This window comes from Xyrauchen texanus, chromosome 8, assembly GCF_025860055.1.
Source record: "Xyrauchen texanus isolate HMW12.3.18 chromosome 8, RBS_HiC_50CHRs, whole genome shotgun sequence".
NCBI classification, from domain to species: domain Eukaryota; kingdom Metazoa; phylum Chordata; class Actinopteri; order Cypriniformes; family Catostomidae; genus Xyrauchen; species Xyrauchen texanus.
Window position 1 is genome coordinate 15,320,670 of NC_068283.1, and position 72,089 is coordinate 15,392,758.

At 41.0% G+C, this 72,089-nt stretch overlaps 1 protein-coding gene across 1 annotated transcript; it reads right to left on the reverse strand.

Moving 5' to 3' along the window:
• Nucleotides 1-11,583: 11,583 nt before the first annotated feature.
• Nucleotides 11,584-52,583, reverse strand: LOC127647272 (heparan sulfate glucosamine 3-O-sulfotransferase 2-like). Its single transcript, XM_052131420.1, has 2 exons — nt 52,072-52,583; nt 11,584-12,602 (listed from the first exon to the last, which is right to left on the reverse strand). The coding sequence occupies exons 1-2, from the start codon at nt 52,581-52,583 to the stop codon at nt 11,984-11,986; spliced, it is 1,131 nt and encodes a 376-aa protein (XP_051987380.1). The 3' UTR covers nt 11,584-11,983.
• Between the last annotated feature and the right edge of the window lie 19,506 nt (nt 52,584-72,089).

Below are 72,089 nucleotides of genomic sequence, written 5' to 3' on the forward strand. Positions count from 1 at the left end.
AGTAACGTTACTCTTTCTTTTGATAATCAGTTATTGGTTATTGGCACACTAGTGATTTAAACCATATACACATATACCCTTTTGTTTTGAAGATTCAAAACTTTGTTAAATTGCTTACAAAATTGCTAGCAAACAAACAAATATGGTGCATTAAAGTAAAACAGACTGGTTATTGTATATAGTTGAATATGTAACTACAAGTGTTCTTATAAAAATATTTTCTAGGTTTCTTGCCACAGGGGACTCATTCAGGACCATAGCGTCCAGCTTCAGGGTTGTTGTCTCAACAGTGAGCCAGATCGTCCACCAGGTTGTGACTGCAATCTGGGACTGTCTTGTGGAGGAGTACATGCAGGGGCGTCGGACTGGGGGGGTAAAGGGTACCGAGTACCCAGGGCCCGAGGCAGGGGGGGGCCCCTTAGAAGTCAGTTTTCTATACATACATATTTGGTACGGGGGCCCAGCAAGATGGTTTGTACCCAGGGCCCAAAATTTGGTGCTATGCCCCTGTGGCTGTGCCCACCACTGATGACTGGAGGTCCATCGCAGAAGGATTCCAGGAGCGGTGGAACTACCCTCTATGCTGTGGAGCGGTGGATGGGAAGCACGTGGTAATGAAGGCACCCCCCAACTCAGGATCCCAGTTCCACAACTACAAGGGAACATTCTCCATCATTCTCCTTGCAGTTGTGGATGCGAGGTATCGCTTCCGGGTGATCGATGTTGGGGGGTACGGCAGGACCAGCGACGGTGGGATTCTGGCAAACTCCGCCTTTGGACAGGCTCTCCTTGCTGGTACACTTCATCTGCCTCCTGACCAGCCTCTTCCCGGTGCTGATGAAAGAGGACCCCAGCCCCATGTCTTTGTGGCTGATGAGGCGTTCCCGCTGCAGAGGAACCTCATGCGGCCCTTCCCTGGACGCACCCTTCCTCCAGAGAGGCGTGTCTTCAATTACCGCCTCTCAGAGCCAGGCTGGTGGTGGAGAACGCCTTTGGCATCCTCTCCTCACAGTGGAGGATGTACCGCCGCCTCATCGAGGTCCACCCAGAAGTTGCGGAGAAGTGTGTGAAGGCGACGTGTCTTCTCCACAACTTTCTGAGGTGTTCGGAGGGAGAGAGGCACCTGCTGCGAGGGGCGCGGACATGCTGGAGAAGAGCCACTGCCAGGTCTGGGTCGGGTTGCGGCCAACAACTCCTCCAGAGAGGCACTCGGGTGAGGGATGTCTTCATGGCACACTTCTCGGCGGAGGGAGCAGTACCATGGCAGCCGACGGAGTAGCGTTTGAAGTCCTCCTCATGACTTCCCACAACGGCTCTTTTAAGAGCCACCCACAAACCTATAAAGAGCTAAACTATCTAAAAATAGTCCATTATTATTATATTTTGTATTTTTTTTTCCCAGGTTGTCAGCCCCAGTTCCAGGATGTCAGGTCCACAACATGCACATTTATTAAGTTGAGACTTTTTAAAAATGTCAGGTTTTCCATGGTAGTATATCAGGTTAAATTATTTATCTATTTTTGTTTTGATGATAAATGGAGCCAGCCTCCAAAAGTAATTAACCTGTCCTGTGTTTTTTTCCTTATTCAACACTGTCCAGACACTAATGTTGGTTGTCTTTACATTACAATAATAATGTTTCATATAATCTAGATTTAGATATGGAATAAATAGCAATCAATACAAAATCAAAATGTCTCATATATTGAAATCAAGTTATGTGATAAAAGATTTGCTTTGTTTGTGCATTAGAACCACACCAGGCATTTAGTCATATTACAAAATAATTTATTGAGGCCAAACATATAAAGTAATTTGAGGTATAACATTAAAAAACATATTGAGGCAAAACGTAAAAAAAATTATTTAGGCAAAACATATAAAATAACAATATGAACTGAAAACAATGAACAATATGTGCAAACTATTTACATTAAGAGACAGGAACAAAAAGGACCTCGCTTGGAAGGTGGAACAGCCACAGGGAACAGCATAGGAGAAGAGGAAGGAGGGCATTCTATGTTTCCTGCAGAGCCTGCCGCCTCTTTTTTTTATTTTATTTTTAAAGTTTACTGTGTGGGGGGTCCAATTGTTCCAAATTTAGCACAATGGTGCTATTTTCCATTGCCAATTTGTAAATTTGAAATTTAACTGTTTCTTTTAAATGAGGCGGCATGCTCTGCAGAAAAGGCAGAAGGCTGAGGAGGAAGTACTCATCAGCGGAGCGTGGCGGTGGGGTTGGAGGTCGCGCCGGAGGTTGTGTCAGAAGCTCCAACAGCGTCTGCTCCACCTCCGACGGACCATCCTGGGACCGCTCACGGGGCCGCCGTCGGGCTCTCCTCCTCTGTTGGCCTGTGAAAGCAATACACAGTGCAATGAGAAGGCAGAAAGATGATACCTGATTTTCATATTCACAATAAAGGTTAACAATTTAATTGAAACAACAAAATTGTCTAGATATTGTGAGAATACTATCTGTGTCAGTGACATAGACAGTGCTTAAACGCAAGTGTGAAATTGTTTTGAACTATATATCAAGTAATTACAAGTTATACTTCAGACATGTACATAGATAAACATGCAAATGAACAGTAGCTAAAAAGTATGTATGTACTATTGCCTTCACACACCTGTGAGTTCAGCAGCAGGGGCTGAGGGACCAGGGACTGGGGAGACAGGAGAAGAGGCAAGGGATCTCAGAATATCCTCTTCCCCCCTCTGATAATTTTCCTCTGTCAAGACAATATTAAATGTTAATACAACACGTTGGTAACAATGATCATAGAGAGATTACATTTCTTCATCTGTAAACAATGACAGCATATATGCCTTGTAATGTGGATTCATTGGAACACACCAGTCTCTGTCTCCCACGCCGTTTCTCCAGGCTGTCCCTGGTCCTCGAGGTGGTTTTCCTCTCTGATCCGGGCCTCGACCCCCTCCATGTTACCACTAGTCTCCCGTGGGGTGACGAAGGGGTCGAGGAATCCCAAGATCTGAGAGTACTTCCACCTCTTCCCAGACCCTGCTGCTGACCCACTCCTCTTGTCCATCTCCTTCCTCTTCTCCTTCAGATATGTGTCCCTGAGGCTCTTCCACTTTTTTGCAAAAGTCCTCCGAATAAACAATATCTTGTAAGCAAAAAATGTAGCTGTATAAGCAGGTAAATAATTGTAAAATAGTGCAAGGCAGCTTGCTAGCTGGTTAGCAGGTCAATAACATGACTCAAAAGTAGCAGGAAAATAGTTAAAAATAGCTAGCTGCTTAGCAGGGCAATAACGTGACACAAAAGTGAAATGTGTATTATATATATATATATGTGCGTGTAAAAAATATACCCATAAATATTTTGCAACGTCTTTATACACATTACAGGAGTAATACAACACAGGACAAAACATCAATATTTTTTTAAATATGCGAATTGTTGTTCATCACAATTTCAATAAAACTGTAAACCCTCGCTCTGAGTTTGCATGTTTTGATGTCCACATGTTCTTGTTCAAGAAATTACAGTGACTGTAGCATTTCTATCGTAAAGAAGTGGACAAATATTAAAGATTAATTTGTATTTACAACTTACCAGGTTGCCCAATCTCCTCACTGACCCTCTTCCAAGCGAGGTCCTTTTTTGTTCCTGTCTCTGTAATGCTACGTTCACACCGGACGCGAATAGCGCGTCAGGCGCGAGTGATTTCAATGTTAAGTCAATGCAAAGACGCGTTACGCGCGTAAAAAATTCCTGCGGCGCGAATGAGGCGTAGAGCGCGGCGCGGTAGACGCGAATACGCCTCATTCGCGCGTCAAGTTCGCGCGAATTGCGCGATCTGAGCGTCTAGCGCGTTACGCGCGAATGGTGCATTTTGTGCATTCACGCGTTTGACGCGAATTCGCGTCTGCCGCCCGAGTTGAAAAATCTGAACTTTGGCGTCAATTCGCGCCGCGTTAACCAATCAGGAGCCTAGCTGCCTGCTGCCCTCCTTCCTCTTCTCCTATGCCATTCCCTGTGGCTCTTCCACCTTCCAAGCGAGGTCCTTTTTGTTCCTGTCTCTTAATGTAAATAGTTTGCACATATTGTTCATTTTTTTTCAGTTCATATTGTTATTTTATATGTTTTGCCTAAATAATTTTTATTACGTTTTGCCTAAATATGTTTTTTAATGTTATACCTAAAATTACTTCATATGTTTGGCCTCAATAAATTATTTTGTAATATGACTAAATGCCTGGTGTGGTTCTAATGCACAAACAAAGCAAATCTTTTATCACATAACTTGATTTCAATATATGAGACATTTTGATTTTGTATTGATTGCTATTTATTCCATATCTAAATCTAGATTATATGAAACATTATTATTGTAATGTAAAGACAACCAACATTAGTGTCTGGACAGTGTTGAATAAGGAAAAAACACAGGACAGGTTAATTACTTTTTGAGGCTGGCTCCATTTATCATCAAAACAAAAATAAATAAATAATTTAACCTGATATACTACCATGGAAAACCTGACATTTTTAAAAAGTCTCAACTTAATAAATGTGCATGTTGTGGACCTGACATCCTGGAACTGGGGCTGACAACCTGGGGAAAAAAATATATATATATAATAATAATGGACTATTTTTAGATAGTTTAGCTCTTTATAGGTTTGTGGGTGGCTCTTAAAAGAGCCGTCGTGGGGAAGTCATGAGGAGGACTTCAAACGCTACTCCGTCGGCTGCCATGGTACTGCTCCCTCCGCCGAGAAGTGTGCCATGAAGACATCCCTCACCCGGAGTGCCTCTCTGGAGGAGTTGTTGGCCGCAACCCGACCCAGACCTGGCAGTGGCTCCTCTTCAGCATTTCCCGCGCCTGGCTCTGGAGAGGCGGTAATTGAAGACACGCCTCTCTGGAGGACAGCATAGAGGGTAGTTCCACCGCTCCTGGAATCCTTCTGCGATGGAACTCCAGTCATCAGTGGTGGGCACAGCCATGTACTCCTCCACAAGACAGTCCCAGATTGCAGTCACAACCTGGTGGACGATCTGGCTCACTGTTGAGACACCAACCCTGAAGCTGGACGCTATGGTCCTGAATGAGTCCCCTGTGGCAAGAAACCTAGAAAATATTTTTATAAGTAGGCCTACACTTGTAGTTACATATTCAACTATATACAATAACCAGTCTGTTTTACTTTAATGCACCATATTTGTTTGTTTGCTAGCAATTTTGCAAGCAATTTAACAAAGTTTTGAATCTTCAAAACAAAAGGGTATATGTGTATATGGTTTAAATCACTAGTGTGCCAATAACCAACTGATTATCAAAAGAAAGAGTAACGTTACTACAATTGCTTACAGATAGAGACATGACAGTATCATTTTTAGGTTATAGCAGTTAACCGAGTAACGTTATCACTAGAAAGAGCACTACATATTGCTTACAGATAGAGACATTATCACGTCTGCCAAAATAATATTTTATTTTTTTGGTTAACGTTACAGCAGTTAACTGAGTATCACTAGAAAGAGCACCAACAGTGGTATCCGTACCACACAGTTTGAAAAACATTGCTAGCATAGCGTAAATTAACATATATTTAATATACTGTATTTAACATTTTATATACATTTACTAACCGAAGACAGATGGACAGGCGCTCCGCAGCTGGGATAGAGCACCTGTATCCTCGCCCGATGCGGGACAACAGGTCATCAAACTGGCCGCGGGACAGCGGAAGTACCGCTGAAAGCGGCCGTCATCCAGGCGCAGCTCCTGGAGCAAATGATGAAATTCGCCGAACTGGGAACGCCTCCGAGGGTCTGGTGGACACAAGTACGGCGACGACGACCCATACGCCGCTGTTCTGCTCTCCAGAGCAAATACAGAGCGGTGACTCTCTCCACGAATACTCGATCAACATCAGCCATCTTGTAAAAAGATGGCCGCCAACGGATTTCGCCTCTGACGCGTCCACGCCGTAAATTTCGCTTCAAACTTTTGTTTTTTACGCGCGTCAATTTCGCTCTTGACGCGCGAATGGATTCAAAGTGGTCAAGCGTATAACTAGACGCGGTAGGCGCGAATTTGACGCGCTATTCGCGTCCGGTGTGAACGCAGCATTATAGGTTTGTGGGTGGCTCTTAAAAGAGCCCTTGTAGGGAAGTCATGAGGAGGACTTCAAACGCTACTCCGTCGGCTGCCATGGTACTGCTCCCTCCGCCGAGAAGTGTGCCATGAAGACATTCCTCACCCGGAGTGCCTCTCTGGAGGAGTTGTTGGCCGCAACCCGACCCAGACCTGGCAGTGGCTCCTCTCCAGCATGTCCCGCGCCCCTCGCTGGTGGACCCAAGTACGGCGACGACGACCCATACGCCGATGTTCTGCTCTCCAGAGCAAATACAGAGCGGTGACTCTCTCCACGAATGCTCGATCAACATCAGGCATCTTGTAAAAAGATGGCCGTCAACGGGTTTCGCCTCCGACGCGCGTCACGCGCGTAAATTTCGCTTCAAACTTTTGTTTTTTACGCGCGTCAATTTCGCTCTTGACGCGCGAATGGATTCAAAGTGGTCAAGCGTATAACTAGACGCGGTAGGCGCGAATTTGACGCGCTATAAAAATATGAAGTGGAATCGTACAATTCTGGGTGACTGCTTACAGCAAGAATTAATTTTTCCTCCATAAGTTAGCTGTCAGTGATTTTGGAATGAAAGATTCCGAGCGGGAGTTTACCTCACTTTACCTCCTGAGTGACAGCAGGCAGCTAGGCTCCTGATTGGTTAATGCGGCGCGAATTGACGCCAAAGTTCAGATTTTTCAACTCGGGCGGCAGACGCGAATTCGCGTCAAACGCGTGAATGCACAAAATGCACCATTCGGCGTAGCACGCCAGACGCTCAATTAGCGCCATTCGCTGAACTTGACGCGCGAATGAGGCGTATTCGCGTCTACCGCGCCGCGCTCTAAGCCTCATTCGCGCCGAAGGAATTTTTTACGCGCGTAACGCGTCTTTGCATTGACTTAACATTGAAATCACTCGCGCCTGACGCGCTATTCGCGTCCGGTGTGAACGCAGCATAATACGGGACCGGGTGTGTAGGATCACGACCCGGCCCCGCCCTCCGCACTGCCACAGTTGCATATGCTGTGCCCAGTACAGGCTCTGCAGGCTTATCTTGAACTTACTAGCCAAAGGTGTAAGTCAGAGCAATGTTTTGTATGCTTTGTTGGCCGCAACAGGGGCGTTTCAGTGTCCAAGCAGAGAATATCTCATTGGATTGTGGATGCAGTCTGGAATGCTTACAAGGTGTGTGGTTTGCCTTCACCTCTGGGTATTCGAGCCCATTCTATGAGGAGCATAGGATCCTCTTGGGCATTGGCCAGAGTTGTCTTTATAAGACATTTGTATGGTGGTAGAAGTGTCCTCTCTGCATTCTTTTGTTAGGTTTTATAGTTTGGACGAGAGTTTGACTCTCGCTTCCCATGTTCTTTCTGTTGGATCAGGTGTAAGTTCTTGAAATGTCTATTTCTTTAGTTTGTTTGTGTGCCACTGTAAGCTTGCCACTTAGAGAGTTGTCAGCTAATGTTCGCATGGCATGATTGTATCTCATCCCATTTGTAATTACGCAATGTCAATGTTTCATCAAAGTGAGCATCTCGGTTACAAACATTACCTTGGTTGCCTGAGAGGAACGAGACATTGCATAGCATCTGGGCATCCTTATGGGCGTCTCTTCAGCGCCATCAGCCAATAAATTGACATGATTGTATACAGGCTTCAGAACACATGACTCACTGACATAGTCCCATTTGCGTAATTACGCAATTTCTACACGATTTCAAAATGACCTTCAAACTATTTATCCATAAATGGGAAACATAGGAAGGAAGGTTTGCATTGTTATTGTTAGTGTATGCCTAGAACACAAAACTGCTAAATTTATTTCAAAATATTTATGTAATGTTCTCTTTAATCAAATCTTTCACAAAGGTGGATAAAGGGGTTATTTCACAATTAGTATGACACCTCAAATGCTATGTAGATGTACATTAAACCTGATGAAAGTTTGCCTGCTGATGTCTGGTATTTATAAAAATGTGGAAAGTTCATGTACAACCAAAATCACATGTCCCCTACACTTTGATGCTGCGCTTGATTTAGCGCTTTGGGAACGTCTTTTAGGAGTGACCAGCTGTGAATATGTGTGCAACACGTCAATGAAATTTAATGGAATTTATAGCCTCTGCTGGTGACATCATCAGGATGCGCCGGTACCAGGGTCTATAAATAGATGCACCACAGGTGCATCGTCAGGTCTTTTGTCTTCAGACCATTCTGTGTGTTTTGTGCTTCTCAAGGCATGATGATGCAGCAGGTAGAAGAGACACTCATGGGTTATCTCTCACCTGGCTCAGCATCATCATTAAAAAGACCTACTCTCCCCCCAAAGCCATGCAGGACCACCTCTGCGCTTGTGGTGAAAGCTTATCAGTCAGCAGGTCAGGCTGGTGATGCCCTACATACCATGGCAGTGTTACATGCGTACCATGCTGATCTGTTAAAGGACATGAGTGTGGGCAGCACTATTGACGAAGAGGCTTTTTCAGAACTTCGTCAAGTCACGGATCTGTTTCTCCGTGCGGCCAAACAGACGGCTCGCACCATTGGCCGGTCGATGAATGCTTTGGTTAGCATGGAGAGACATTTATGGCTGAACCTTTCGGGCATCAGAGATAAGGACAAAGTGTTCCTTCTTGATGCCCCAATTTCACCTTCTGGCCTGTTCGGTGACTCGTTGAACATAGTCATCACCAGGTTTCAGGAGGTGAAGAGTCATGAGGAAGCCTTCGGGCAAATGCAGATACTTCCTGGTTCCCAAGAAGGATGGGCGATTGTGTCCGATTTTAGACCCTCGAGGCTTGAATCGCTCAGTAAAGGCGCTCGATTTCAAGATGCTAACCGTCAAGACGGTCGTGTCTCAAATCCAACATCACGATTGGTTGGTCTCGATCGATCTCATGGATGCATATATACATATAGAAATTCTGCCACAACACAGTACAGTTACTTAACTGTAACCCTTGTTCCCTAAAAAAGCGGAACGAGATGCTGCGCTTCATTGCCACACTGAGGATGCCCCAAGACTGCTCGTCAGGTCTGGTCTGACGAGCCCCTGGTACCGCCACATCCTGATGATGTCACCAGCAGAGGCTATAAATTCCAGTCTATTTCACACGTTTTGCACACATATTCACAGCTGGTCACTCCTAAAAGACATTCCCAAAGCACAGCATCTCGTTCCGCTTTTTCAGGGAACAGGTGGCTCGCCCCAGTATGAGTTTGATGTCTCATTCGGGGCTCGAGAGCAGGATGAGCTCTCGATCGTAGCATAAGAAAGCTGGCTGATCCAGTCGGATGCGGAGGACTTGCCCGGGCTGCCGTGAGTGTTTGCCCAACAAAGGGAAGTGGGCGTTCGCATCCTCAATTATCTCAACGTCGGGCTAATACAAGCTCACTCTCGAGAACTGTTGTGTGTGCACAGGGACCTGGTGCTGAGGCACCTCAGCTGGTTGGGGCTTCGGGTCAATTGGGAAAAGAGCACGCTCTCCCCAGTTTAGAGCATCTCTCTTAGAGAGGCTCCTTGGGCATATGGCGTCCTCGGCAGCAGTCACGCCGCTCGGGTTGATGCATATGGGACCGCTCCACCACTGGTTTCAGACTCCAGTCTCCAGAGTCCTGAGATGTGCATGGTGCTAGGGCACGTATGACGTGGTCATCACGCCAATCTGCCACCACATGTTCAGCCCTTGGATGGACCATGTATTTCTGTGGGCAGGGGTCCCATTAGTGCTAGTGTCCAGGCGTGTCATTGTTGTCGTTGTCCGGCGGTGGTAGGCACAATCACTCAGGCCAGGGCTCCCTCTACGAGGTGCCTGTATGCCTTGAAGTAGAGTTTGTCACAAATTGCTGTTCTTCCCGGGGTGAAGACCCCCAGAGATGCATATTCGGTTTGGTGCTTTCCGTCCTGCAGGTGAGTTTGGAGGGGTGGCTGTCCCTCTCCACCTTGAATGGAGTGGACAGTAAGTCTCTAGGGAAGCACAACCTGATCATCAGGTTCCTTAGATAGCAACCAGGCCCAGGGCATGCCATCCCCTTTGTGATTACAAGTACACTCCATGAGGAGTGTGGCATCCTCCTAGGCACTAGCTAATGTCTCCCCTGTGTTGTCAGGTACGAACAGATAAGTATGCAGGACAGCTGGCCAGGTGTACCGCTTACGTACAGTACCTTCCCCTCCTGGAGGGGAGGAATTCGTAGCTGGGCCCAGTACCTGTGCTAGTATGCCCTGTACTGGGGTAGGTGCTCCACTTGTGCTGGTTACCTGTGGTAACCCCTTGTGATGTATTTTCCCTGTTGGTAAATCTGCGTCTCCCATGGGCAGAGCTCCCTCTGCCTTTGGTCGCTGTGTTTGTAGACCTCCTCCCCACCAGGTAGGACCTACCATGGGACTTCTTCCACATGCGATACTGCCGGTCGGTAAGTCCATGTGACGTATTCTCCACACATTACCTCCCCTTCGGGCAGGGTGTGGTCTCCGTGGTGTCTTTCCCCTTAGGAAAGAACCCCCCCCTTTGCGGATGCATATGGCACCAGCTGATTGATTTTCCATTTTTGTGGGAGAAAATAGAAGAGAAGAGGCCATGGCTGGCACGGCCTGTCCCCACAATGAGTTTGTCTTGTCCCCAGGGTTCAAGGGGCCGTACGACACTCGTGGGGCTTTGGGGGAGGTTACGTCAGGGCCGGGTGCACTTGCTATGATGCATGCAAATTCCCCTCACCAATTCCCATTGCCCTTTTCTCAAAGATCAGACATGTTTGGGGCTCCCAAGAGCGACCTCCAGTGTCACTACTTCAACAAAATGTCTTATTCCCTCCATCAGGGAACGGACTTTATGACAGTAACCAAGATGTTTCAGTAGACTATGTTTTAAACTACTTCTTATATTGTTCTCTATGTACTGTACCCTTTGAAAAAGCAATGTCTGCAAAGCAATATAGCTCAAGATTGGCAGTTTGTCTCATTGAATATGCAGAAACAAAATGTCATGTACTGCAATGAGGATGGAACTGAATGTGGTTTCTTTGGATTTGTTTAATTTGTTTTCCTGTTTTACATTTTGTGAGATAAACATAATGACACACCTCAGCAGTCACTGTATGCTTTACGGTTTTCTATTTCATATCAAGATGATTGACTTGGATGAGTGTTTTAAATAGTAACAGGAGGACAATGAATGAAACAAATGCTGTGCATACCAAACACTCTATGAGAATAAATGAAAGATTCTTAGTTATTCTGTTGATTTAATAGCCTTAAACAAGTTCTAGATGTATTAAAGCATTTCATGTAAAGGCAAATTATCTTTAGCTACAGTACATACAACTCTTTATTTTGCCCATATTTTTGCATTTCATATATTTAGGAGCCTTTTTAAGAGCATTGGTTTATAATCCTTATTTTTTAAGACAATTTTATTATAAGACAGTATTACCAGACTTTTCTAATGTAAGTCTTTGGAAGTCACATGTGCTGGGATAGTTTTAACTGGAATTTTACAAAATTTCCCCCAAAATACAGTAAGATGTACACCAAAAAGTATATTGAAGAAACATTAGGGAAAGTTCTGTTTACTTAAACTAATTTTATCAGTTGTAATCTCTTTCAAATGAGGCTTTTCTCTTTTTAGTTAACAATTGTCTTGTTTCCATCCAAGTTACAAATTTAACTATAAAAACAATGAACAAATAAAGCAGCATTTCCAGAGAACAAAATAGTCACTTCTGGGGTAATTGGCAAATTAGAATTTTTTTTAATGAAGTTGGCTCTTTAATAATAATAATAGTTCACCCTCTAACCATGGACAGACTTATTTAACTTGATGACTCACAAATCATCAGAAGAAAGGGGCTGGTTTCACCAAGGTCCTCCTCCTCCTCAATCCCATCTGAAGTCATGACCCACCATTTCATAAAATTTCACATTGAAAGGCCTATAAAATTCTCTAAGCTGCTCAATGACCTCCTGGTCTATCTGCACGTGAGTTCTGCCCTTGGACTTGCCAAGGCAGCGGGGCTGGCTGCTGCTCTCCGGCTTCTTCAGGCACGGGAATCCTTTCGTTCGGTTAAAGTAGAAGTGCTTGTCTGTGATGATGCGCTTGAGACCCAGGAAGTCCTGCACGCGGCCTAGCTCTCCAGCCGGGTCTGTGATGAGTTGCTCCCCACTGACAAAATGGATCTGCGAGAGACGGAAATACTGCAGCCAGTTCTCCAGGTGTAGGATGTACATCCCAATGCGGATGGCATTCCAGGAGGTATCCACGATGCCTTCGCTCCTGTTCTTGAAAGCTAGTTCCTCAAAGGAGGGGATGTCAGGCTTCTTTGACAGGGTCTGCGTGTAATCAGAGATTGCCCTTGTGACTGGGTTCCGCACAACTACGATCAGCTTTGTTCCATGGGACATGTTTGAGATGCGCCGTGGTGCCTCCCGTGTCACAAAGTAACTTGGTGTTTTCTCCATGGTTATTTGGCTGTCCAGAGTCCTTGGCATAAGGCCTCTGTGAAAAAGCAAAACAGATAGTTTAATCAAATTGTATGAAAAACAACTTACCAAACAAAAAACAATGAACCATTAATCAATATGAAGGAACTATTGGAAATTGATTAAATGCCAGTATTACCAGATATCTATACTGTATATGGCTAACACGTTTGGAAAGTTGTCCTGTGGTGTGAAATGCTATTTCCCTTGTTAAAAAGACAGAATTTGAAGAGAAAAATAAAATTTGGAAGAGAGAAAACAATGTAAGACTTTGGCATAGGAAGAAACTGACACATTTTTTGTTTTCCACCGTTTGTTTCTCTTCACCTTGTGGTTCAGAGCTTCCGTACCAGGGTGATACCTCAAGACGTTGGTTGAGAAAATGTCAAGAATACATGTCTGCTAATTCTAGGCAAAGGGTGACTACTTTGAAGATGCTAAAATATAACACAGGTTTTATTTATTTTGGATTTTGTTTAGTCCCAACATAATTCCCATAGTTCCATTTATGTTATTCCATAGTTTTGATTAATTTACTATTATTCTAAAATTTGAAAATTATAATAAAGAATGAGTAGGCAAAGGACCTTGTGAAGATGCTGGATGAAACATGTAGATAGGTATCTATATCCACAGTAAAACAAGTCCTATATCAACATAACCTGAAAGGCTGTTCAGCATGTAAGAAGCCACTACTCCAAAACCACCATAAAAAAGCCAGACTACAGTTTGCAAGTGCACATGGGTACAAAGATGTTCTCTGGTCTAATTAAATACAATTTTTACTGTTTGGCCATAATGCCCATTGTTATGTTTGGAGGAAAAAGAGTGAGACTTGCAAGCAGAAGAACACCATCCCAACCATGATGTATAGGGATGGCAGCATCATGTTGTGGGGGTGCTTTGCTGCAGGAGGGACTGGTGCACTTCACAAAATAGATGGCATCATGATGAAGGAAAATTATTTGGATATATTAAAGCAACATATCAAGACATCAGCCAGCAAGTTAAAGCTTGGTCGCAAATAGGTCTTCCAAATGGACAATGACCCCAAGCATACTTCCAAAGTTGTAGCAAAATGGCTAAAGGAGAAGTAAGTCAAGGTATTGAAGTGGCCATCACAAAGCCTTGAACTCAGTCCAATAGAAAATTTGAAAAAGCATTTGCGAGCAAGGAGGCCTACAAACCTGACTCAGTTACACCAGTTCTGTCTGGAGGAATGGGCCAAAATTCCAACAACTTTTTGCGAGAAGCTTGTGGAAGGCTGCCCAAAACACTTGACACAAGTTAAACAATTTAAAGGTAATGCTACCAAATATTAACAACATGTATGTAAACTTCTGACCCACTTGGAATATGATGAAAGAAATAAAAGCTTAAATAAATAATTCTCTACTATTATTCTGACATTTCACATTCATAAAATAAAGTAGTGATCCTAACTGACCTAAGGCAGTGAATGTTTTTTTACGATTAAATGTCAGGAATTGTGAAAAACAGTCTCCTTCCCAGAGAAGTGGTGCTCAATGCTCACAGGAAAACAGAGCAACACACTTCCAGTACATAAGCGAGTAGATCAATGGCAAATGCCAAGTAGATTGTACTGTAGTTGTACAGCTTGTCGAATTTGCCAAACAATTGTGTCATGTTCTGGTGCTACAGTACATCAAACATGCCGTTTTATTTATGCTGACATCTCCAGGCAGAAAGAGCAGCAGAAAGTTTAACAGCCGTCACTGAGTGTAACATGCAGCAAGATGCTCATAAGTCATAACTCTCAAAAAACAGCCTATTCAAAAACCAATAATGTAAGAAACCCGCGATTACAAAAGGCTTATTATGATCTGCTTTTGACTTCAAAATGTAAATTGCTTTGAGAACAACACTTGTGCACATGTTATAAGCCAGTTATAATGGCAGTAAAGTTTACATGCAAAGTGAAACGGGGAAGAAGGCAAAAAATTAAAAAATATATGTGTGTCGATCGATTTTTGTTTAAGCACTAAATAATATTGGATTATGTACATATTTCGTAAAACCAGAGGTCAGGTTCCTCTCAAGTTTTTTTTTTCATTTTTTTTTTCAGCACTAAATTCCATTGAACGAGTTTTTTCCTTGCTACTGTCACTTCAGCTTGTTCACAGGGGGCTTTCAAACAACGAGGCATGATTTTCTATAAAGCTGGATGTGCATCCCACAAATCTCCATCAACTGCAAGATGCTATCCTATCAATATGGGCCAACATTTCTAAAGAATGCTTTCAGCACCTTGTTGAATCAATGCCACGCAGAATTAAGGCAGTTCTGAAGGCGAAAGGGGGTCAAACACAGTATTAGTATGGTGTTCCTAATAATCCTTTAGGTTAGTGTATATATATATATATATATATATATATGTGTGTGTGTGTGTATTTATACCACATGTCTGTTGAATGCTTGATTCTGATTGGTTGACAAATATTCTAAGGTGTGCATTTATTTTTCAAGCAAATGCACAGCTATTAAGTAAGTCCAGGTCTTGACTGTATAATGGTTCCATATCACTTCGCCAAATTATTTCAGTTATTTCAAAGAGCCCTACAGGCTACCACAACAAAATACTCAAATAAAACAAAGACATTGGTTAAGAACTGTACATCAGATAAGAATGACAAACAATGTCTATAACATCCTACATTTATTTAAATTTCCATTGAAAAGCATCCTTGGGGTCCCTCTATTTCTCTCTCTTTCACTCTCATCTCACACACATACACACAAACACTGTACATGCTACCATAGCAAAATAACCATATAAACAAAGACACTGGTTAAAGTAAATCGGTTAAGAATGTCAAACAATATCTATAATATCCTATATTTATTTCAATTTCAATTAAAAAGCTCCCTCGTCCCCCCCGCACGAACACACACTAACACACATACATATGCACGCATGCACACACACACACACACACACACACACACACACATTGAGACTCGTTTGGCGACCAACAAATAGAGCCACAACCCCCAGGACTTGATCAATACAACAGTTCCTATTATCAAAAATAACTTTTAATATATGAAACTTTTTATGTTTCAATGTATTTCGCCCCAATCAGCCTCAAATAACTATAATGAAAACCCTTCCATCTCTATTTCACTCCCACACATATACACACACACACATGCACACACACACTAACTTGTTATTCCAATGCCGAAAAGCAGCACATCCTAAAGTGACGTTTTCAAGGCTCGTTGCTACTGAGAAGTGCTTAAACTTACATCTTGGCGATTTTTAAGTGATGTTACTTCTGACGAGAGTAATCCCACAGGCGATAAAGGTAATCCCACAGGCGATCTCTCTCAGTTTCGGAGCGTCTCTCTGTCGATCCCTCAAAAACAAACTCACACACAAACTCTCAAACACACACACAAATGCACTAAATTGTTACTCCAGTAAGTCCTCAAGTAAAGCAGCGCAAGCCTCACAATCCTCCGTTGCTAGTTCTCCGCTGCACATCGTGACCGCCTTACCACCTTGGATGAGCATTATTTTTCAATAATTCACTGGTCTGTTGTCAATTATTCCATTAATTTGTAGAAGACATGCTAAACCAGTATTGCCTCTTTAAGTATAATGATAGTTCAGTGAGCATCTAATCTCAACGTGTTTTGGTTGAACACATATTAATGAGAGAGGAGTTGAATGGCTTCTTTACCACATCTGATCTACCTGTGATTAGAATTTAATATATCGATATACAGTGGGTACAGAAAGTATTCAGACCCCCTTAAATTTTTCACTCTTTGTTATATTGCAGCCATTTGCTAAAATCATTTAAGTTCATTTTTTTCCTCATTATTGTACACACAGCACCCCATATTGACAGAAAAACACAGAATTGTTGACATTTTTGCACATTTATTAAAAAAGAAAAACTGAAATATCACATGGTCCTAAGTATTCAGACCCTTTGCTGTGACACTCATATATTTAACTCAGGTGCTGTCCATTTCTTCTGATCATCCTTGAGATGGTTCTACACCTTCAATTGAGTCCAGCTGTGTTTTATTATACTGATTGGACTTGATTAGGAAAGCCACACACCTGTCTATATAAGACCTTACAGCTCACAGTGCATGTCAGAGCAAATGAGAATCATGAGGTCAAAGGAACTGCCTGAAGAGCTCAGAGACAGAATTGTGGCAAGGCACAGATCTGGCCAAGGTTACAAAAAACATTTCTGCTGCCTTTAAGGTTCATAAGAGCACAGTGGCCTCCATAATCCTTAAATGGGACAACCAGAACCCTTCCTAGAGCTGGCCGTCCGGCCAAACTTAGCTATCGGGGGAGAAGAGCCTTGGTGAGAGAGGTAAAGAAGAACCCAAAGATCACTGTGGCTGAGCTCCAGAGATGCAGTCGGGAGATGGGAGAAAGTTGTAGTAAGTCAACCATCACTGCAGCCATCCACCAGTCGGGGCTTTATGGCAGAGTGGCCCGACGGAAGCCTCTCCTCAGTGAAAGACACATGAAAGCCCGCATGGAGTTTGCTAAAAAACACCTGAAGGACTCCAAGATGGTGATAAATAAGATTCTCTGGTCTGATGAGACCAAGATAGAACTTTTTGGCCTTAATTCTAAGCGGTATGTGTGGAGAAAACCAGGCACTGCTCATCACCTGTCCAATACAGTCTCAACAGTGAAGCATGGTGGTGGCAGCATCATGCTGTGGGAGTGTTTTTCAGCTGCAGGGACAGGACGACTGGTTGCAATCGAGGGAAAGATGAATGCGGCCAAGTACAGGGATATCCTGGACGAAAACCTTCTCCAGAGTGCTCTGGACCTCAGACTGGGCCGAAGGTTCACCTTCCAAAAGACAATGACCCTAAGCACACCGCTAAAATAACGAAGGAGTGGCTTCACAACAACTCCGTGACTGTTCTTGAATGGCCCAGCTAGAGCCCTGACTTAAACCCAATTGAGCATCTCTGGAGAGACTTGAAAATGGCTGTCCACCAACGTTTACCATCCAACCTGACAGAACTGGAGAGGATCTGCAAGGAGGAATGGCAGAGGATACCCAAATCCAGATGTGAAAAACTTGTTGCATCTTTCCCAAAAAGACTCATGGCTGTATTAGATCAAAAGGGTGCTTCTACTAAATACTGAACAAAGGGTCTGAATACTTAGGACCATGTGATATTTCATTTTTTCTTTTTTAATAAATGTGCAAAAATGTCAACAATTCTGTGTTTTTCTGTCAATATGGGGTGCTGTGTGTACAATAATGAGGAAAAAAAATGAACTTAAATGATTTTAGCAAATGTCTGCAATATAACAAAGAGTGAAAAATGTAAGGGGGTCTGAATACTTTCCGTACCCACTGTATATTTTTTTATGATTTTGATCCACAACTGACTGTAAAGAACGGAAAAGGACATTAAAAGATATATAATTCAATGACAAATGGGTTGCGTGGATCTCGTCTTTGGACACATATTATTCAGAACTAGTCAAACCAAACTTTAACTCTCAACAGACATTGAAAGTTTCTCAGGGTGCTAAACTTATTCACCACTATACTTCTCAATCACTGGAGAGTTAAATCTGAACACTAACCAACCAGTGACTAATCAGACATTTTTAGTCGAATAGTGTAAAATTTGGTCGTTTATGTGAGTAATGAACTTGCAGAGTATTGCACGTTTATCGATTTTGGGATTTAAGAATTTAGAATGAGATTGTTCTAATCAAGATTGTGATGCATTGGAAAATCGTTAATACCCTATTTTCCACGACTTTTTAGTAATTTGAGATAGCTGGATTTTTAAAATAATTTAGATTCAGATCAATTTGTTAATGGTCAATTTGACAGTTTTGTTGAAAGGAACCAAATCAGAAGAATGATCACTCAAAACTGAAAATCGCTATGTTGTACACAAGGCAATAAAAGCTCTACATGAGAAATATCTAGCCAATGAATTATTTCAGAGCAGAGTAAAACCAGAAAAATCCAATATAGAAATGTGCATGTCATTTAATAATTGTATGAATTTATTTACTTGGCTTTCCAGGCCTGGAAAACACAATATTATGGTAAATATTAATATTAATATGAACATAAAATATGAATAATATGATAATTTCAGGTTTTCCATGACCAAGAGAACCCTGGCTCTATTAAAGTATCCAAATAGAAAATATAATTCTAGTTTTGTAATATTAATTTTTTTCACATGCTGTATGATGTACTCTAAAAAATACTGTATTTCGAGGAAACTTGCCAGTTCTAATCAAAGAGATTGGACCATTTAGTATAATGCAGTTAATGATTTATTTATGAAACTATATAAGCTACATTTCCATGATCTTTTTCACAGCCTGTAAAGTGTGCAATGCTTAAGAATGTGGTCAGCCCTCACGTTAGTGTAGACTTCAGTATGAAAAATAGGAATTCTGTTCCAGAAAGTGACAAAATAATCAGAGCACACACATGAGGTTTTAATACTTTCAGCCAATATTTCTAGTCTCTTATCTCCCAGGTGTGCGTGATGCTGAAGGAAAGGTGTGGGGAAATTATCAAGTCTCAGCCACATCCTTTTCTCTTGCTCATAAATCACTATCACCTGCATTATACATGCACAATAGAGGGAAAGGCTTCTTCAAATATGGGACATGTGAAATAGGTCATTATTTTCACAAGTTTCCTGAAGAAACCATAGTGTCCAACTTTCGAGTTGTTATGACTTCAACTGATGAACTACATAAAGAGATATCCATTCGGTCACAGTTCTGTTGTGGAAGCAGATAGCTGGCTGTCCTGTCAATCTCTTTGGAGGAGCATTTTAGATGTACAGCAGCAATTTTTCATGAAATAACACAGAATATCTACCAGACGGATTTTACAAGGTCTTACTGAAATGTTTTCCAAAAAAATGCACACAAATATGTTGGAGCTGTGTCCTCGTGGTTAACTTGAGGGTACTTGTGTGATATCAGTATTTTTTAATTAACAAAAGCTTTGCTACATTTACAAATCCCTCACATTATTATTATTATTATGTTTCATTTATTTTTTGTCCTGAGAGTATTAAACCATAGCTTTAAATTGTTTTTAATGTGATTGCATTAGTGTAAACCCATTAAATTGAGAATTATAACTACAAGACAGGATTAGTGAGGTCTTAAATATGTAAAATTTAGCTAAAGACTGTAATAAAGATTAAACATTACATTGACCATCTTATTGTATGGAATACTGATGTCAGAGAATAACCTCAAGTTTCCATCAGTTGTGACTCATCCGCTATTCATAATGGGCTTTCCTAAAGCAGGAGTTGCTATTCTTTATCTCCACACTCCTGGAAATATTGATCCATTTGGCTTGATTTATAAATGTGTCCTGCTTGCCAGGGTGTCTCTGTTAGCCTTAGCTGTTCAGGGTCAGAGGCAGCCATTAATCTTACATACCGTGCAATGGAGCTTCTCCCTACTAAACAACTTTACCATGTGTTAGAAATGCGTACCACCAATCATAGCCTCATACTGATGCAATGCATGCTTGAGTTACATAATCAAAACATGTATTTATTTCTGGACATCCATCAAGAAGGCACCTTTCATGTTTTTTTTCTCTTTCGATCCCTCAAAAAAAAAAAAACAGATGCTGTCAGATTGAAGCTGGTTTATATTGGAACATCAGTCTTCATTTTCTTTTCAAATATGAATATCCCATGCATCAGTTAGGGGAGATTTATGGTTTATTCAACTCAAATCAAGTGCACCATAACCCCCACCAATGAATAGTGATTTTATGTGAATATTTCCTTGTAATCAACAGAAATTTTCAACAAATCACTTCTTAATGAGAAAGTAAACCCTGCAGGTGTTTATTTTACAATAATGACTATGTACTAATGGCTATACATTATCCTGCTTATTGCACAGCTACTTAACAAATAAATATGTGGACATTAATTATTGATTCAAGTTTATGCTGAAAATATGAAAATGATTATTTTTATTATTTTATTAGCTTACTTGTAAAGACTGTGGATTGCGACAGAATACAAGCACAGCTATGTTGGAGGAAACTTATATTGTTTTACACTGTTACTATGGACAACACTCATTATTTAGGAATATCTGACAGCTGAATACCACCATTGATTAATTAGCATGAAGTATGTCAGAGAGCTGTGCAATAATACAGAATCTCCAAGCTCCATTTTATTTGTCTTTGCAGCTACCTCTGCACTCACAGTTCTCAAATTAATTGCGTTTGCGAGAATCAAAAGGATCCATGAATCTGTCAGTCTGCATGTTATCGCATCACTGATGTGCCTCTAATATGCTGTCTTGAGACAGGGGCTGGCAGGTGCTCTGTTGCTTACATAAGAGTCTGGTCTTTCAGAAGAAAAATCCTTTTAGTGTGGAGACTTCATTGAGAGCAGGAATAGAGAGGTGCTAATTGCAGAGTGGTACCATGAAACATACTGTGCAAACTACAGTGAGAAACAGCCAGTAAAATAGCCAGAAGTGGAACAAGTTACAGGCACTTTGTAAAAGTTTTTTAAAAAAAGCTTTTATTTATGTGACTAATTCAGAGATACAAATGGTAAAACTGGTGGTTAATGGTAAAAAATAAAATAAAATAAAGAATTTAAAAATCTGTAAAAAGAGAGGCTTATTAGGACACAAGGTAAAGAAGGCACAAAAAGTTTTTTTTTAATATTTACTTATTTTTATTGTCAGTCATATAAGGTGCTGGTTTATTATGATATACATGTATTAAGATGAAATAATGCCAAACTTTGACAGGTTAGTGAAATAAATAATTTTTCACGAGTTCACTGGTACATACATAGTACTCCAGGAGTTTATTAAGGTAAATGGATTTGGTATGCCATTAAAAATAGAGGGGCTTGAACATGGCATTGGGCATGAGCTCTGAGATCCCCCCTGGACTATCTGATTAAAGCAAAAAATGTAATGACAATTTTGAAAAAAAAAAAAAAAAAAAAAAAATATATAAATATATATATATATATATATATATATATATATATATACACTCACCTAAAGGATTATTACGAACACCTGTTCAATTTCTCATTAATGCAATTATCTAATCAACCAATCACACGGCAGTTGCTTCAATGCATTTAGGGGTGTGGTCCTGGTCAAGACAATCTCCTGAACTCCAAACTGAATGTCAGAATGGGAAAGAAAGGTGATTTAAGCAATTTTGAGCGTGGCATGGTTGTTGGTGCCAGACGGGCCGGTCTGAGTATTTCACAATCTGCTCAGTTACTGGGATTTTCACGCACAACCATTTCTAGGGTTTACAAAGAATGGTGTGAAAAGGGAAAAACATCCAGTATGCGGCAGTCCTGTGGGCAAAAATGCCTTGTTGATGCTAGAGGTCAGAGGAGAATGGGCCGACTGATTCAAGCTGATAGAAGAGCAACTTTGACTGAAATAACCACTCGTTACAACCGAGGTATGCAGCAAAGCATTTGTGAAGCCACAGCACGCACAACCTTGAGGCGGATGGGCTACAACAGCAGAAGACCCCACCGGGTACCACTCATCTCCACTACAAATAGGAAAAAGCGGCTACAATTTTGCAAGAGCTCACCAAAATTGGACAGTTGAAGACTGGAAAAATGTTGCCTGGTCTGATGAGTCTCGATTTCTGTTGAGACATTCAGATGGTAGAGTCAGAATTTGGCGTAAACAGAATGAGAACATGGATCCATCATGCCTTGTTACCACTGTGCAGGCTGGTGGTGGTGGTGTAATGGTGTGGGGGATGTTTTCTTGGCCCCTTAGTGCCAATTGGGCATCATTTAAATGCCACGGCCTACCTGAGCATTGTTTCTGACCATGTCCATCCCTTTATGGCCACCATGTACCCATCCTCTGATGGCTACTTCCAGCAGGATAATGCACCATGTCACAAAGCTCGAATCATTTCAAATTGGTTTCTTGAACATGACAATGAGTTCACTGTACTAAAATGGCCCCCACAGTCACCAGATCTCAACCTAATAGAGCATCTTTGGGATGTGGTGGAACAGGAGCTTCGTGCCCTGGATGTGCATCCCACAAATCTCCATCAACTGCAAGATGCTATCCTATCAATATGGGCCAACATTTCTAAAGAATGCTTTCAGTACCTTGTTGAATCAGTGCCATGTAGAATTATGGCAGTTCTGAAGGGGAAAGGGGGTCAAACACAGTATTAGTATGGTGTTCCTAATAATCCTTTAGGTGAGTGTATATATATATATATATATATATATATATATATATATATATATATATTATACATATATATATATTGATATAGTCATTATTAAATATAAAAGGTGGAGATATGGAGGTTGAGGGATGCCATAAAGATTGTCACCGGAGTGAGGGAAGCAGCTGCTTATATAGCCGTGAGATATGATTGGCTTGACTAGATAAACAAACTCCTGCCGAACATAGGTTTGGGACTTCATTAAAATATATTCAGAGTTTTGTATGAGGCTCAGCAGCAATCAAACCAGACAACCTTAAGTGCAACTGTGTAAGGTGGCTTTTCAACTAAAGTGGTTCAGCTGTAAGAATGTCAAGGTGACAGAAGAAATGTCAACAGCATGATGCTGTTAACATTTCTTCTGCTACTTATACCAATGATAAAAAAAATGCCTTATTATGACCTTATTGTAATGAAAAGTGTAGCACTTCAATGTTTAATCTTAATATACTGTAGTATACACAATAAAATTAAACTACACATGGATTAAAGAGAACCTGTTTAATAACAATTAATGGCTTTAAAAGCTACATCAGATTTACAATTTAGATGGAATAATTACAAATTGGATATATGAAACATGTAGATGAAACCAGTATGCGTACTACTTGATTGGAAAGACAGAAAGAGAGTGAAAGGGCAGAGAGCGAGTTGCCATTGAGAGCTAGGAGATTGGCCCGATGGCCTGCAACCCAGTTGCCCAAGAGCAGAGCCCAGAGCATAACAATCCTCTATTATCTCTTCCTTGAAAATGTGACCAGAACCAGATCTGATACATTTAAACTGACCAATCAGCAGACCAACGTTAACCCCCAGTGTACTCAAGTTGTGACCATTTGCAGAGCAAACACCTCAGCCAATAGGCTGATAGAGTACCATCAGTACCCTCAAGGAAATGGGGGTTGTAACACAGAAATTAATTCATTTTCTTTTTATTTTCAACCCTACAACTGTAAATTCTGCTTTGTTTTCTTAATTTTGTGTGTGAACTAGTCTGTACATATTTCCTTTACTGTACTGTACAGTTTCTACACAATTTCTGCTATTTTTCTGCATGTTCCTGAACATTTTTTCACAGAGGCTGCCATGAACTGTGATTGATCATTTTACCTGTCCATCAGTCTGCTCTTCCGTTGTTTGCACATGCACCTTGAGTTGGCTTTATTAAAGAGTATTATAAAGCAGTTGAAGTGTGTTAAATGTGTCCGTACAGGTTTGCAGTCAGTGATAGAGCATTTGAGCATACTCTAGCCTGGACAGTTCTTGGCCAGAATTAGTTGCAATGTGGATATTTTGCTTTTGGACTATTTATTTAGTAGAAGAAGACAATCCCAAAGTAAAATGTGTACATCAAATTATGAACTTGCTGAGACACTATAATAGGCAAGATTTTAATAACATCAACATGCATGCCAATAATGTAAACATTTTAATCACTGGCATAATTCCCCCACAATTACTTAATTAATACACTTATCGTAGTGCAGCACAGGAAACATTTTATCTTCTCCTATGTAAATTAACTTTGAAGTCTGTCTCTTGCAGAATTAAAGAGAATTAATTCATAATTGAATTTCTATCATAAACAAGTACGACATAAAGCAATTACTGCCAGTTTGAGACTAAAAGTTCCAGGGGGAACATTCCCCTGTAACATTTACACCAGCAATCTTTGCAAGCCCTGCCTTTATTAGATCTCTGTATGTGTAGTAATAGGTCTACATAATACAGGATATCCTGATGTCTGGTATCACTGGCTTTCACAGTTAATGCAGATTGACATTCTAATTCATCAGGGGGCTTAGTCCCTACTTACTGTCAACACATCCACCATGTCAATGTAATAAGTAATGGCATCGGGCAAAGGTCTGATATTACATCTGAAAGTTACAGTGCTGTTAATTGTCTGCCAGTTCACTATGTACTCCTGTTGTCTTTTTTGAAGAAGCTAAGCTTTCACAGAGCTGGGCGACTCTTATTATATGTCTGATATGAGCTGACCAGTTTGTGATAGCTCTAGAGAACTGTGAATTTCATCAGCTAGTGTCTTACCAATATCGCCTGCTGAAAGTTTTTCCCTAAAATTAAAAGTATCATAAAGGCCTTTTGTGAGCCCAAGCAACTCTATTCTAGAACCACATTGTGAGCTAGACGATAAATGCAAAAAACACAACTTCAGACAAAAATATCTGAAGAGTCTGCATGCCGTGCTAAGTGCAAACCAATGTGCCGTTCATACAGAGGTCATTGATTCTGATTAAAAAGGCTTTTGCCCAACCTGCATGCTGAGATGACTTTCCTGTGCACTGCACCTTTACTGTACCACACATTGTGGTATGTTTCTCTAACAGATGACAGTGCACATTTGTAATACAGTTGAAACAGGAAGCTGTTATGCAGAAGTTCCTAAAAAATCCAGTCATTCTGCTACAGACAACAGTAACACATTTTTCACTCTGTCATCAATAAATGTGAGTTCTTTCTCTCTTCCTTTGGTACTTTAGTAATGCACTTGCCTTGGTTATCTGTTAAACACTGGGTCTGTTCAAAAGCCTAGAGAACTAGCACATGAAGCAGCATTTTAAAGGTATTGTTCTTATCATTTACTCACACTCATACCATCCCATAAGTTTATAACTTTATGAATACAAACAAATATTTTTGGAAGAATATTTAAGTTCTGCGGGTCAATACATAACAAGTGAATGGTTGCCAAATTTTAGAAGCTCCAAAAAGCACAAAATGCAAAATGCATATGACTCCAGTGGATTAATTAATGTCTTCTGAAGTGAAATGCTAGGTGTGTGTAAGAAATAGATCAATATATAAAACTTTTTTTAATTAAAAATTTTCACTTCCGGCCAGCTTGTGGTGCGTAAGTTGACATGGGTGGATTTCAAACTGTCTCTCGCATGACGCAAGCATGTAAGCCTCCTCTGCATAGAATTCATATGTAGATACTTATTATCAGCTGTTCCTATGGGCCACAATACTGTTTCCACACAAAAGGTGTTTATGTAGCGGTCTGACTTGCATTAAAACCGATTGAAACAGCTCTTCTTGTTGACCGTCCGAAGATGGCGCCACAGTTGACATATCTAAACCAGCCGAATGAGGCATCTATGTGTGATTATCTATGATCCTCTGTTGTAAACAACTCTCGCTTCAGTATTTTTCTGTATTTCACGCTTCAGTTCTCATGTGAACTTGCTAACGTGCTTATGACATGCAAAAGGCTGCGTGACCTCAACCCTCGTGAATATTGACCTATTTCTTACATACACCTAGCGTTTCGCTTCAGAATACATTAATTAATCCACTGGGATAGGATGATGACTTTTATGATGACTTTATGTGCTTTTTGGAGCTTAAAAAAATTGGCATCCATTCACTTGCATTGTATGGACATTCAGAGCTGAAATATTCTTACAGAAATCTTCGTTTGATTTCTGCAGAAGAAAGAAAGTCATACACATCTGGGATGGCAAGAGAGTGAGTAAATCATGAGAGAATATTCATTTTTGGGTGAACTATTCCTTTAGGGCACCCCCAATGCAAAGGCTGTTCCAAAAGGAATGTACCTTAACTGTGCTGCTGCTGGCAATACCTTATTTTGGCCATATTCTAAGGTATCATTGTATGTATCCTTCCCCGGGAAGGCAAGCCAGGTCACTCTGCATCCATGTCCATGACAACTTCAGGTACAGTTCATATCTATTTAAATGGCGAAAGACTGAAATCTCCAATATGGTTGGTAAAGATTACGAGCAAATTACATATTTTAAATCAGCAATAAAATCAATATTCAACAATATTAAGTCAAAATTAAAGTTAACAATATTATAGTAAATGATGCGTCTTTAGCTAAAAATATGCAATATTAAGCTATTTTTCAGGTTGGTGCAGCATTTTTTGATTGTCTCTGTAAAAAATGTGATTGCAGTTTTTAAATAAGATGGGCCTTCCATTCCTAGAGACGTCATATACAGTGTTATGGTTTATCCCATTCATTAGTAGGCCTATACCAATGACCTGTCTCATTCTATAAAGTCTCTGGTATTGGATCGTTCCTCTCGCATAGTGTACATCTGTATGGAAATCAATTGCGCATTGAGTCTCCCTTGCACTTCGAGCTATTTGTATGGTGCTCAGAGTTGCTGCCTATGTAAAGCATTCCAAATTGGTCACTGATGAGTCTCCATTTCAGTTAGGTTGGATGCTGCCATAGAAGGCCGCTACCTCTTTAGGAAGGTGACCCACTGTGTTTCAAAACCAAGCTGCCTCACTGCCTGCTACCAAGGCAGCTGCATCAGAGGGCAGCGTCCGAAGTATCAGGGAACCTTATAAGTGACTGATCTGTCATGCTCTACATAGGCAGCAACTCTAAGGACCACACTCTCAGCAGGAGAGACTAATTAATAAGCATAAAATGAATAGCACACAAAAATATTGGGTAAAACAATACATTTTAAATTACACTGAACTATTTTATTATATCTGTGAGAGCAAGCGTGTCTCTTGCAAATACACCATGAACATGTTGTGATGACAAATGTCTAGCTGTGCTTTAGCCTGTATACTGTAAATAATTCATTATTTTATTTTTATTTTTCATAGTTTCAACTATTTTATTATATTTGATACTTTTAAATATTGAATGAAATATAAGTTTACATATAATAATACATTTTTCTCTGGCCTCGTCCAATATTTTGGATTGATTTTTTCACTGACCTTGATGCAATATTTTTTTGGATTGCCATATCTGGAAAGGATATATGTGATGCTGCCTTATAATTTGGCAAATATGAAGAAGCATCATAAACCTTCTTATTTGGAGTAATGGTTGAAAATGGTGCCTTCATATTCAGCTCATTAGGTTTTTGAACAAAGCATGGAAAGTGACTTTGAATGACTTTGTAGTGCTTTGCGTATCCTATTACAGAGTGTATATATATATATATATATATATCACACAACCATTATACACTGTTCTGATGCAACCTCATGAGGATTTTTGCAAAAGTTCTGACAGACTGGGGAATGTACAGCTACAGAAAAGTTATCTTTGCGCTTTGATTACTGCCACCTACAATGTGTTATTCTTTTTATTTTGTACCCCTGAAACTTTACTTCAATTTGGAAGTTGTAAGAATTCAAGACCAGCATCTTGAACATCACAAATGCCTTTCCAAATTCTGATGAAAAGGTCAGTTTTAGATGCTCGATCGATAAGATATACTAAACACCTTCCAGATGCTGTTTGAGCAAGGGTAGAAATAAAGTCCATGTTTTCCCCTAGCGTGTTCTCTGTACTTTCATACTCTGTAGCACACCTGACCTGTCTAACAATGCTGTAGAATTAAATGTGTATGACGATATTTGAGTCACTTTAATGCACTATTTTGTGTGGTAGATTTTTGTCATTTTATGTGTGATGGCTTATTAGTATTTGCTTTTAGAGTATTCTTTTAAACATGCTGTCTGCTCTGTCCACAGAACCCTATAGAAATGTAATGACTCAATCCCAGGATATTAAGTTTAACCTGGACATATTTAGACAGTGCATGCTCAGAGACTCAAATTGCTAAATTGCATGATCTAAAGTCTTGTTCAAACTAGCATATGTAATTACTAACTGGTCCGTTATGCCGGTATCTCTATATAATTGAATCTATGACTCATTGTGCTAAGTAAACTGCTTAATGATGAGACGGGGGATTGGGCAGTAATGTTGCAAGTGCTGATTTGGTTAGTATTTAAATTGGAAAGCATCAATTACAATGACGAAGCTGCAGTGATATACACAGCGATTTAGACAGTGAGCCTCATTTCCTGTCTAAGTTCAGATGCTTGTCATCGCTGACACTCCTAATGAGCCCATTTCATTCACAATATCCTGGACCAGAGTCTTTTGAGGGATGAGGCAAGCATCATGGGCTTCTCTGGAGTTTAGCTGGGATCTACTGTACTTTATAAGTGCTAACAATACAGGGGCCTTCACATCCTACACATTTTTGCATCTGTCTGCACTGTTTTTTACTTGCTTTTCCATGTAAACATGCGCTATATGGACACCTTTGACTGCTGCACTGTGTCTGGCTGTTTTTTGGTATTATTTTGTCTCACATAGGAGCGCCATGGATTTAAGATGATGTGTGAAGTTAAAAGAACTACAAAAAAAATTGCATTCTGCTCCATCCACCTTTTTAATGCAAGTACTGCCTCAATTTGATCAACACATAACACCTGCTTTAAAAAGGTCATGTCATGAGGAATCAAATTTTCCTTGATATTTTGAGATATAAGAAATTGTACTATAAACAAACATTTTAATTAAAAAATTCCTTTCCAGCCTAAAAAGAGCATTTATTGTTTGCATCCTACAAAAATGACTTGTTTTGAAATCGTCCCCCTTGAGACATAGGAGATTAATTTGAATAGTCCCTCCTCCACAACATATTTAATCGCCACGGTGAATTCAGTGAGACAGCGACTAAGGGACTCCGACAATGGAATTTGCACAATTGTTACTGTAGACAGGGTGAACCTGCTAGCCAACACACTGTCTTTTATAACTCTCTTTACAGCCAAAGACTTATAAACCTTTTACATACATGGCTTCTGATAGTCTAGACTACTTACACTGTTATCAGCTTTACATAGCATTATTTTATCACCAAGTATTGTTTGTCTTATAATAAAAGTATTGGCAAGCAACGGTGTAATAACTTTGTTCAGCTTTCAGTTATTCAGTCGAACAACTGTTGTAATTTGTGTGCTTCAATTACTGTATATTGGGACATATAGCTATCAATGATTGTCTGGAGTGAGTGCTTTATTGGATTTTGTAAATCCCTTGCATATTTTCATTCTTTCACTTTTGCAAAAAACAGTTCCACATGTGTAATGGCCTTAAAGCTATACTACGGGAAAAACTGATTGTTTTAGACAGATGGCTAAACACAGGGTAGTAAAAGGTAATGTATTACTACATTATGGGTGTTTTTTTGAGCAAGAAAACTTAATTTAAACATAATAAGTGACCCTCAAGTAAGAAAAAATAAATCCATGATCTGTTCCATATAATGTTTTCTTTGCATCATCAGTTATGGTAAATAAGAGTTGATCAGAGTCATAAAAGTGCTAAGATATTTATATCTGTTGCAATGTGCTTTTTTATGAATTTTCTGGTGTCCATGGGTTAATGTTCTTTTCATGTTTAAATTGAATAGAGTAATCAATAGACTACAGTACTTTGTATTGAGTAATAAATGGTTTTATATGATATATGAGTTGTATCGCTTGCTAACACAGTAAACTTTTGAAACATACAGTATATTTCCATCCAGTACCAACCCCTATTTTCTGTGGCAGTTTAATCAGTGGCTTATTGCCATAAAAAGAAGAAAGGCACTATCAATTTGTCATATAATTTGTTATTTATAAGTAATTGCTGTTATTTACTTAATTTGCTATATACTTATTGTTATTATTATTATTATTATAACACTAACCCTACCCCTAAACCTAACCATCAAAGAAACCTTTTAGTATTTTTACATTTTCAGTTTTTTAAGCCGTCTGAATTACATGGACACTAGGGGTGTCCTCGTAATTACGAGTTTGTAACCTGAAAACCACTTAATTTAGTGTATACATTTCTATGTTTGCATTACATAACCAACTAAATTTAGAAGCTTGTTCCAGTGAGGTTTAATTACACAGTAGCTCAGCTGATGGTGCGCTGCATTTGTGATGCAAAGGAACAGGGTATGGGTTCTGAAGAGTAATTTACTAGTTTGTAACTACGGATGGGCATTCATCAATAATTTGGTATTCGAATATTTAAGCTCATAAAAAATGTATATTTGAATATTATATTATTTAAATGAAGGTAATTAATGAGAAAGAGATGTTGTAAAATAGTTTTTTTTAGTCATAAAGTTGCATCACTATTAATAAAAGCTTCTAATTATATTCAGAACAAGCTTATATCATGTCCACAAAAACCAACTCACACACACATCCATGTTGGTGCGGCTATCCTTATGAGGACTCTCCATAGACATAATGATTTTTATACTGTACGAACTGTATATTCTATCCCCTAAACATAACCCTCACAAAATATATTTTGCATTTATGCATAATTTTGTATGTTTTTTTAAGCGATTTGAATTATGGGGACACTCATAAACCACACATATAGCATAATACCCTTGTAATTAACAGTTTGTAACATAAATAAAATGTCCGCATAAACCACCCAAACCCATCCACACACACACACACACACACACACACACGTTGTGTTTCCATGTTTTATGGGGACTTTCCATAGACATAATGGTTTTTATACTGTACAAACTTTATATTCTATCCCCTAAACCTAACCCTACCCCTAAACCTAACCCTCACAGAAAACTTTCTGCATTTTTACATTTTCAAAAAACATAATTTAGTATGATTTATAAGCTGTTTTCCTCATGGGGACCGACAAAATGTCCCCACAAGGTCAAAAATTTCGGGTTTTACTATCCTTATGGGGACATTTGGTCCCCACAAAGTGATAAATACACGCTCACACACACACACACACACACACACACACACACCCTTAGCTACAGTACTTGTGGTTGTTAACTGCACAATGTTGACTTGACAATGCTTACAATGTATTTGCTGTACAATAATTGAATTAGATTTGTAATTAATATGAGTATCAGCTTATGCTCTTAAGTACTGTAAATCCTTACAGTAAAGCTAAAGATTTACTGTATATCTATTGTACATGTGTAGTACCACAGCTAACAAATATGTGACTTTTTCCAGTTAAAATGCTACTACTGAAGTCTTTATTCAATCATTTTTGACCCGGAAGTCACAGGTGTGATTATTTTTAAACATAACAGACAGGTAAAATGCTGAAACTGTGAATTGTTTACCAATCACACCATAATGTGCAGAAATAAACAGATAATCCCTGAACTAGTAAACAGGCTTCTAACTAATGGCAATCCAATTCCTTGCTTAATTCTGCCTCTGTAATTCATATCATGAATATTTCACCTGTTTAGAATTCCATCTGGGAGGATGTCAGAACATTAATGACTAGTCAGCAACAGGCACTAGCCTCGGAGAAAGTCTATTAAGAGTTAACCATGAACCATCCACACATACATCATCCCGTGGGTGTAGGTGAACAGTGCTGGCAGAAGTAATGGAACTAAAACCAACATATAAATGAATTGTAACTCCTTCAATATGACACCTTAAAAATCTGTTATCTTCAGCATTCATCCTACTCGCTGATTTCTAATTAATGATTTATACATGCTAAAACACTGCTAGACATTTGTCAACACAACATGTTCATGGTTCATTTGACACACTTGGTCTCATAGATTTGTCATTCTATGTCTTAGATGTAATCAAAACATATAAAATTAAACAATAATGATCTGTTGGCATTATTGATCTGGCCAGAAAGATCGATAACAATTAGACCATCGACTACACCAAAATAGACTGGAAGGCTGCCACATGATGATAAATTGTCTTTACCTTACACCTGAAACAGTGTATTTTAATTCAGAACAATACATTATAAGAGCGGTTTAATACAAAGTGATGCTGAAAGACTTCATGTGTAGTTGCTCAAAGAGCTCCTCAACAGAGACTAAAAAAAGATGAAAGGTCCTAGACTTGTCAATCTCCACACTCATTTGTGTTGGAACTGCAACATCTTTTGCATCTCAGCAGCGACATAGGATTTTTGGTCTCATTTACTTCACACACGGTCTTTGGGAGGAGGAGAGCTTAAAGAGGTGATATCTTCTGGATGATGGCTTGAATTCAGTATTCGGTGGACCCACACTTCCACTCCCGGGTGCAGTTAAAAAAAAAATGCAATATATTACAATTGCGCAATATTTCACAGATATGTTGTCAAATCTGACCATATATTGTACCAGCAAATTTTATGTCTACATTGTTATAGCCTAATCAATCAATATTAATATACAATGTAATCTCATGAGTGTTCGTAGATATTTGTACGTTAAATATTGGTCTATCACATGTACAATTTTGTACGCTTTAATAGACATCGAAACGTACAATATCATTGTATTGACAGCATCTGAAATGTAAACCCTTTTACGCTTGAACAGCTTTAGAGATATACAAATGTTTATGAATCCTTTGGGATTCGATGAATCTGAAGTTTCAAACAATTCTGACAGTACATATAAATCAAGAAATGAGTGAAAAGAAAGGCAAGTACATTTATATAGCACATTTCAAACACAATGACACTTGCCGGTGAAACACGTTTATGTTACAGCGAAACATTTACAGTGTTTCAGTGAACAAGTTCAGCCACTAAACTCTATAAGGTGCAAGCTGATTTTTCTTGTTCAACGTATGTGCTCTGCAGCAGCAACGTTAGCAGATCTAGTCCGAAAAGACCAATATCATATCAATATGCCATTCCCACATTTACATGCTAAAATCTTTCAAAGAGTTATATTTCATACCTGTTGAGGATTGATGATAATATATTTCAGCCATACAAAGAGTGAAAATGATTGTGCTTTCATTAGACCCATTTAGAAATCACATGTACACAAATATGGCATTAAAAAGGTCTTTCTCTTACAAGGAAAGGGATTGTGTCTTCTATGAGATTGTGTCTGGTATTGAACGTGTTCACCTGCAGTGATATCCTTGTTAAGATTCCTGATATCTTAGTTCTCAGCAGTCGTCAGAGGATTTTTATGGATTTGTACGTCTTTAAACATAAAAGCGCTTCGTTTTTAGATTTTGTGAATATGTTAATATTACATGCTTGGTTTATTGATCATTTCAAAGAATATTAGTTGGTTTTGGAATTGATTTCTTTGTTTCTATAACATTTCCAGTTAGTTGTTCTTAGAGACTCGTTGCTATAACGATTAAATGATTGTCTTGGGAGGCAAAGAGCTCTACCTGTGCCATGCCGAACCGGCCCCAGATCAGCTGGACCACCTCTGGTGCTGCCTGAATGGATCAAGATCGGCATGATGACCACGTCATGCGTGCCCTAGCACCATGCCCACTTCGGGACTCGAGTCTGAAGCCAGTGCTGAAGTGGTCTCATATGCATCAACCCGAGCTGCACGACCACGGCCGAAAATGCCATATGCCCCAGGAGCCTCTGGAACTGTTTTAGAGGAACCACTGTGCCGGGCTCGAAGAGAGCGAGGCACTTGAGCACCAACTGCGTGAGCTTGTTCGTGAGGCGTGCTGTCAATGAGACTGAGTCTAACTCCATGCCGAGAAAAGAGATGCTCTGAGCCGGAGTGAGCACCTGGTCCCTGTGACCCCACCTAGTAAATCTCGAGAGTGAGCGAGAATGAGCCAGTCGTCGAGGTAGTTGAGTATGCGGATGCCCAAGATACCCTTCTTCATCTCTTCTTCATCTCTGCTGGAGGGATGAGCTGGCATTTTCGCAGCGCATTGAGGTGGAGCGAATACCGCTGAAACGAGGCTGGAGCCTGGCGAATTGAATCACGTAGCCGAGTCGGATGGTCTTGGCCAGCCAACACGACGGGGTGGATAGTGAAAGCCATGCATCCAAGCTCCGTGCGAGGAGCACTATAGGGACGATCATTTTGATGTACAAGGTGGGGCTTCGTAGCGGGGGGGAGCAGGTAATAATGCGCGTCCCGAGTTTTGGGTGCCAAGAAAAGACTCAAAATACTTACATTGCTCTGCGCACCTGGCAGGGGGCGGTTTAGAGAATGAGGAAGAGGTCCTGGAGAGGCGTCTTCAGAACTCATCAGCGGCGGCCTGCCGGGGATAGGAAGTCGCGGATCCGGAGGCAAGGTGACTGCGTCAGGGGATCCGGGACTGTAGGATTTTGATGCCGGGGCGCCGTGAGAACAGCACACGCCAACTGGATGACCCAGGGAGTGAGGAAATCACTGAAGTGGCATTCATTTTGATAATTGCAGTAGCTGCAATGGTCATGTTCTCGCAGTGAGTACATGAACCATCCACAAAAGCTGCCTCAGTGTGATCGCTACCCAGGCACACGAGGCAGTGTCTATGACAATCAGTCTTGGAGAGATATCGACCGCATCCAGGAACTACACAGAGGCAGAAAGGCATCTTTAAAAAGACGCGTCCTGAAAAGGACGTTCAACGCCTGCTGCATATTGCTCTTTTGTGAGGGAAAATACTCTTTTAGGAGAGAACACTCTTTCAGACAGAAGCTCCGTTCAAGCGCCCAGGGGCGTGGAATGCACAGCATGCAGAGAGGGAGAAAGCCACTGGTAATGCGCCGTAGATCCAACAGCAGTGCTTTTCCAACAGAGGTGAGTGGAACAGTAGTGAAGTTCAGCTTGCTGCTCCACAAACGCTCGGCTGACAGACGCACGCCCGCTTCCCTTTATACCCATATGTCCAGGGGCGGTACATGCAAATTCTTTCTGCCAATTTCTCATTGGCCTTTTTTCAAATTTAGAGGTACGCGAGGCTCTCAAGAAAGACCCCTTGTTTTGTTCATTGGTTGATAATTCTTTGGGTAAACATAAAATTTCACAATAAATGCATTATAAATTGCATTAAAAATGTGTTCACAAGAGTCATATGTTAAAGTTGAGTGTTTGTTATGGGTTATTTTTAAAGGATGCATATGGATTGCATGTGTGGAGTTTGATGCATTTTGCTGCACATGCGGGAACTGGGTATGTAAATTTTGTATTAATCATATATTATTTAATGATTTATAGTCCAGTGTTTTCCAGTTTAGTGAATACATTTAATGTGTTATTTGTGAAAACATTTGTAATGAGAATTGTATTGTTTAAACTGTTATATATATATCCTTCAAGCCTTTTTAGAGATGCATAATGTGCTTTGAGTGATTTAAGCATATATGTTAAATGCATACAACACTTTGCATGATTTAAGCAAGTAATAAATGCATAAAATGCTGTAAATCATAGACAGTAAGCATGTATTTAGTATGTGTTGAGACATGTGGGTTGGCTAATGCCCTGCTTGTGTTTTGATTTACCATTAGCCTCTGGTCTCGGCCCAGCCATTGACCAGGAAAATAAAACATGGCGCTCCATGTCAAAAAGATCGCCTACCCCTGCCCTAATCAATTTACAAAAATGGGCCAAAGTGCTTGTGTTGTTCACAAATATCTAGGAATAATTGTCAGATCACCCAGTTATTTAAAAGTAATTAAAATCCCTTGAATATAACATGGGCAAGGACCACGTATGGCTGTTTTTTTCTTTTTCTTTTAATCCTTAGCTTTCACTCGTTATGTCATTGTTAAAAAGTCTGACTTTTGAAACCCAATTAATTTCAGTCTTGTATCAATGCCATTGTTTGTAACAACACAATATGCTAAACCTTTGTTTCAATGCCATAAGCAGAAAATAGCTTCCTTCAAAAGATTATGTGAAAGTGGGAAGCGATGAGAGCCAATTGTCCAACAGTGGAATGGGTCTGATCAAGCCACAAAGAAAAAAAAAGCCTTTAAAGATTGCCTGCAACGTCAAAGGCCAGGAAACTGCACATTGTCTGATGAGCTTCTCTCAGTATTTCAGAATAATTAATTGTGGGTTCCAGTCAGTGGAAAACACTAAAAAGACCTATATATGTATATAGTATACTTTTGTTATGATATACCAGCCTGGTTTAACTTCATGTTCAGTTAACTTGCCTCCTCTGAGATATTTTTCTATCCTGGTTTAACGCTTGTGTGACCTTCGGGACATTTTTGTCTTTTTCATTTTTGTTTTTTATTGCCAATGGCATACATTTTGCCAAAGGTGTGTATTTTTGGGGGAATTTTTATATTTCAACCTCAGTTCCTAAAATACATCTATGATATCAATGTGTACACAAAATAGTTACACTCAGGACCTACAGGACAGAAATGTCCCCCATTGAAACCCACTAAAATGGCAATATTTGACCCCAGTGCCATTTAAGCATACAATCATGAATTCTATGATATTATGCTTTCATTCCAGAGCCCTGGCTTCAAATTTCTTTTTTTTTATATATTTTTCACCAGATTTCACAATTTTTCTCATATTTAGACTATGGAGCAAATACATGCGTTTTTCCAATTTTCTGTTTACTGTATTATATAGCACTGCAGGCCAATTGAATAAATGATGCAGCTAAAATTGTGTGGGAGTGTTGGTAGGGATGTCAGAGAGTTTTGTATGTGTGTAATGCGAAATGTGTGCATGCGTGCGTGTGTTAAAATCATGACAATTATTGAATATATGGTAGTTATGAACAGGACTGATGTTGGTTAAAAAATCTAAGTCAGTGAAAGTGGAAAAAAATATTAATATAAAATATTTTTTTGGCAGTTTTTTGACATGGACATTTTTGTCTTCTAAGGTCCTGATTTTTTTTTTTTAATCTGACACTGCACAAAAAATTATATTGCATTAAAAATCAATGTTGTTGCTAATCATTGACATATTCCAGACTGTTATAATCCACCAAAATAAAAAAATTAAAAGTGGCATTATATAAACAAACTGACATTTAAAGCGTTAAATCCTGAAAATGAATGAATATTAGATCAGTACTGATGTTGGTAAAAAAAATTTTTATTGAAAGTTGAAAATAATATTAATATATAATATTATTATGGCAGTTTTTTTGACGTGGACATTTTTGTCCTCGAAGGACCACTGAGTAACTTTTTTATTGGTGCACAAGGGTTAAAGGGTTCATTATAAAGCTGCAGGATATAATGGGAACATTACCATGGAATAATGAGAAGCAGGCTTACTCAGTGTGTGGCAGAAATGCAAATGGCTAAAAAGACACCTGAAATTGTGAGACCACAACACAGAATGCCTGCACTTCATCTAATACAGTACCTGATACAAGAATGACAACAGGAAGCCTTGAAAACAGTGCATGATCTAAAAATAATTTCATTTCAAACAGTCACATTAATGACTTTAGATAATAAAGAGACTTTCTATTACACCACTTGTCCATTAGAACGAAAACTAGAAGAGGCTTTTTAAATAACATATTCTGTGTACTACTGTGTTCATATAAAGTCATAAGCATTTTTTTTCTCCTATTTTCTTGATGTACGGAAGGGTAATGGCCATATAGATGATGTGTAAAACTGCCAATATTAGAGTCATTTCAAAGGAAATCTAAAATGGCATCCAGTAGCGACAGATAATTTCACTGCATACCTTCTCACACTGCCATCTTTTCCCATAAGGTGTGAGCTAGTGAATAGTTGACTTGTGAACTTATTTTTAAATGGGAAATGGTTATATTTATGCACTGAAACCTGGGAAAAATGTAAGTGAAAAATTATAGCATCTATATCTATCTATATCTCTCTGTTGCCTATATTTGCACTATAATCTTTCTTGGAATTTGTCCACATCAAAATACTATACAGTATGTACTCTATGATGTTGAGGGGGGGAAAAAAATATTTTATAGAATTTATTAAAAATAATAACTAACCCAGAGTTTCAGAGTAAGTTTCAGGTTGGCAAATCCAGATAGAGCCAACCCGATTTAGATCGGTTTCAGCAATCTCAAGATGCTCGCTTCAAACGTTCTCTGTCAACTCAGAGTTTGATCCAGAGTTCATGGGTAACCCAATGAGTGAAGCTTGGAGAGAGTCAGAGTGATTTACTTGCGAGAAATTCTGGGTTATTTACATCTCCACAGATCATTATGAAATTATGAAGAATTTGAACATTTAGAACAAGAAACACAAAGATAAATTTGCCTTTAAAGTGTGAAATTCACATCACAAACACTTCTGTAAACTATATTTTCAGAAGTTCTCAGCTTCACGCACTGCATACAGGTAAAGAAGGCAATGTTAAGAAATGCAAAGAAACTCGATAACATATATTTCATGTGCCGCTCAAAAGAGAAAAGTTTCCTGATCTCTAAAATAAAAATCTTAATATCTTAGTATATAGGTCTAATATATTTAATATTAATATATAAATAGAAATGATTGTACTTTTATACGCTGTGAAGCGCAGGAGAGACTTCATTGCTTTAGAGATGTCTCTTTAATCACACCTGATTGGTTCAGTATCAGTTGGAGATTTTTAACTCATAATTAAACCTACTCCGAGGCAGGTTATCCATGTAGCGTAAGTTGATATGGAGATGAACACCAGTAAAAACTGACATGCCTTCTTGAGACTGAAAAATGTCTCGATTTACTTGAATGTAACCCTTGTTCCCTGATAAAAGGGGAATGAGATGCTGCGCTGGAAGCGCTTTGGGAACACCCATGTGTGACCGATAATACCCGCACCGCCGTACTGAGGCTGTCTGGACCCCCTACGGTTGTGAGGTGTGCTCACAAGAACGTGAGAGGTCTCAGACACGAGCTTGAGATGTAGACTCGAGGGCATAAGAGTGGCATGAACATCTAAACTATAGAATCTAATGAATGTGTGCGGAAAGGACCAACCTGCTGCATCACAAACTTGCTGCAGAGGGAGACCTCTAGCCAAGGCTTTAGAGGAGGTGAGCCCTCTGGTAGAGTGAGGCCTGATACTTACTGCCGCGTGCCTCGTAGGCCAGGGCAGTAGTGTCCCTCATTCAATGTGACATAGTCTGCTTGGAGGTGGCCGGCCCCCGGGTTGCGGCTCCCATGGCAAACGAATAGTTGCCCTGACTTATGCCACTGGCTAGTGCGGTGGACATAAGTCTAAAGGGCACAGACTGGACACAGTCTGTGAAGTCTTTGCTGCTCCGGCGTTGCAAACGCCGGGGAGCAGAAGGCTTAGAGAGTGACCGGATGTAGGGTCGCGAAATGCACCTTAGGCACGTAGTCAGGATGAGGGTACAAAATTGCTTTGGTCATTCCTGGGGCAAACTCTAAACTGGCTTGCAAAACAGACAGAGCCTGTAGGTCCCCAATTCTCTTTAGAGAGGTAATCGGCATAAGAAAAACCATCTTGAGAGTCAGAAGTCTGTCAGACGCTGACTCTAGAGGTTCAAAGGGGATCTCAACCAGACCCTCAAGGACTATTGCTAAGTCCTATGAAGAGGTCCTGGTCCTAGCAGGAGGCCACAGTCACATGGCTCCACGAATGACGCAAGCGAGTAGAGGATGCCTCTCAAAGGGCACCCCGTCCATCAAGGCGTGGCAAGCCGAAATGGCGGCCACATAGACCCTGAGAGTGGCGGGGCATGTGCCTGCTGACAGTTCTTCCTGCAGAAAGTCCAGAACTGAAGCAATCTGGCAGTTAACTGGATCTGCATTATGAACTTTTAGTAGAGGGAAACGCATAGAGGCGCATTCTGGGCCATGTATGCACCACCGTGTCCAGCCCCGGGGGGGGGGGATTAGTTCCAAGTGGATGGAGCTCTAGCACTTAAAATGGTCTCGATAACCTCAGGAGAAAGCCCTGTGTACCTCAGTTGGTACCCTTCAGGGGCCAAGCATGAAAGGTTCCACAATTTGGGCCGGGGATGAAATATTGTCCCCTGTGCCTGAGAAAGAAAGTCCTGCCTGTTCAGAATCGCCCAAGGCGAGCCATCGAGGAGAGATATTAACTCCGAGAACCATACCCTGTTCGGCCAGTGTGGCGCTATCAGTAAGAGGCAAGACCCTTGCTGGTGAACTCTGGCCAAGACTCCCGGGAGCAGAGAAACCAGGGGAAAACACATACAGATGCATTCCAGGCCATGTATGCGCCATCGCGTCGAGACCCGGGGGGGCTGGGTGACTCAGGGAGAAGTAGAGGAGATATTGTGCTATTTATAGAGGTGAAGAGGTCCTCTTCTGCCCTGTAAAATCTCACCCAGATTAGTTCCAAGTGGAGGGAGCTCTAGCACTTAAAATGGTCTCGATAACCTCAGGAGAAAGCCCTGTGTACCTCAGTTGGTACCCTTCAGGGGCCAAGCATGAAAGGTTCCACAATTTGGGCCGGGGATGAAATATTGTCCCCTGTGCCTGAGAAAGAAAGTCCTTCCTGTTCGGAATCGCCCAAGGCGAGCCATCGAGGAGAGATATTAACTCCGAGAACCATACCCTGTTCGGCCAGCGCGGCGCTATCAGTAAGAGGCAAGACCCTTGCTGGCAAACTCTGGCCAAGACTCCCAGGAGCAGAGAAACCAGGGGAAAATGCATACAGATGCATTCCAGGCCATGTATGCGCCATCGCGTCGAGACCCAGGGGGGGCTGGGTGACTCAGGGAGAAGTAGAGGAGACATTGCGCTGTTCATAGAGGCGAAGAGGTCCTCTTCTGCCCTGTAAAATCTCACCCAGATTTGTTCCACTACCTCGGGGTGGAGTTTCCAATCCGCAAACTGTATTTTCTGTCTGGACAGTAAATCTGCTCCCACATATGGGCATCCAGGAATATAAACTGCCCTGAGTGACAGGAGCTTGCCCTGGGCCCCAAGGAGAATCTGACGTGCCAGGAATTCAGCTGACGTGAACGTGGGCCTCCTTGAATGTTTATGTAAGAGACTACCGCTGTATTTCCCACCCGCACCAAGACATGGCAGCCTCTGGAGGAAGTATTTCAGGGCCAGAAATACAGCCATCAATTCAAGACAGTTACTGTGACAACCGAGCTGATGACCCTCCCATTCCCCTTGAGCTGGACGACCACTTAAGACCGCTACCCAGCCCGTCAGGGAGACGTCTGTCGTTAGTAGCCTGCGGCGATGAGCCGCACCTTGAGTGGGACCCAAGATAAGAAACCGGGGTCTGAACCACATAGTAAGGGAACAAAGCCTGCGGCGCGTAACCCTTATTTGCCTTAGGGGACCGGCCCTTGGATGAATCCCCCTGGCTTTTAGCCACAGCTGGAATGTGCAGAAGGCCTGAAGGGATCACCGCGGACGCAGACGCCACGAGACCTAGTATTCGTTGATACTGATGAGCAGTGAAACCTTGACCTAGCCTGACCTTGCTCAGGGTGTTCTGAATGGAAATGATTCATGCGGGAGACATTTGTGCCTGCATCGTGATCGAATTCCATATAACCCCCAGATAAGTGATTCCCTGGGTGGGAGAGAGAACACTCTTTTGACGTTGAGTCTCAGACCCGGAGAAACCAGATGAGCTAAGACAATATCCCTGTGCTGTACTGCCAGTTCTTGGAACTACGCTAGGATCAGCCAGTCGTCTATGTAATTCAGAATGCAGATGCCGTGGAGTCGTAAAGGAGCCAGTGCTGCATCCATGCATTTCATGAATGTGCAGGTTAATAGGTCTAGGCCGAATGGAAGAACCAGGGAACCAGGAAGTATTCACTGTAATAACCTGACTCTTTATCTGGAAGGGGAACATGTTGGCCCCTTAGACCGAGAGATTTCGCAGTTCTTTCGACAGTAGAAATGCCTGATCCAGTTTATGGTAGTGGGGACCACGCCGTTGAAACACAGAGGGAGGCGAGCAAATTTAATTCTGTAGCCCATTTCTACTGTTCTTAGGACCTACATAAAAATATCTGGCAGGTACTCTGAGATGGGTATTAATTTAAGACTTCCTGTTGAGGGGGTGTTGATTGTTCCGCATCCTGGATAAATGCAGGAAGCAACAAACTTTTTGATGGAAGCCTCTACCTCCCGAAACACCAGAGGTGGCGGGAATGGAGAGGTTTCGTGGGAGTAATGGGAGGGGCGAAGAGCGCGCACCCCGTTTCGAGTGGAGCTACCCCCACAAGATTCAGTGCAAGACCGTTAGGGTTTCTTTCTCTTAGAAATTAGTGTCCTGAGGTCTTGCTTTGGGGACAGCTGAGGGCGACGAGACTGTCCCCAATCTTTGCGAGGGGGAGCATGACTCGCCACGCTTTGCTTCTGAGCCTCCCTTCTAGAGGGACTTATCTGCACCCGTCTGGGTGCAGATGGGCCCGCCCCCTGAGTGCGGCGAGGAAGAAACTGCCCAATGGCTTCCTCATGGCTTTCCGCCTCTTGGAACCTGTAGATAACTGCGTTCATAGCATCCCCGAATAGGCCAGTAGGCGAAGCGGTACCTGCACTCAGGTCCTTCAGCTGGTCAGCCTGGTACGCCTATAACACTGCCATCGTGTGCAGAGCAGCACCAGCCTGACCTGCTGCTTGATAAGCCCTCCCCACTAAGATGGAGGTAATTCTGCAAGGCTTTGTGGGGAGAGAGGTGATGATGCCGAACCCGGCGAGAGATCACCCGCAAGTGACTCTTCTACCGGCGGCATCACCGAATCCCCCCGAGCTTCGGCACGAAGACATGGGAAGTATAAGGATTCCTCCATGAATGAGAATACTTGTTATGGAGGTCATGGAGAAAAAGGAAGGGACTGATATAGCGTTCCCATCCCTCATTTATTTATTCATTTTGGCCACCAGACAGAAATTTGTCTTCTTGTTTGGAGTGTTTGTCTGTTGTTAGCCGCTTTATTATTGTGCATGGAACGTACAGAGATTCAGCATTCCCCTCATGAACCGAAGAGGCGCCGAGGCGCGCTTCACGCTTACAAGAAGAATCAGCTGGATCTGGGGAGAGAGTGAGGGAAAGGGACGAATCCGTCTCGCTCCTCAGCCAGATCCATGAGAGAGCCCCACGAATGAAGTGTGGGCGCTGACTCCCGGAAGTAAGCGAGGCGAGCGCGGAGGATTTTGCCCGAATGCAGATTGCAATGCTCGCACCCGCCCTGCTCCAACGCGAGAGCAGCACGCTCTTCCCCCAAACAAACAAAGCAAAACTGATGCGTGTCCCTCTCGGCCATAGAGTGTAAACAAGGGAACATGCATCGTTTGCTCTGACTTTCAGTCATTCTCTCTCTCTCTCTTTTTTTTTTTTTTAAGAAAGAAGTGAAAGGAAAAAAGGTTCACCGCACACTGCCTAACCAATTCTAACTCCTAACAGAGGAAATTAAGTTTGACAGGCTCGTATAAACACACAGAGTGATTTCTGAAGACAAAGAATCTGAGGATGCTCCGGTGACGCATCTATTTATAGCCCAGCCCCAGGTGCATCTAATGATTACACCGGCAGAGACTATAAATTCCAGTCAATGTTCATTGACGTGTTACACACATATTCACAGCTGGTCACACACATGAAGGTGTTCCTAAAGCGCTTCCAGCGCATCATCAGAAGTGTAGCGTTTTGTAAAGGGAACAGAGTTTAGTCAAACTAAACTCAAATTTTCCTGGGTAGCCACTGAAACCGGATTGTGCAACAAACTTCAGATGTTAATTTCTTCAGGCAAGATAGGAATTTTCCTCTGGTCATGCTCACTCTCCTAAACAAAACTGCTGATGCTTAAAATTTGTTGGGGAATGTTTATTAATAGCTTTTATAGACATTTAATAGATGCACCTAGTAAATATGGAGCTGACAGTGACCTTTTTGTGACTTTCTGTGTATTTTTTGGGTCAGTGTCCGGTTGGGAGATATATTGGCTTTCAAGTCTCAGTGCTTCACCAGAATATTTTAGAGGGGCAGTTCACACCGAATGCACATTTGCATCCATCTGCGTTATCTTGCAATTGTTTTTCTGTCATGTAAACATGCTAGATGTTTTCTCTACAAAGACTTTCTTTGATTTATGAAGCTTGTTGTTAGTCTTCATGGTGTAGTGTTTCTCTAGAAATGCACTACCTAAGCCAGAGTGCTTCCACACAAAGGTTTGGATTTTCGTAAAAACTTCAGCTGCACATGACTTCCTATCATGTAAACATGTGAATTATACAAAATGCAAGAGGTAATTTAGATGTGTAAAAGCAAGGGGCTGGATACTTGTGCATTTGATTATTTTAATTTTGATATGCCATTATAGAGAACACAATAAATTGTGAAATTGTCCAAGTAGGTGAATGTGTTTTGTAGGCATAGTAAACACATTATTTAATTTGCACTGCAGAGGGCTAGCGGAATACCATAATGTATGATAATATATGATGACCGCTTCTCTTCAAGTATTCTAAGTGAGTCTGAGTGCTCACCTTCAGCTCCTCAGCGGTTCTGTGGTTTGTCTCTAGAGTGACTCAGAGCATTCAACATTTATCCTTAATCTAGTCAGTCCCATAATGGACTCCCATCGGTAGACACTGTCTCAAAGTAGCTCGTATTTACTTACAGCTCTTGCTAGTGGCACTCACGTCTAATGAGTAATTTACACTAAAATCACCAAATCAAACTTGATGGTCTCTGGAATGAATCCAGGAATGATTTGTGTAGGTAATTAATGCTCCAGTAAATTCTGCAACTCTCGGATCTGTGCTGGGATTAGTACTCCCATTAGTGATGCCAGGGAAAAGTAGGGTCTCTCATGCGCACTGAGGAACAGTTGTTTTCCCTGTTAAATAAGCTCTGTCCAACTTTCTGTCCTCATCAACCTTTCTGACTGTTGTGTTTTGCTGCTCCTTTCCTCTCCGAGCCAATTAATGGTGGGATTTTCTTGGATCTAACAAATGTTAAAAGGCATCTCTTATAATCTGAGGACTTCTTAGAAAATCTGCTTGAAGAGCTCCCAACGTTGAGAAAATCATTAGATTCAGATACCCTCATGAGTTTGGATGGTGTGTACTGCAAACTATTTGTTTGATTACACGATCCAATGGAAAATGGAACCAATGACCATAGACAATTGGGGAAATGGACCTGGTTATAATACGATATGACATCAGCAGGCTAATTAGTGTCCACTCATAACGGGAAAACAGGTTTGCCTATAATACATGAGCTCATAAAGATGCCTATAATACATGAGCCCATAAAGTAATGAGCATTGCCACATTTGTATTATCTCCCCTTCTTCAGCTTTGGGGAAGTAGCAGTGCAAACAAAACTTAAAATTGCCCTGAAACAATTCCTGGGCTTTTTCAGCCAAGGCGATCTTCTTATTTCAAACAATGACTGTATTGCTTTTGCTCCAGTTAGGACAACTCATAGTAAATACCCGGTCACAGGTAATCTGAACAATGCAATCTAAATTTAATGAATGGACCCTGCCAAGACAAATATTGAAATAAAATGAAAACTAAGACTCTATAACACTATTAAAGGGCTTTATATAAGGAACTTATATAAGGAATCAGCCAATTTATCTTTTTTATTATTTCTGCCCAATATTGCAGGCCTTATTGGTACTCTTATTGCAAGATGTAAGTGGCTAAAATAAAATAGCTTTCAGTGAGGATTAGGGGGACTGTTTCAGTGTCTTGGGCTCTGTGGCATTTTAATTATCCTGTCCATAAATAGTAATTATGAGTTTCTGTGTGCGAAAAGCGGTGCGGTGTGTGTGAGTGTGTGTTTTTGTGCAACTGTGTGTGTGTGTGTGTGTGTGCATATTTTATAGGCATGATTTATATATAGATGTAACTATTAATCTGGCAAAACCTAATTTATGTTACATACAAGTGCTTATGTTGTATTATGTTTTATGAGTTAATTACCTGAATAGCTTGTATGCAAACTGTTCCACACTTCCAATCTTTGACTAATATAACATGGACCACAATTGTTTATATCCCAGCAGTTAGTGTGCAAAAGAACATACAGTATCTTCACTAATAATAGCTTATTTTTTGGCATTTGTTTGTGCTTAGCAGTCATATGGCACAGTGGAATGTCTTTCAACTATTTTTCTTTTAATCTCCCCTTTATACTGGCTGTTTTTCTCCCTGAATCTTTTTCCCCCTACATCTTTTTCTCACTTTGTCCAAATACAAGGGACTAGCATCGATCTGCACATTTCACAAACACATTCAATTGATTTAAGCACAGTAGGATGTGGGTGAGTAGAGTTGCCCCTGAATGAAAACACAAGCACAGAAGAAGTGTTTTTTGTTGTAGTTTCGAGATGACAAGCAGACAGAACAAGCTGCAACACCTGCTAATGGCTGGAGGGCTGCTCTCACACAGCTCTGTACTTTTAGCGTCTATGGATTTTCCCCCTCACGTTTGGACATGGCCCACGGGGAGTCCTTTCTTATGCTTGCTGTCCTGTCTCTGCTGGGATGTGATGTGTGTGTGTAATTACTGAATCTGCACTGCAGGCAGACACTGGTGGAAGAGGGAGGGATGATATTGTCTCCAAGAGACCCCTACTCCACGGCCCTATCTACAACACAGAATTAACACTGACTTCTCACACACTCAAACGGCTCCCCAAAGGGTATTTGAATGGCAGCCCATCAGTAGAAAGGTAAGAAGGAAGGAGGGACTTGATTTTATTCTGCCCAATTATCAATATGATCAATGCCTTTCCTTGGCAGGGTTTATGGAAGGTTTACCATGCGTTCAGACCAGAGGTGTCGAGAGTGTCAAATCGACCGGAAGTCATTCATTTTCTATGACAGCAGCGTCTCTCGGCGAGAAGCGGCGTGGCAAGTCTTGGACGGTGTGGGCATCAGAGGAAAGATCAAGTGCAGCCAACATTATGGTAATGAGTTTTGATGCGGTTCGGCAGCAACTTATTGGAATATAGAAGTGCTCCGCTCTAGCGAAGTCTAGAGAACACAACAGTGTAAACTTTGGTTCCCATCAAACATTAGTTCCGAAACAAAATGGAGGAGAAACTGTTTATTGCTGTGGAGGGTTCCATTTACAAAAAGCTTCACTAGGATGCTGCGCTGAGAAAAGCGCTTTGGGAACAATCCTACTTTGTGACCAGCTGAGAAGATGTGTGTAACACGTCAATGAACATTGACCGGAATTTATAGCCTCGGCTGGTGAGATCATTAGATGCACCTGTTGCCAGGCTATAAATAGATGCGTCACCAGCGTGTCGTCAGATCCTTTTTTCTTCAGAGCCATTCTGTGTGTGTGTGTCTCACAAGCCTGTCAAAATGTTCTTCCCTTTGTTAGGAGTTAGAAATTGTTAGGCAGTGCGCAGAACTTTCTTTCTCTTCTCTGTTTGCTCTGAAAAAGAAGATATATATATATATATATATAAAAAAATAAAAAATAAAAGAGAGAAAATGTCGGAGAGTCAAGGCAAACGAGTCAAGGCAAACTATGACTGATAGGGACACGCATCAGTTTTGCTTTGTTTGTTTGGGGGAAGAGCATGCTGCTCTCGCGTTGGGGCAGGGTGGAGTTTTCTTATTTGATGCCCCGGTTTCGCCTTCTGGTCTCTTTGGAGACGCCATGAATACGGTTCTCTCCAGATTCCAGGAGGTGAAAAGCCACGAGGAAGCCTTTGGGCAGTTTTTTCCTCGCAGCACTCAGGGGGCGGGGCCATCGGCCACCCAGTCCCGCCCCGATTCTGCTAGGAGGGAGGCTCAGAAACAGAGTGTGGCGAGTTGTGCTCCCCCTCATAAGGACTGGGGACAGGCTCGTCGATCTCAGCAGCCGTCCAAGTGGGACCTTTTTGTAAAGGGAATGGCTCGGGTTACGTGGTGTAACCCTTGTTCCCTGAAAAAAGCGGAACGAGATGCTGCGCTTCTTTGCCGCACTGGGATGTCCCAAGACTGCTCTTCAGAAAGAAATATCTGACGACACGCTGGTGACACGTCTATTTATAGCCTGGCCACAGGTGCATCTAATGATCTCACCAGCCGAGGCTATAAATTCTGGTCAATGTTCATTGACGTGTTACACACATCTTCACAGCTGGTCACAACGTAGGATTGACCATTTTTCTCAGCGCAGCATCCTCGTTCCGCTTTTTTCAGGGAACAAGTGTTACACCACGTAACCCGAGACGTTTTCCTGTAATATTTGATCTGTCCCTGTTTGCTTATAGGGATATAAATAAAATTAAAAAACGATGCATGGACAAAGGTGTCTGAAATTGTTGGTGTACCAAGTGAGTTGATGAAGTGGATATTATGGTTTATATAATATTATATAATAATATATTAAAATATTTCATGAGGATATACGCTACTTGTGATATGTCGTCAAAAAGATACCGGTCGACATGTCTGGATGTTTTGTGGCCCCTTTATATATAGTTCATAAAACCAAGCATTCTCAGCGAACGTTGCTGCCTATTTCAAATACGTCAGAGTGTCCACGAATGTTCGATAGCGTTGTTGGCAGGGCAGCCAGAGCGAATTTTGACACTCTTGCCGCCTCTGGTCTGAACGCACGGTTACTCTTGAAAGTGATCCACTTCCCTTTATCTGCATATTTTCCCCCTGAAACTGAACACTGCAATCACTCTGTGTCATTCTCCTCTGGGTCTCTTGCCAAAGTGCTATCGTTCTTGCTCTCTTTATGACTTACTGCTGACATCTCCTAGTCAGCAGTTAGAATTTTCATCTCTTGTCTTAAAGCTATCACAAAAGCCAGATATTTTTTCTTTCATTTTTGTACCCTGCTGATGTTACATTTTACCCATTAGTGACAGTTCTTTTAAGATATGTGATTTTGCATGATTTGCTAAAAGGGATAATTCACCCCAAAATGAAAATTCTCATTATTTACTGACCCTCATGATGTCCCAGGTGTGTATGACTTTCTTTCTTCACCAGAATACATTTGAAGAAAAATATCTTAGCTCAATAGATTGAACTTAAAATGCAAGTGGATGGTGATTCAACTTTTGAAGCTCCAAAAATCACAGACCTTTCAGCATAAACAGAAGAATGTGAGATTACGTCTGTAACATGGCAACGCGAATACATCACATGAGTGACCACATGATCTTCAGCCTCTCATGAAGCTTACTAGAAACAGTGGATTATAGTACTTATTTATGTTTTTTGCACCAAAGCAATCGTGTCAATTTAGAAGACATTAATTTAACAGCTGGTGTCATATGGATGATGTTTATGCTGTCTGTGATTTTTGGACCTTCAAAAGAGAAATATCCATTCACTTGCATTATAATAACCTATTGAGCTAATTTTTCTTTAAATGTGTTCTGGTGAAGAAAGAAAGTCATACACACCTGGGATATCATGAGGGTGAGTAAATAATGAGAGAATTTTAATTTTTGGGTGAGCTAACCATTTAAAATATTACCATTTGCATTTAAATTATTTCAGTTTGGTCATTTCTTTCAGTAAATATATCAATTAGATTTTCTTGATTCTAATTAGCTGTCTGGTGGCATTACTAATGGAACAACTTTTCTTACACCAAAAGTTCATATATAAATGACTAAATACAATATATTTATTTGCCCTTTTTTTAAATGTGAAAGCACAGCTATGCTGATCATTAGTGATAGGCAGTGTTGGATGTAATCTGATTACAAAGTAAACAGTTACTGTAATATAATTACTTTTTTTAAATGAATAGTTTACCCAAAAAAAATTTATTTACTCACCTTCATGCCATCCCAGATGGTAAATGGTCTGCACTTATATAGCAAGTTTTTAATATTAGCTGTAGTCAAAGCACTTTACACTGCATCTCCTTCACCCATTCACACACACATTCACACAACAATGGCGGCAGAGCTGCCAGGTAAGGTGCTAGCCTGCCTTTGGGAGCAACTTGGGGTTCAGTGTCTTGCCCAAGGACACTTCAGCATGTGGAGTCAACCCGATTAGTGGACAATCCACTCTACCACCTGAGCCACAGCCGCCCCTTATGAGGTGCATGAAGATTCAAAAAAACAAAATCTGGTATTCTCCCAAATTCTTCAAAAATTATATGAAGGTACTCATGAATGAGGAAATAATAATCCAAAAAGAAAAAGCTAAATCAAAATCAACGCACGCTTCCAGATCAAAAATATAGTAAAAGACTTTATTGTCAATGGCTATAACAATAGTTAAAAACAATGGAAAAAAGAGGGCTGCAAACCTACACATATCAGCAAAAATGCCTTCTTCATGGTGTGTAAATGACTTTATTATTCTGCTGACCACAAATTAAGATTTTTAGAGGAATATTTCAGCTCTGTTGGTCCATACAATGTAAGTGAACTGTGACCAAAACTTTGAAGCTCCAAAAAGCATATAAAGGCAGCATAAAAGTATCCTGTAAGACTCCAGTGTTTAATCCATATCTTCTGAGGTAATCTAATCAGTTTTGAGTGAGAACAGACTAAAACATAGCTCCTTTTTCACTATAAACCTTGACATTGGCAATCTCTTTGGTGATCATGAGTTCAAGCTAAATTACACTTTCTAGTGCCATCTAGCACTCTGCTTATGCATCAAATCCTAGGAAATGTAACTGTAAAGGAGTTCAATGGAAAGGAGGAGGAACGAGAACCGTCTTGACAATATAAGTAATAGTTTAATGGTAAACTGAACCAAAAAGACACAAACATCAACACACAATGGTCAGCTGCCCGTAAACATTCTCTCTCCATCGCACCACCATCCACAGTCTGCCTTTATCCCTCTCGGAGGCTTGATTAGCCTGATAAGGGACCGGGTGTGTAGAATCACGACCCAGCCCCACCCTCCGCCCTGCCACATTAACCAAACATGAAATCCTGGTCATGCCTTAAGACTGCAATGGCAAGATATACAGAAAAAAATAACATTTTTGGTTTGTTCTCACACAAAACCAATTGGACTGCTTCATAAGACATGGATTTAAACACTGGAGTTGTGTGGAATTACTTTTAGGCTGCTTTTATGTGCTTTTTGGTGCTTCAAAGTTTTGGTCATCATTCTCTTGCATTATGAACCAAGAGAACCAAAAATATTATTGTAAAAATCTTCGTTTGTGCTCTACAGAAGAAAGAAAGTCATAAAAATCTGGGATGGCATGAATGATGAGAGAATTTTCAGTTTTGGGTGAACTATCCCTTTAAGTTAAAAGCAGTGTAGCATTACAACTTTCAATCAAATTAATTACTTTTAAGTACATCACTTGGTCAAATATATTTAAAAAAATATTATTTATGTGTAATAAAATCAAATGGTGAATTATGTCCATGTGCACGTCTGCCTGAGTTTCTGTTAAAGTAGAAGGTACAGGAATATGGAATAATAATTATTTAGAATTATTTAATTATTAATAAAAACATTATTTTGTTAAGCGAAAAAATCTTTTTGGAAAATTGTTATGGAAATTAACTTTTAAAAATAGAAAATTGTAATGTGACTATTTTTGCCATGAAGTAATCAGTAATGTGATAAACATTTTGGAGAAACAATTACCCAATTTGCCCAACACTGGTGATAGGCTATATCATAGATTTAATCCTAAAAGTTGTATCTATATAGAATTATGAATTCTATATTGTATAATGAACTAATAAATTCCAATGCAAAAGGCTACAAGAAAAACCTACCTGTACCAGTCCAAGCCTTTGTCATAGTTTCTATCAAAGAAATGTGGCTCGGTCCCAAGTGCTCGAACATCTGGATGAATGCGGATGAACTCCAGTACTGCCCTGGTTCCTCCTTTCTTAACGCCAACTATAAGTGCATTGGGTAATTTCTTGTTCCCGTATTTTGGCGAATTCGTGTTGTTACTCTGCTTGTGATCCACCGCGTCTAAATTTCGCGCCTGTGTTTTCTGTTTGCTTTGGTTTCCAGTGAGGTTTGATAAGAGACCCACAGCTCTAGTCGTTAATATAGTGCAATAATGTGACTTCTGTAAAAGTTTTTTACTCCCTATATTCTTCAGATAGACGCAGCGATGCTCCTCCAATCTCGGGTTAGGCATGATTGTACCGGAACAGAAGAGGATGCTGTAGCATAAATACATGAAACACAAAGAGATCGTGAATATAAAAATATATCTTCTGTTTAATCTGTTTGAGGATGGCACGATTCGACTGGACAGGAACCTATATGCCATGTCTCCATAGATGTGAAGACGGCATGTTTTTTTCTGTAAGTTTCTTTGTGATGTTTGCGTGCTGACTCGCGCTCCCCATCAAGACACGCAAACTCCGACGGCGCGAACTGACATCTCATTTAGGAAATTAATAGTTGATATTTACAAACAGACACACAATATGGAAATAAGTTTTAGAATAACACGTCTTAATAATGAGATTTATTTCCAAAATGAGCAAAAGAACATGTAATTCCACTGCCCTTTAGTTTCGGCGTCGCGCGCTTTTGAACGTGAGATCACCTCTGCACTGCTCCTCACTTCAGAATTGGACTTTGAGTTAATAACAGAGAGTTGAACATATTTAAAGTACTCCCTTTGTCCGACACAACATCATACTCAATGTAATCCGTGTTGGAAATCTGGCATTCCAGGTCTAGAAGGCTCATTTTGCCCCCAAGTTCTCAACGCGAAGCCGCGCAGCGCTCGACGCGTCAGCCCATTCAGCTCATGTCTGTCTCTTTTTAAAGTTCTCAAGAATGCCTTTGCGGCAGTGAAGTGCTCGAGATCAATATTTAAAGACGACGCCTGACGTCACGTCATATTTTCATATTCTTAGTGCGTTTGTCTTTTTTAAAGGAGCACTCCACAGCTGGTGCTGCCATTAAACTAAGTGCATTATTCGGCTTAAATTGTCTTTCGCGACTCTTACTGAACGAATTACGTGCGACGGTGCAACAATTAATATAGATTGTAAGACAATCTGTAAATTCGGCAACATAAAAGTATTCGTGGTTTAAAAAAATAAAAGCTTGTCTGAGATCCAAGACGAAAGAAAAATTGTACAGACGTACTTCTCTCTTTCACTTTAAAGGCAATGGTTCTATAAGGCTGCAAAAAATAAAATAGAATAAATAGGTACATATCCGCATACTACTGATATTAGCTAATGCTCCTAAATCAGTGCTTCAGCATCTGTGTGAAGATTGTAATATTTGTATCTTATGCTTTGCGTCCTATACCTGTGAGCAACTTGGGTTTAATGTGCACACTTTTCATAACATTTCGCCATAAATTTTACATTTGTATCCATGTTGGTGTAGCTTATATAACAGTATTGGTGTAAAGATAGTTTTAAAATGCTGTAGCTAATTTTATTTATTCAATACTATTGTTTTGTGCAACATGTATTGGGTAAATAATGTACACGCTGTATTTACTACAGTGGATATTTCCCATGTTATTTTATTTAATTTTTGAAAAGAAAATGTCAGGATTGTTTCAGTATACCTTATAGTCTTGGCTGCAAAAATAAAATAAAATAAACAATATTGCTCAGGCAGGAAAAAAGTACAGATGTAACACGTTTACAACATGCCCCTAAACACTACTAGAGAAGTTCCCCTTCTGTCACTCACTCGACGTTGTGTCAAATGAAGTGACACAAGGGGTCTTCCTGGGATGCCAAATGTACCTCTGAACCTGAGAAAAGGGCAATGTCAAGTTGGCAGACATAATTTGCATGCCCCGCCCCGGACATATGGGTATAAAGGAAAGTGGGGCAGCTAGTGCCAGTCAGAATTTTTCTTCGGAGCCGAACGGTTGTGCAACAGCAAGCTGAGTTCACCGCTGTTTCACTCACCTCTACTGGCGATAAGCACTGCTGTTGGATCTATGGTGCGTTTCCAGCTGGCGTTCTCTCTACCTGCACACTGTGAAGTCTACACCCCTGGGCGCTTCGACAGTGCTTTCATTGCTTGAAAGAGTGTTTCTCCTCCTAAAAAGAGTTTATTTCCTTTAAAAGAGTTTGAGTTCTCACTCATAAATGAGCAATACACAGCAGGCGTTGAATGTCCTTTTCAGGACGCGTCTTTCCGCCTCTGTGTAGTTCCTGGATGTGTTTGATTTCTCTCCACTTCTGACGGTCATAAAAGCTGCCTTGCGTGACTGGGCTGCAATCACAAGCAGGCAGCATTTTATGAGTGGTTTAACATTGCGGTTGCTGCTTTCTTTTCTCACGAGAGAAAGCCACTTCAGCCCCCCCACGTCGTTCCTTTTTCCCACAGGATTGAGGACGACCCGGCTGGCGTTGAAGGCTATTTGGGGATGACGACGGCTCGGTTTCACCGGGTAAATCCCCACGAACCACTCGCACCCCCGGCATGCTTGCTTGCTTCTGCCTGAGCTCAGGATTAGTGCGGCTCGCCTCGCGGCCAGCCGGCATTCTCCCTTGAGCCCCAGGAATTGGATGACCATATCGCTGCTGCATTGGAGAGTGTCACAACGGTGTCTGATGCTGATGACTTGTCTGGGCTGACACCTTTGTGTCATCGAAAGTCTACAGCGCCACCGGACAGGCTGCCTCCGCCCTGCATGCCATGGCTCTCCTGCAAGTTCACCAAGCCAAGGCACTAAAAGATCTGCACCTGAGTAGTTCCGACCCCGACACGCTGCAGGAACTGTGCTCTGCCACCGACCTCGCTCTCAGAGACACGAAGGTGCACAGGCACTCGGGTGGGCGACGGCCAGCCTCGTTGTGCAGGAGCATCACCTCTGGCTCAACATGGTTGAGATGCGCAACGTTGACAAGGCGTGCTTTCTCAAGCCGCCATCTCCCAGCTTGGCCTCTTCGGCAACACCGTCAACGACTTCGCCCAGCAGTTTTCGGCAGTGAAGAAGCAGATGGCACATCTTGCCATCTAACCCGCCCCCTGCCGGGTGCACGGAGCAAGGTAAGTGGTTGAGTCTTTTCTCAGCACCCCAGCCTCGGGACACTCTTCTACCTCCCGACGCGTTATTACCTTCCCCACAAGGAAAAATTAGGTAATGGAAGACAGGTGAAAACAATTGGGAACATCTGGTAGTGATGAGGGCAGAGAATTATGAGGAATGTAGTCAGGGGAAACAAAAGATAGAGGCTAAGCACAAGGTAAAACAACAGAGGATCATAACAGAAAGTGGTTGGTGGTGTCGTGGTTTGGTAGGAATCCAATCTGACTCTTATTCAAGACATTGTGCTTGGTATGGAAGGCCTGTATCCAGGCATTCAGGATACAACAGAAAGTCTTCCCCAGATTACTGCCTTGGTGGTCAAATTTGTCTCCACTCTTATATAATTGGTGTATTAAGTGGACACTCCAGGTGTCAGGAAAGTAGCCAGTTTGTAGAACCACACTGAATAGTTTTAACAAGGCTTCCTGCATTACTTCAGCATTTGTGTTCTAATTTTGTCTAAACTACATCCCTTTCAGTGTTTTAGTTTCTTAAGTGCATCTGTCAATTCTTCTCAGCTATTCCGATAGTCTAAATGGTTTTGGATCTTTTTTATTGTAGATTCCAATTGACTCTTGAATTGAATTTTGTATTTTCTGGAGAAATTTCTTTGAATACGTTTTTCAAATAGCCATCCATCCATCCAATAACCTTTCAATAATTCTCCATTTTGTTTGGCTATGTCCTGGCTGTCTCTCTCTCTCAATTTACAAGACAGAGAGGCCCTTAATCCCCATTCCCTAATCCACTGCGAAGGGCTTTATTTTAAATGCGGAGAGACAATATCAAACAAACATTGGTTTGTACAGGTGAAATCCCCCTGATAAGTAACATTCACCTGGAGCTTATAGGATTTTTATGTCCAGATATCATGTGTGGAGTGTCTACTGTGGAGTATGAAGACTTAGGAGGATAAACAGCATCGTATTACTAACATTGGCTTTATGAAGCCACTACTTCTTCTTACAAGCAAACACACTAAATCAATTTCAACTGTCATCTCCGAAGGCCTAGTTGTGTAGTATGCATAGATTACACAGGAGTACAAGATTGTTTCAGTCAGCAAATATTACAATATCATAATGTTGGTCTGACATTTCCCACAAAACAGTGAATGGGATTATTATATTTACAGTATATGAATTTTGACACCATAAAATGAGAGCTGTACACAAAAATAAAATGAACACATTTGGATTAACAGGCATTCAGTAAAAAAAATGCAATAGCCTTACAAAAGTTTTGTTTGGTCCCCAGTGGCATGGCACAGGAAAGTAAGCAATAGGACTGTTCAATGAAAGGGTGAGGTTTACAGACAGAGAGAGAATGTCTAACAGTGAGACAATTTTCCCAATTAGCAGGGCACCAGTAAGTCTGTCTTGCTAATCAGCCACCCTTGCTGTGACTCTGAATCCACTTTTAGTGAATGTGATCAGAGACCATGGATCAATTGGGTCAACAGCATTGCCCAAGACAACATTGATACAATTAAGCACTGGGCTTCATTAACCTTTTCATCCTAGCAAGCATATAGTCTCATTCTTGATATCTCTAAACATGATCAGGAATGTTCCCTACAATATATAGACATGTTATTGACTCTAGAGTTTAGTGCTGCAAGATATGATCTGAAATATCTCAGGTCAAAGAAAGGTCAGTATATAAGGAGTTGTTTAATTTGTACTGGATCAATTTCAAACTCTGCAGGATGTAATTCCAGAGGAGTGCAGCACAATTTCAAAATCATTCTCAATTACCTGGTTATATTTTAGAATGACACACATGGGGATTGTTTTCATTTATCATATTTAATGTGCTTTTGTAACTGTTCTTTGTATATTACAATTCATGTTCCAATAAAAACACTACCAGGTTCTCATTTATTTGCTTTTTATGAAGCAAACATTGAAAAGAAAAACAGATCATCGAAATATCTTAATGCATTTAAAGAATTAAAATCCTCTTAAGATAAAAAGGCACTAATATGAGCCTCAGCCCTCTGTCCATGGTAGGGAATACTGCTACTTTTCAATTTACATGCGGCACCCAGTGTTGTGTAAGTTACTCAAAACATTTAAATAAATAAATAAATAAATATCCACTACAAATTAATAATTACCTCTTTAAAATTGTAATCAGATTATTTTGATTACCGTTTAATCACGTAATCACATTATTACTTTACTATAAAGTTACTTACTGAAACAATTTTCACATAAATATTGTAGTTCCCTTTACAAAAATCTTCACTTTGATGCTGCGCTGCTAAGCGCTACGGGGAACAACTCTAGCTGTGAACCGAGCTGAAATAATGTGTGTAACACGTCAATGAACATTGACTGGAATTTATAGCCTTGGCTGATGTAATCATTAGATGCACCTGTGGCCAGGCTATAAATGGATACGTCACCAGGTGTCGTCAGAAACTCTTTTTTCAGAGCGATTCTGTTTCTGTGTGTTTCACAAACCCTGTCAAAACTTTCTTTCCTCTGTTAGGAGTTAGAATCAGTTAGGCAGTGTGCAGTGAACGTTGTTCAATTTTCTCTTCTGTTTAGAATATATATATATATATATATATATATATATATATATATATATATATATATATATATATATTCAAAAAGAGAAAAAAAGAGAGAGAGAGAATGACTGAAAGCCGCAAACGGTGCGTGTTCCCCTCTTGTTGCTCTATAGCTGAAGAGGACACACATCAGTTTTTGCTCTGTTTGTTTGGGGGTAAGAGCACGCTGCTCTCGCGTTGCAGCAGGGCAGGTGTGAGCACTGCGATTTGCTTTAACAGGCAGAGTGCTTAGTGCTTGCCTCGCTTGCTTCCGGGAGTCAGCACTCATGAAAAAAAATAAATAAATAAAGATTGTTCGTGGGGCTCTTGCATGGATTTGGCTGAGGAGCAAGAGACGGGTTGATCCCTTTCTCTCACTCTCTCCCCAAACCCAGCTGGTCCTTCACATGATCTCGAAGCGCGTTCTGACGCTTCTTCGGATCATGAAGAGGATCGCGATTCTCTTCCCGCCTCCGAGCTTTCCGTCCGCGATAAAAAAATCTACGGAGGAATTGCTCGATGTTGTTACTCAGCGGTTGCCAGATTGGACTGGCCACGCGACAAAGAGACACCAAACCCTCCAAATTAGGGGATAGATTTTATCTTCCAGTCTAAGAAAGGGAACGCCTCATGAGTCCCTTCCCTTCTTTGATAACCTCCATGAAGAGCTTTTTCGGCTCATGGAGGAACCCCTAAATAAAAAAATAAATAAATAATAAAATAAATTATATATATATATATATATATATATATATATATATATATTTTCTTCCGTGTTCACATACCCTCGACGTCATATATATATATTTTCTTCCCGTCTTCACATACCCTCGACGTCATTATATTCGACCATCGTGGGTGCTGAGGCACGGGGGTATTCAGTGATGCCGCCGGTCGAAGAGATGCTTGCGGGCTATCTCTCGCCGGGCTCGGCATCGTCACTTAAGAAGCCCTCTCTCCCCTCAAAGCCTTGTAGGACAACCTCCACTTTAGTGGGAAGGGCTTATCAAGCAGCAGGTCAGGCTGGTGCTGCTCTGCACACCGTGCTGTTTTACAGGCGTACCAGAATGACCTCCCGGACGACCTGAGTGTGGGTTCTGCGCTTGACAAGCAAGCCTCAGACCCGCCTCAGTCCTGTCTGAACGGGGGCTCAAAAGCAAAGCGTGGCGAGTCGTGCTCCTCCTCCCAGGGATTGGGGACAGTCTCGCCTCCCTCGCCAGACCCCGAAGCAAGACCTCAGGGCTATCATTTCTAGTAAGAGAAAACCCTGACGGTCTTGCGCCTAGATTAGGGGGTAGCTTCCTCGGGACGGGGCGGGGGCTTCGCTTCACCCCTCCCGGTACCCCCTCGAAGCCCCTCCATTCCCGCCACTTCTTGATGTTTCGGGTTGCAGAGGCTTCCGTCAAAATTGGGTGTTTTCGCTGTACCTGCATTTTATTCACGACGCGAAACACCCGACAACCCCTCAACAGGAAGTGTTAAAATATAATACACATCTCAGAGATCCTGGCAGCGTGGAAACTTCTGCCGGATATATTCTTTTCTGTGGGTCTTATAAGGGCGTCAGGATTTAATTCACTCGCCGCTTTTCCGTGTTTCAACGGCGTGTTCACACTACCGTAAACTGGATTTCTTTTTTGTAAAAACAAAAAACTCAATCTCCTGGTTAAAGGGGACATGGTATGTGTTCTCCTTCCAGAGAGAGAGTTAGGTTATTACACTAAATACTTCCCGTTTCCCATGGAGGGTGAGGGATGGCATCTGGCTTAGATCTTAAAGCTTGAACTACCCGTGGGTGTTCAAGTCCAAGATGATGCCTGTCAAGACGGTCGTGTCTCAAGCCCTACAACTCATTTGGCTGGTCACCTTCGATCTTATGACGCACTTCTATACTTCATTTAGAAGTTCTGCCACAACATGAAAAGTTCCTGAGGTTCACTTCCGGGGGCGAAGTCTTCCAGGGTCAGGTTCTTTCACTCAGCCTAGCCCTTTTTACCCACACATTCACAATGCATGATGTAGCGCTGGCTCCTTGCGACTCCGGGGCATCTGCATTCTGAATTATGTAGACGACTGGCTGATCCTAGCGCAGTTCCAGGAACTGGTAGTTCAGCACAGGGACATCGTCTTAGCTCATCTGTTTCTCTGGGGTTGAGGCTCAGCGCCAAGGAAGCGTCCTCTCTCCCACTCAGAACACTGTCTATCGGGGCATCGTATGGAGTTCAATCACAATGTGGGCACAACTGTCTCCCGCTAGTATTGAGTCCATTCAGATCACCCTGAGCAAAGTCAGGCTAGGTCAAGGTTGCACTGTTATCACTGTCAACGATTTCCAGGTCTCAGGGCGAATGCGTCCACGGTGATCCCTCTGGACCTTCTGCTCATGAGACCGTTTTTGTTGTGGCCAAAAGCCAGGGGATTTCTTCCAAGGGCCAAAACCCCTAGGCTAAATAGGGTTACGCGCCTCAGGCTTCGTTCCCTTTCTATGTGGTTCAGACCTTGGTTTTCTGCCTTGGGTCCCACTCTAGGTGCGTCTTGTTGTCGCAGGCTGCTAAGGACAGACGCCTCCCTGATGGGCGGGGTAGCGGCCTTAAGTGGTCGTCAGCTTAAGGGGATAGGAGGGTCGTCAGCTCGGTTGTCACAGTCACTGTCTCGGGTTGATGGCTGTATTTCTGGCCCTGAAATACCTCCTCCTGAGGCTGCCATGTCTTGGTGCGGGTGGACAATACAGCGGTAGCCTCTTACATAAATCATCAAGGAGACCCACGTTCTTGTCAGCTGTATTTCTGACACGTTGGGTTCTCCTTAGGGCCCAGGGCAAGCTCCTGTAACTCAGGTCAGTTATATCCCTGGATGCCCGTATATGGAAGCAGATTTACGGTCCAGACAGAAAATACCAACGGGGGAGTTAAGAACTCCACCCTAAGGTAGTAGTTGCCCAGAGTTCGCCAGCAAGGGTTTTTGCCTCTTACTGATATCACCGCGTTGGCCGAACAGGGCTTGGAAGATAATCTCTTCCCTCGACGGCTCGCCTTGGGCGATTCCGAACAGGAATGATCTTCTATCTCAGGCACAGGGCAATATTTCATCCCTGCCCCAAATTGTGGAATCTTTCATGTTTGGCCCCTAAGGGTACCAACTGAGGGACACAGGTTTCTCTCCTGAGGTTATCGAGACCTTTTTCAATGCCGGGCTTTTTCCACTTGGAACAAGTTTGGGTGAGATCTTAGGGCAGAAGAGGACCTCTTCGCCTCTATGAATAGCGCAATGTCTCCTCTACTTCTCCCTGAAATCACCCAGCCCCCTTGGGTCTGGACGTTAAGACACATACATGACCCAGAATGCGTCTGTATGCGTTTCTTTCCCCGGTTTCTCTGCTCCCGGGAGTCTTGGCAATGTTCACCAGCAAGGGTCTTGCCTCCTATTAATGGCGCTGTGCTGGCCGAACAGGATATGTTTCTCAGAGTTAATTCCTCTCCTCGACGGCTCACCTTGGGCGATTCTGAACAGGGAGGACCTTCTCATCCTTGGCCCGAATTGTGAAACCTTTCATGTCTGGCCCCTAAGGGTACCGAAAGAGGTTCACAGGGTTTTCTCTTGAGGTTATCGAGACCATTTCAAGTGCTAGGGCTCCCTCCACTTGGAACTGATCTGGGTAGATTTTACAGGGCAGAAGAGGACCTCTTCGCCTCTGTTGATAGTGCAATGTCTCCTCTACTTCTCCCCGAGTCGCCCAGCCCCCCCCCCCTCGGGAGGACTGAACGTAGTAACGCAAATGCACCTGCATGCGTTTCCTTCTACTAAAGTTCTTATTACAGAACCAGCTAACTGCCAGTTTGCTTCAGTTCTGGATTTTCTGTAGAAAGAACTGTCAGCGGGCACTTGCCTCACCACTGCCAGGTTCTATGTGGCCACTGCGGTTTGCCACGGCTTGGTGGGTGGGGTGCCCTCAAAGAGGCATCCTCATTATTGCCTGGGCCTACGAGGCGCGCGGTCAAGCTTCGCCAGTAGGTTTCAGGGCGCACTCTACCAGAGGGCTCTCCTCCTCTAAAACCTTGGCTAGAGGTCTCCCTCTGCAGCAAGTTTGTGATGCAGCAGGTTGTCCTTTCCGCACACATTCATTGAACTTTATGGGCTAGATGCTTTGCTACTCCAGGCTCTTATGTCCTTGAGTCGACATCTCACCCCATGCCTAAACAAGTTTGTGATGCGGCAGGTTGTCCTCTCCGCACACATTCATTGGACTTTTTTAGTTTTGATGTTCTGCACTCCGGGCTCTTATGCCCTTGAGTCGACATCTCAGCCCATGCCTAAACAAGTTTGTGATGCGGCAGGTTGTCCTCTCCACACACATTCATTGGACTTTTTTAGTTTGGATGTTCTGCACTCCGGGCTCTTATGCCCTTGAGTCGACATCTCAGCTCATACCTGAACAAGTTTGTGATGCGGCAGGCTGGTCCTCTCCGCTCACATTCATCAGTTTTTATGACAAGTTTGTGTTGCGATAGGGTTCTCTTCGCACACATTCATCAAACTTTATGGGTTAGATGCTTTGCTACTCCGGGCTCTTATGCCCTTGAGTCGACATCTCAGCCCATGCCTAAATAAGTTTGTGATGCGGCAGGCTGGTCCTCTCCGCTCACATTCATCAGTTTTTATGACAAGTTTGTGTTGCGATAGGGTTCTCTTCGCACACATTCATCGAACTTTATGGGTTAGATGCTTTGCTACTCCGGGCTCTTATGCCCTTGAGTCGACATCTCAGCTCATGCCTGAACAAGTTTGTGATGCGGCAGGCTGGTCCTCTCCGCACACATTCATCAAAATTGAATGGTTTAGATGTTTATGCTACTCCGGGCTCTTATGCCCTTGAGTCGACATCTCAAGCTCATGTCTGAGACCTCTCGCGTTTTTGTGAGTACACTGCACAACCGTAGGGGTCCGGACAGCCCCAAGTCGCGGTGGCGTGGTATTGCGTTCCCGTAGCGCTTAGCAGCACAGCATCAAAGTGAAGCTTTTTGTAAAGGAACGTCTCGGGTTACATGTGTAACCCTTGTTCCCTGAAAAAGCGGAACGAGATGCTGCGCTGCTTTGCCGCACTGGGACGTCCCAGGACTGCTCTTCAAAAAGAAGTATCTGATGACACCTGGTGACGTATCCATTTATAGCCTGGCCACAGGTGCATCTAATGATTACATCAGCCGAGGCTATAAATTCCAGTCAATGTTCATTAACGTGTTACACACACTATTTCAGCTCGGTTCACAGCTAGAGTTGTTCCCCGTAGCGCTTAGCAGCGCAGCATCTCGTTCCGCTTTTTTCAGGGAACAAGGGTTACACATGTAACCCGAGACGTTTGCCAACACCCTTTCCTTTATTGTCACATAAATGCAAACAGACTTACATATGAACATATAAATTTATATTATTCATGCAAAAAAATACTTTTGGAATATATTTAACCCAGACTTAAACCCACTTAAAAGTAAATACCATATCTGAAAGTCAGTAACTGTTATCTGTTTACAAGATTTTAAAATGTAATGCGTTACACTACCTTGTGATACAAGTAATTATAAAACAGTTACTAAGTAATAATCAGATTACACCCAACACTAATGGCAGCATGTGGACTGGAGCTTCCTTTACAAAAGACAATTTGTGATACTTTAGTCATTGTATGGTCATGAATAGTTTGCTAAAGCAACAATAAACAAATATAGCTGCGAGCAGCGATGACAGGCCCAAGCACCATGGGTCCATATCCACCCTTTGGCTTTCGGAAAACAATACAAGGTGGACACATGCATTTGAAGCAATTTGGGTAAATATAAGAGAACTATTTTAAAGTCTCTTTTAAGAGCCACGCTTCCTGCTGCCCGGTGGTGGCGCTTTGTCTGTAACCCAAAATAGTCAAATCCATGTAATTAGCCCCCCAACATACATCTCAGTTTTGTTCTAAATCACACATTGCACACAGAAGATGTGAGACACTGCTGTTCCCATTTTTCCATTAATATAATGCCTCACTATGGCAACACCATTCAATATTTCAAAATCTGTTTGCAATTTAGCATCTTCAATATCTTGGCATAATGTTGTCTAAATGTGGTGACAGTCTCATGTATCCCCTAGGAGGAGTATTTAAAAGTTCAGAGAATGCAATATAATATTTGGTGACTGTAGGTGAAAATATGGGTGTTACAGAGGCCACCTTAAACACCCATTTTAAACCAGTTTACTGTCACTGGCCAACAGGTGGGCCATTTGAATGTGGCTATAAAACAAATGCTTTGTTTGATATCAAAACTCCATCAATATAAAAAATCTTGGTATCAAATTAATGCTTAAAAACTCAACTTTCATCTTCTGAAGTCTATTTTGCAATTAGAGGATTGCAGTGCATTTTTAATACATGACATGTGAGCAACAGTTTCATGCTCTCTGCTTATGATCCAATCCAATAATTGAAGAAAAAACAGCATGCATTTCATTGTGAGGGCCACTGATGAAAATTAACCATCCATCCATCCATCCATCCATCCATCCATCCATCCATCCATCCATCCATCTATCTATCAGGGGTGTAATAGTTCTCGGTAAAAAAACAACCCGCATGGTTCACCACCCACTGTTTGGTAAGCATTTGCTGCATGGCTCATCTCTAATTTAATAACATATCTGGATCATACACTTTGAAAAGAAAATATAGCGGCAGATAGACATGCACAGTTATAACCTCCGCTAATTAGAGTTGGGTATTGTTTAAATTTTATCAATTCCGATTCTGGTTATCGAATCCGGTTGTTATCGAATCTTGGTTACGATTCCAATTTTTTTTTGGAGAGAAATATAAGAGCAAATACTTCAAGAACAAAAATGTGCCTACCTTTAATTCTTGCCATATTTAGGCTATAACCAGTAAACTGCCAATTGTGACAGTTCCCCTTCATTTATAAAAATAAATATTTCCATTTTTTATAAGGTGTAGGGCCTTGCCCAATATAATGCCCAATATTGCAGCGGAGACCACATGGCCCTTTGTTCTATGATCAAAGGTGAGACATTGAACTCGGTTTCCCAGAATGCTTCACAGCCGGATGGGAAGTCCCGACCATGGACCCAATCCAAACGTTACTGGTCAAAAACGGCCTATGACCGATGATGTCATCTTCTCCACAAAACTAGCGGACAGATTTGATTTCATTCCCTCTGCATACAACTGCGCAAGCCTGCGGTTTAAAGAGATGCGTATCTACACATACAAAGGAGTTTTCCCTCCTCCTTGACAAAGATAGACCACGTTTTTTTACCTCACCATTTGGCCATGGTAGAGTAAGATTAACTTAGCTTTGTTCCAGTCATGTAGTATTTAATACAACCGGTTCATTTCATTTTCACTGCGAGACAACAGTGAATTTATTTAGAAAATGGAAAAGGCGACCAGCTTCCCTTCTCAATTGTTTTCTATCAACGTTGACTACCTCCTGCATTTCTCTCCATCACCAGACCCGAGAAATAACGCAGAGATGCATCTTTTCGCTGACGAGTGTAAGACAAAGGTATGAATCCAGATAGTTTTCTCCTGACCGCTCAACGCAACAGGAATTCAAACGGACAACCTTGCTGAAATCACACAGGATTTCAAAGTAAGGCTTGATATCTGGGCAGATTTAGGTTAGAAACTGTGACTTTACTTATAAAACTAAATCATATATTTGATCCTGAATGTTTGATGTTTTGATTTGTGAGATCGTCATTTTTGGGTGAAATGTTATTTTATTGAGTGATGTGAACTAACGATTCAATCGCGCTATTACCAGCATGTATCCTCCGTTAAATAGCATGCACCCCTGTTTGTTCGCTCTCTCTCACACACACTGAAATTCATCGGAGTGAGCAGTTTTATGTTCGACTTAATGTTTATGTTAGGCTGGTGTTTCAAATTCTCCTGCATGTTTCGTTCAGTTCCTTTGTTTGTCTGCTCATTACCACCCGCACGTGGTATTAGCTCCGTTGCTCTGGATCTGATCCAGCCATCTTTCTTTCCCACCATATTCAAATAATTGTTGGCTCCGCCCTTTACGATCTAATCCTCCATTTTGAAACTGGTTTCCATTTTGAACCTAGTTCTCAATGTTGAAACCGATCCTCCATTTTGAAACTAGTTCCTCACGTGGAGTTTAATCCGCCACTTTGTTTCCTTTGTTACCGAATCTAGACACACACCACACACACACACACACACACATATACATACACTAGCATATAGCTCCATTTTATGTTTTTGTGTTATATGCATATAGTTTTGGTGGTGTTCATTGCTGTTTGATTATAATACATCTTGTTATATTATAATAAGTACTCCTAGTTGTTTGTTTGAATATTTGTGTTGAAGCAAGCCTCTGCCACGTCAAGAACTCCCGTATTACTGTAAAATTGTTGTTTTTAGAAGCCAACTGTAACCAGATTACTGTTGGATTCGTATGGCAATAATTTGACTTGCTTCTTCCCTTTTTGATTATTTTGATTATTACTCAAAATACTCAATCTTCAGGGTAGAATTTTATGAGACTTGATCAGCCACTTACTATAATTTTTCTCTTGTCAAAGAGTGGTGCCCCGAGGATAGAATTTAATGAGTTAAATTGTATTAATTAATGTAATTATTAATTAATAATTAATAAACATCAATTATTAGTTATATCTGATAGTAAATCTGATCTAAACAACCAGTGCACCCTACAAAGGAATGATCAACAAAAACAATTACAAACAAAAAATGTTAAAGTAAATATAACACAAAAAATAGAACATAACAAAATATGTAACAGACAGTTATTGGAAGCAGTAATAATGTCAAATAGAGTCTGCAATGCAATGTCAGCAATACTTTTGAAGAAAAATCAGCATGACTGCCTTCTACAGAAGGATGCGTGATCTCTCTGGGCTAACTGTATCCTCAGCAGTAATATGGAGCTGCTAATATTAACTGTATCTGGTGAGGCAAACATGGTACATTCCTTTAGATTCATGCTGTGTTGAAGTAAATGCTTCATCATATTGGAGGTGCTTCCTCCCTTGCACAAAATCCATTTATTGCAAGTGTTGCATTTTGCTGAGTTGTTAACAATTTTAGCATAGCTTAATCAAACTTTGGAGCATTTGCAGTGGTCAGACTCAGCCATGGTGCCAAATTTAATGAACTGCTCTTGTGCGTAATGAAATTAGGTCCTTGTAGCAGGTCCTGGCAGATCAACACGACTGTAAAATGCTCACTGCCGTTAAAAACCCTAAAAGTTAAGAACCGAAGTGAGGAATCGAAATGCATGTGTCTTATCGAATCCACGGTTCTTGGAAATTTGGAACCGGTTCTAAAATGGAACCGGTTCTTGATACCCAACCCTACTGCTAATGCACCTGTATGGCTCTGTAGATGGACAGACTTCGCCTGTGTTTCACATGGGTTAACTTTCTACAGGGAGAAGTTGTCCTATTAACTGTAAGTTTGTTAAATCAGTTGATGATTCACAGTTCTGCACACATTAGTGTGAAGTTGAAAATTGCAAACTGAGAAAACAAGCTGCAAGATAGAAGCCACTGCATCATTCAAGTCTTCTGTCTGGGAACTTTCATTTTGTGCTCAATCATAACAGCGATGGTCAAAAACATTTACAAAACAGGTACTGTTTGCAGACATTGCTTGACGCGAGTACCGTATACTGGTAATACACCGATGTTTGATTGTTTATTTACACTGACATCACCTGGGAATATTTAGTGTGCACTGCATACAGAACCTCAGGTGTGCCCGAAATTGCACACAGACACAATTCCTTCCGTCTTTATATAGGCACTCGCTGCTAGTTTGGACAGACATGAAACGAAAACAAATGTGCTCAGGGTGTTCATTGCCAAAGTTATGTTGCTCTTACTCTGTTGATGAAGATGTGGGATTTCCACGTATGTTTAAAACACTCATGTTTCATTAAGACATCTTTTCTAGCATACATTTTTACAGGAAGGTTATTCATTCTATAGTGATGAACAACTTCTGAATGTATGTTGAGTTGAATATGAAATGCACATTATGTTGATGCATAAATGCAGGTATTAAGTTAAATATTGAGTTAGTAATTAGAGCATTTTTTGTGTTAAGGACACCAACCATGGTTTTATTCAGTAATACTGTAGTAGCCATGACTAAGTAGCCAGGTAACAATGACTGCTATCACCATTGTTTCTTGGCAGAAATCATAGTTTTGATACAATTAACCATTGTTTTGCAATAGTAACTGTAATTTCCATATAGTAACCTTGATTTTACTATAGTATTGTAACCATGACAGTAACTACGTTAATTTTATGGTACTATGATTTTACTACAAATATGTTTACACTGTTGTAAAACCATAGTGATTTTTAGTGAGGGAAAATAAGTGTCTGTTACCAAATAGAATATATTTATTTTGGGTTTGACAGTAATATTTATTTTTCTGAACATAAATACCAAACTGTACCAAATCAGTGACCCTAAAACCGTGATACAAACAGAACTGTGAGAAATCTGAAGTGTTCAATTTGAAGCAGTAAGTCCAACACTAGATGAAATCTCCCGGGATATCCCCTCTGTCTCCTCCCAGGCAAATGAAGGATGACAATGATACATTTATTATTCTTGCCCAGTAACCCCTTGAACCAATCATATTTGCCTTTAGCTTATATTGTCATGGGTATCTGGTAGTTTTCAGAAATAAAATCGGTGATTGGATGGCGATGACCCTGAGACAGGAACCATGGGAATAATTGTTCCCAAATTTGAACGCTCAGGCTGGAATAGGTTAAAGGTTCTAATCTGTCCATATAAAACTATATGTTTTAATCAACAAAGATTGCATCTGCACCTCAGTTGATGTATATATTTAGTGGGGACACATTGTTTTCATTTTTTTTTATGGGATTCAACTGCAAAATACCTCAACCAACTCATGAACTCAGTCCCCGCCCATTCTGGACTCAGACGCAGAACTGTTGGGAATCATTCAACAATGGAGCTTGGATGCCCTCTATTGGATATTTCTTGTAATTGCCAGTCAGAAAATTAACAGACAGTGGATTAGACATGGGTTTTCTTGTATCTTTACATTTCAGTTGATAATTTTACTATATTTTACTTATATAAAATGTAATAAATATGTTTATTAACATTAAAATGTAAAAATCAATTATGCCAAATACCTCAAAACATGTGAATATGCACAAAAAGGAATCATGACATTTAATGCATTGCCATTGCAACACTATTTAAGATATCAAGAAAATTCTTCAGAATTTAAAATGTGCAATGCCTTGACATTAATCTGTATTTTTTTTAAAGCAATTCAGGCCAGCATAACAGGGATTTTTCAACATCTGTTAAAAGTGACACACTTCCTTCCACCAGTGACCCACTACGACCGTGACCCACAATAGTCACATCAATGTGATCAGCCTGCAAGGACGAACATTTGGCTCAATTTTGATGTTTTTAATTTTCTGCAAGCAGAAGATGTGATCATTTTCCTTATAACATTTTTTTATGTTATTTTGTCGCTTCGCCATGGCAACACCATTCGATATATAAAAAATCCCTTCGCAATTTATTATCGTCAATGTCTTGGCATGATGTCGCCCACATTTGGTACCTGTAACATTAAATCCTTGGGAGGAGTATTTCAAATTCCTCAGCATGCCTTTTTCAAACAATCTAAAATGGCCAACTTCCTTTTGGGCAGAGCCTATGACTGTCAGTGCAAGTTGTCTGGCTTGATGAGATCTATATGTGTACAAAGATTGGTGACTGTACCTCAAAAGGGATGTGCTAGATAGCCCCCCGAACATGCCCATGTTCTAGGTGGTGCCGAAGAGCCCCATCTGCACCCCCCATCTGTAACTCTGCCACGTCCTAATGCCCAGCGATTCTGATGTTTGTGCAAACTTTCAAGAGGTATGTTATGTACCCCAAAAGTACCGATAACCTTGAAAAGAAGAATTAATCCTTAGAAGAACAATAGGGCTCCGCACTTTCAGTGCTCAGGCCCTAATACCATATAAATAACCTAATAAATATGCTTCATCTTGTAGTTTAGAGTAACTCCTCAAAGGAACAAATCATAAAATATTAAAAACTTAAAAAACAAAACTGACAGACAAACCAGTAAACCATCTGTACTTTTTACTCATCCATACAGATGATTTTCAGAAACACAGGGTTCTTTTCTCCTCTCCTGAATGGATACTCTATGTGGCAGTTTATGATGTTTTTTAACCAGCTGTAGAGTTTGCATTGTTTTTTCATTTTTTCAAATTTTTGTTCTACAATTAGCAAATGTAACTTACAGTTTCAGGGTTACCTATTATGAAATGCACAAAAAAAAGTCTTAATCTTGTCCTTGGCAAATAACTAATACACTGCAGATGTGCAATCTAGTGTAAACACTTCGTACTGGGCTGAGCTATTTCTCTCTAAGCTCCAGTCACTATTGTACAGCTATTCATTCCTATGAATTCGCTTTCGGGTGATCATTCAACAATAATAAGATCAGAGGCTTTGCTTGCATGCATTAATCTCAGCCTCAGAGGCAAGAGGACCTTTTCTCACTTTCGCTTTGCTTCAATCATTGCAAGTGGAAAATTTGACATTATTGACTCTAGTGCTTTTAGAAAAAGTGGTTCCCAAACTTTTTACAGTGGCCTACCCCTTTTGGTAGTTTGGGAAACACTGCTCTAGTGTATACGCCATTAGCAGTATTTCTTCTTTTATTAAAAACTGAGAGGTATACGTAAATGTGTACTGCCATTTGTCCTTTTGGTATCTTCCACACAATCTTTGTTGTATTATAGCAATGATAATATCATCATCTCCTGCCAATGACAAAATCAGCTAATTGTTACTTACAATTGATATTATATTGTTCAAATCAGAACTGTTTTGATTCATGGATCGCTAACGTTGCTCACAAAAGGGGACAGGAGTTAGAAATGTCACCATTTTGGTCATCAGCCCAATGTCTTGCTTGAGGCTTCCTTTGAAACCTGGTAATTGTCACCCAGTCTGTATTGGCAGTGGTCAGCAGAAAACCCAAAAGGCAGTGATATTTACAGGCAGTCCCATCTAGAAACCTGCCAACATGCACCCTAATTTTTAACCCCGCAGTGTATGTGAAGTTTCTAGACAGTGGAGAAATGGTATAGTTTTTTCCTAGACCACATTTCTGCTTCAATGTTGTGTAGATTACCTAATTTAATTTAATTGATTAAAATTATACATCAAAAATTTTAATCAGTAAAGTAATCTTTTAGATTACACTTTAGGTAATCTAATCTGTTACATACTCGTTACTGCCACATGGCTTGGTCAGTCAGAAACTTTATCCACAGCAACGTAATTTCCCCACAACGCTTGGTATCTTGATAGATTCCAACAAACATGGAATCCGAGGAAGACTTTGCTATTTTTTTCTCCGTTGCTTCGCTTTATTACCAGATATTCCAGAGTTGTTGCTGTGTTTGTTTCCTTCACTTTTTATTGCGATCTGCAGCAGAATTTGGCTGCATTAGTGGGGTTTCCCTCTTACATAAAACTCTGGAATTTTTCCAGTGTAAGAGTGCATATACATGAGCATGAGGGACATTCGATATGTTACATTGGCGTGAATCATAGACTGTAAAAAAAGATGGACGATGTCCCTTCGCTCTTTTCCATTGGTGAGAACTGAAGCCGCCAGTGTCCCGATATGGCGCTGACATCTTGGGACTTGAGTCTGCGCAGTTGCGATTTCGGGACCAGACCTGCGCAGTAGTGAGTAGGAAGTAAAGCCGCAAAATCAAGGCCCCGCCCTCACTCTCACTGAATCAATCGCAAGCACACGCCCCTGCACTTTTGACTTATGATGAAATGAAATAATTATAGAAATTTAGATATTAAATTTAAAGCTCCAATCTCCTCTGTCCTCCGAACATCCCGAAAAAAAGTCTGTTGGTGCTTCAGTGACTACTTCGCTCAGAGAACCTGTCAATCACAGCTGTCAATCATGATGTCACGGCACCGTTTTTATAGCATCAAATAACTAACTATAAACAAACTTATTTTGAAAACAAACACTTGAAATTACATTAACGTGATAGAAACTACAGTAAATGACAGAAACCATCTT

Coding starts and splice junctions, on each gene's coding strand:
- LOC127647272 (XM_052131420.1), bottom strand. CDS start 52,583: ATGGCATATAGGTTCCTGTCCAGTCGAATCGTGCCATCCTCAAACAGA. Junction 12,603..52,071: donor AAAGGCTTGGACTGGTACAG/GTAGGTTTTTCT, acceptor GCTTTTTCACAG/AGGCCTTATGCCAAGGACTC.